This window comes from Nyctereutes procyonoides, unplaced genomic scaffold, assembly GCF_905146905.1.
Source record: "Nyctereutes procyonoides isolate TBG_1078 unplaced genomic scaffold, NYPRO_anot_genome, whole genome shotgun sequence".
Classification (NCBI taxonomy): Eukaryota; Metazoa; Chordata; class Mammalia; order Carnivora; family Canidae; genus Nyctereutes; species Nyctereutes procyonoides.
Window position 1 is genome coordinate 11,764,763 of NW_026575134.1, and position 68,104 is coordinate 11,832,866.

Consider the following 68,104-nt stretch of genomic DNA (forward strand, 5'->3'; position numbering starts at 1 on the left):
AGAGAAGTGGGGAAGATGCGAGCCTTCCGCGCAGAGAGCATCCCCGGGCTGGGCAGGGCCACCCGGGCTGTGTGCTGTGTCCTGGCCGCGCCCTCGGAACGAGAAACCCAGTGACTCAAACATGCTTCTTCCAAAGAGACGTGAGCGCTCACACTGGAGTATGTCTCTTGAAAAATCAAAAAAAGGCAAAAACACCTGCAGGGTAGTGTGAAAGAGCGCTACCCTTTGGGGGTCTGCGTTTGCATCCCTGCGGTGCACGACCCCCGTGGTCACGAGAACTGCTCTGCGTTTACCTTCTGGCAAAGGCGACTCTCCTCTTGGTCGCTGGCTGTCTGGGAAGCAGCTGCCTTAATTTAGCAAACTACCTTGACAGATCCCTCGGGATGACAGCTGAGACAGTCACTGAGAGCGTTGGTGAGGGAAGACAGGAAGCAAAGGAGAGAGCCCAAATGCTCTCAGTCAGAGAAGGACAGGGATCTGGAACCCAGAGAGAAAAAAGGGGAAGGAGAGACGGTTGCTGAAAGAGATGGCCAAGCAACGTGGGGCAGTTGCCAAGAGCCTCTTAAGTTGTCACGTTGGATCTTAGGCCGTGGGCCATGCTATCTGTAAACTCTCTCTATCTGCCTAAAATTGCAGCAAAGACCTTGCATCATTTGTTAGTGCAAATGATGGGGGGAGGTTGGATCCATGTGTCAATCAGCGCCAAAATCTAGATAATAACAGCAAGTGATGGGGCCGAGCATGATTTAGCAGTGTCTGGAAGTCGTGGCTGGAGGGGACTGTGATAATGGAACCCTTCCAGGAATTCGCTGTGTGCAGGTAATGGGGACAAAGTGCTGGGCATGGAGGGAGAAAAAAAAAATTAAGAACTAGAGACGCATATATTGGGATTACCCAACATGGGAACTCACTGCTGAGGAGTGATTGTTAATGGAGGTTTGCAAAAACCTTTTGGAGTTCCCAAGGACACGATGGCTGAGTAGAGTAAGAAGGAATTCATACTCAGCCATCAGAAAGGACAAATATCCGCCATTTGCCTCAACGTGGATGGAACTGGAGGGTATTATGCTGAGTGAAATAAGTCGATCAGAGAATGACAATCATCATATGGTCTCACTCATAAGTGGAATATAAGAAATAGTGAAGGGGTCTATAAGGTAAGGAGGGGAACTGAGTGGGGGGAAATTAGAGAGGGAGACAAACCATGAGAGACTCCTAAGTCTGGGAAACAAAGGGTTGCAGAAGGGGAGGTGGGTGGAAGGATGGAGTGACTGGGTGACAGGCACTAAGGGGGGCACTTGATGGGATGAGCACTGGGTGTTACACTAGATGTTGGCAAATTAAATTTAATTTTAAAAAAGGGAGGAAAAAGGGAATTCATACTGGCAAATGAGCATTTGCCCAAAACATTCCATTGATGATGACTAGAGCAGATGGTTCTTGCTAGACAAACTTCCTTCCAAATTCCCTAACATTCCTGCTACGGGGCAGGTCCGATTTATTTAAGGAGGCTGCTACTGGAAGAGCCTCAAGCCCTCTTCAAAGATCTCCCCTACATGGTTCTCTGTGAGCTCTCCCCTGCCCTTAAGGGGCTCAGCACCAGAGCATGTGAAGTATCAGCCAGGTAGATAAGTATGAAAATAATGCTTTCAGGCAGAGTCACGAAGCAGTTAAGGACCTAAAATAAGTCCGGTGTGACCAGAGTGGCCCAGGAGGCAAATCCTTAATTAGTACTAGGTCACAGCCGGTAAAAAACAAGTCCAAATATCAGAGTATGAACTGAGCCAAATCAGGAGGAAAAAACTGACTGGAAATCAGGAGGGAATGCACAAAATAGGAGAGATTTCAGAGATGGGACAGAGGTGACGGTGTCCGTTAAACCGCTGGGTCCCTGGCTTGCCGGTACTTGCTGTCAGCCATGTGGTTTGGGTTTCTGGCTGAGTTGGTTCAACTTAAATATATAGGTTCAGGACAGAGCGTCTTGAGGAAAGAGCCCAGAGAACCCAATGGTGTGGCTGGATCCTCATGGGAGTGACAGAAACCAATATGACTCAGGCCTTCTTGCTCATTCACCAAACCCAGGACCTAGGCTTTGTGGTCCAGTTGAAAGCACATCATCATCTACAAGAGAAAGAAAACCGATTGGTTCTCTACTCATCTGACAAGTTATTAGTTTTTTCTTTCAAGAGACCCCTTTTATGGTTCTGAGCGTGTAAACATTACGATAAAAAATACCTACCTTTCTAGACTATTTGTGAGGATCAAATAAAGTGTATCTGTGAAATGTAAGGGGATTGTGCGATGCTTAGTAAATGCTGGTTTGAATTTTCTCCTGCCTCCCTGCATCTCCCTCCTCTCTTTCTTCCCTGTTCTTCCCTTTTACCTTCCACAGTAGATCCCCTGGGAGCATCACTCCCTGAGCATCAGACCCACCAAGACTTCCTACTCGGTGTTAGTTTCCAGCATTCACAGAGACCTCGCCACAGTGACCTTCTAGTGAGTTAATCTACTGGCTTCCTCCCACACCAGCTCAGTGAGGGTGATGCTCGATGCCCACATGGACGTAAGCAGAGGGTGACTGCAACCCTGATGAGTAGAAACCTCAGCAAACTCAAAGCATGTGTTTTATATGTCAGGAGAGAGCACAAGGGAAAACCACCTATCGACAGTTTCCACGGCAGACTGGGGAGGCCTGGCTGAGCGCACCCTGCCAGTCACTGCTCCAGCCTCCCTAAAGGTAGCTCGTTCCCCCTTTGCCCGCAGCAAATCCATGTTGCTGGTCCAAATGGTGTGGATTTGGTAACATCCCCGAAAAAGAAGTTACCTAGAGTTATCAAACAGACCGTATTGATAGTCACATGACCCAAATTGTGCACTATTTCTGTTGTAAGCAGATGGAAAGGGCAACTCCCGTCCAGGGAAAAGTTTTGGAAGCATCTGCAAAAGTGCAGTAGCTGAAACCACGCAACGGGATAATATCACTCAGGGAGAGAGAGAGTGGACAGAGAAAAATGACACTGAAAGGCTAGCCAGAGTAATAGGAATTTGCCAGAATAAACTAGCATCTCTAAAGAACCAAGGCTAATAATAATAATAATAATAATTTTTAAAAAAGAACCAAGGCTAAAAATTTCAAGAAATTAAGAGTATGGCCTAACATACAGTTTGAGTAAGATGGAGAAGCCTCTCTATGGTTTCTCCTAGGTTCCCAGATTCCTGCTCCCAAATGCCTTTCAGCCATATCTCACTCCGTTCTCTCATTTTCCTACCTCTAGCTCGCTGTTCCAGCCTTTCCAGGCTTTCTTTTAGTTCGTCTAATGTACCGTGTTCCCTCGTACCACAGGGCCTTTGTACATGCTGTTCCTCTGCCTAGAGAAGTCCTCTTCCTCCAAAGTGCACTTTACTTTATCTTTACAATCTCAGATGAAGCATCATTTCCTCCATGAAGCCTTCCGTGACCGATCCAGGCCAAGCCAAACTCCTCAATTGTATGCTATAATAAAATCATATTTCTTCCTATCCTAGAACTAATCTCAATATAAGCATACATTCATTTGTGTTATCTGGTTAAAAAAATATTTTACCCACTGGATTGTAAATTTTTTGAGTGTAAGACTCAAGGTAATTCTTGAGTAGAGCCATCCAGATTTTAACCAAACACAGTTGTTCCGATCATAATCAAGTCTGGTGTGGAAAGAGACTTTACGTATTCTCTGCCCATTTATATATGCCCAAGTAACCCCATCAAAATCACCTTGACGCCTCTCCATGATTTGGTACTCAAGATACACCCCGGCACGTGTCAAGCCTATGAACTTGGTGGTTAGGATGATATAAGCTAAGCTATGAAGCAGATTTTCTAGCCACTAGTTCTTACTCTTTAGAAAGGCTACAAACTCCTTTAAGAACCCAATTAAAGGGATACTTGAGTGGCTCGGTGGTTGAGCATCTGCCTTCGGCTCAGGGCATGATCCCAGGGTCCTGGGATCAAGTCTCACATTGGGCTCCCTTCAGAGAGCCTGGTTCTCCCCCTGCCTGTGTCTCTGCCTCTGTGTGTGTCTCTTATGAAAAAATAAATTTTTAAAAAAGAACCCAATTAAAGCTGTGGATATTGCTAAGAGTTGAATTGTGTCTCCTCTAAAAAATTATATTGGAGACCAAACCACCAGTACCCGTTAATGTGATCTTATTTGGAAATAGGGCCTTTGCCGATGATCAAGTTTAAGATGAGGCCATTAGGTTGGGCCCTAATCTAACATAACCGATGTCCTTATATTAAGGGGAAATCTGGACCCAGAGACACATACAGAGGGAAACCATGTGGACACAGCAAGAGCACCATCTACATATAAATCAAGAAATACGTAAGGACACCAGAATCTGGGATAGAGACTCCGAACAGGTTCTCCCTCATTGGCCTTAGCAGGAATCACTGCTGACACCTTGATTTTGGATTTCTATCCCCCAGAACTTCAAGGCAATAAACTTCTATTATTTACGTCACCAAGTTGGTGGTACTCAGGAAACTGGTGCAGGTCCCCTGTATTACGCAACTCTGCATGTAGTTTCAAGGTGTTCTCAGACCCACTAATGATTAGCCCAGGCGAATCATTCCTGCACAGACGCCCTAACATTCCAGCACCCAACACCCCCCACCCCAAGGATAAGGACAAAGAAAGAAGACAGAGTGGAACATTGGCTTCGGTGACTGTTTGCTACATGTTTGGCCTTTGCCGGACACTTGTCCTTTGTTTCTCCATCGAATCCTCATAACCCCTTGGAGAAGTAGATGTTAGTATCCTCATTTCAGACAGAGGAAATCGAGACCCACAAAGACTGAACATCTGCACAAATTCACACATCTAGAGAGTGGCTGTGCTGGGAATACAGCCTGAGTTTGTTTTACCCTGAAATCGATGCTTTTTCCATTCTTACCCAGCCTCTGAGCATGAGTGATATGTGAGATCCGAAGCACATGATGTGTGGTTTCCGGGGTTATGAGGTTACAGAGAGACCAGGGTTATACATGTGTCAGTGGCTTCGAGGGAAACAGGAGAACAGCTTTTTAAAAAAGAAGTTAAAGAGAGGCCATTCCTTTTGACTGCTTTCCTTTCATTGTTTGCCATTATAACTCCTTTAGAACTAAGGATTTGGGTATTGAAGGATTGTTTGCTCTTGCTAGTCAAAGATAGAGATAATAAAGCTTTAATTAAGTCATACTGATGATAATTATCAATAGGGATTTTAGGATTTTTAGGGATTGGACAGTAACATGGATGAGACAGAAAATCAAGTCCATCTCATTCAAAGAGCTTACTGATCACCTACTTCATATCTGGCTTCATTGTTCCATGACCAAAGTCTGGCCACATGGAGCCTTAAATCTAGAAGGGGAAACCAAGGCACATCAGTCCATACAATAAAGTAAAATGTTGTGTTATAGGCAAAAAAGAGTGTACTACACAGCAAATGGGGGGCGGGGAGGTAAAATACCCACTTCTAGTCAACCAGAAAACTAGATCTAAGTTTACCCCAAATTCTGAGCAGCGATTACCCTGGTACCAGTGGCTGAGAGAAACAGGTGGCTCCAGGCAGCAGAAACATGTGCAAATGTCCTGAGGCAACAGAATATAATACATTTGAAGACCTCAACACAATTTATCACATCCTGAGTATGGAATGGGAAGGGCAAGGAGGTAGACACTGGAGGGGTGTGCAGGAGCTAGACCCTGAAGGTCCCCAACTAGCTGTGTGATGGAGCTACCAGGAGCTGTGGGAGGCCATGACAGATTGGCAACAGGGGAGCCGTACCGGAGAGAGGGCTACTGGCTGTGGAAATCCAGCAAGGCTGTTAATCGGAGTCTCATTTGCTTCATCATAAGAGATAATAAGGCACATTGTGGAGACAAAATGACCACTTCCATGCACTTCTCTGGGAATAGTGCCCCACGCAGCACCAGCTCCTAGGACAGGAATACAGGCACAACCGGCAGAGGCCTGTGTTACTGGCAGATGCCCTATTCCAAACCCGTGGTGCGGAGCCCACATTCCCCCTGGATCATACACAAGTTTCCAATGGATGTGTCCTATTGGTCAGAGAGCGAGGCCTTTCCTTGTACCATCCTCATAGATAAGGTCTGGGGCCATCGAAGGCAGGGCCTCCACAGGCAGTGCGTGGTGGAGGGGCAGCAGGAAGAGTGCGGGGGGTGTGGGGGAGGAGGCATTCGATGGTGAGCTGCAGGCCGGTGGCCCAGGGAGGCCCACACCCTGCGTGGGCTTGGAGCTCCCCTAGGCTAATCTCATTCTGGGTTGTGGGGTGGTGGAGACTCGACGTCTGAAGGCTTCTGGATCTTTATGCCTTAATTCTGCTTCGTTTTGCAGCTTTTTACAAAGCTGAAAAGGTCTTTGGTTTTGCTTCATTGAGGCCTGAGAGAGGTAAAACTTAAAATTATCACCCTGCCTCACCTGCCATAGAAAAATTCCAGAAAATTCAGTTCGGTTGAGGACTTGCCTCTTGTCTCCCTTCAGGTGCAATTTTAGAGTCATAATATGTGTGGGTGTGAGTGACAGCTCTTCCAAACGTGCAGGGCCGTGGGCCCTGGGAGTTAAGGCCACCTGTATACTGCTCTCATCTCCAGCACCAGGCTTCTGACAATGGGAAGAGAACCCAGAGATGTCCGGGAACCAGAGAAAGCAGATTCTCCTTATTCTCAGGAGTTCTTTTCCTTAAAGACAGAATCTCACATATGCTGCGCACCCGCTGTGCTCGTGGAACTATTACAGTTGTTTCCCCATACATCACCTTTTAGTCTGCCAAATCAGTCATGTGATTATTAGGATTCTCATTTTTACAGCTATGGAAAATGTGGCCCAGAGAGGTCTATAGATTGGACCAGAATTTCACATGGGTGGTTTGACTTAAAAGCCTACTGCTTCCCCATCCCTCATTGTAGTTCGTCTCATTGCTTAAGGCCCAAAGTTCTACACGGTGATGGAGGTGAGAGCCTGACTTCTATGAATCCCAACTGTATCGTTCCCTGGCTCCGTGGCCCTGAACTAGCCACTTACTCTTGCTGTGCTTCCAGTTCCCTAACTATAAAATAGATAATAAAAATATCCATCTAATAGGACTAAGCACTAAATCCTAAAGTGAGTTAAGTAAGTTAGTACTTGTAAAAGACTTAGGACCGGGATGCCCGGGTGGCTCACTGGTTGAGCCTCTGCCTTTGGCTCAGGTCATGACCCCAGGGTCCTGGGATCAAGTCCCACGTGGGGCTCCCTGCAGGGAGCATGCTTCTCCTTCTGCCTGTGTCTCTGCCTCTCTCTGTGTCTCTCATGAATAAATAAATAAAATCTCAAAAAAAAAAAAAAAAGAACTTAGGACAGTGTCTAGTGTGATCAGTAAGTGTTATAAACAAGTTAGCCATTACTATTATTATAACTAGAAAGAGTAGCAAAGTCTCAGCTTCATCAGGGCAAAATAGGATATTGTCTAAGGTCTCTGGGATAAAAGTAAATACATCAGTATAAATAAATAAATATATATTTTTTAAAAGACAAAGAACATTCAATACCCAACCAACCACAAAATCTCATTCCAAGAAATCATCTTCCCTTTAAAAAAAGGGTGAAAAAAGAACCCTCCAAGGCAGATACATGAGAACTGTTGGTTTTTAAAAATTGTTTTCCAGTAAAGGCTAATTCTATTATTTACATCTCTCACACCCCCCTCCCATTTCACCACAGCTTCATTAAGAACCGGGATGAACTGAATTATACCATCTCAGTCCCATGATTATCTACCATTATTATTGGCATCCTGAGGTAGAGTACATCCAGAGAATTTTAAAGGAGCTTTACAGTCATTAAAATCTTCAACCTCAAAGTTTATTCAGCTTATCCTCAGTTACAACTGGAATAATGGAAAGATGGAGATTCAGCGACATTCCTTGATGGGGCTAAGCATTAAGTCCTAAATTGTAGCTGTGGTTGTGGCCTAGAACTTTCTACAGTCTCTTTCTTCTCAGAATCTGTTGTTTTATGAATTTAGTTCAATTAGCAAATCTATATTGATCTTTTACTCGTGTGAATAGCTACAGAGAATTTAAGAAAAATTTAAAACAGGGATTACACTTGAGGAAAATGAAGTCTGGCACCCCTTCCCATTGTTTTCTTTTTTTTTTTTTTAAGATTTTATTTATTTATCATATGAGAGACACAGAGAGAGAGGGAGAGACACAGGCAGAGGGAGAAGCAGGCTTTATGAAGGGAGACCGATGTGGGCCTCAATCCTGGGACCCCAGGATCACATCCTGAGCCGAAGGCAGACGCTAAACCACTGAACCACCCAGGGATCCCTTCCATTCTGTTTTTTGTAGTGACTATACCAATTTACATTCCCCCTAACAGTGCAAAAGTGTTCCCCTTTCTCCACATCTTCATCAACGTTTTTTATTTTTTGCATGTTTAATAATAGTTATTCTGACAGGTATGAAGTGATATCAATGTGGTTTCCATTTGCATTTCTCTGGTGATTAATGATGAGTACTTTTTCATGTGCCGGTTGGCCATCTGTATCTATTTCTTGTCTACTCTGATCCTCTACCTATTTCTTAGACTATTTGTTTCTATTATTGAATTGGAGGAGCTCTTTATATGTTCAGATATTAACCTCTTATCAGATAAGTGGTTTGCAAATATTTTCCCCCATTCAGTAGGTTTCCTTTTTATTTTGCTTGTGGTTTCTTTTGGTGTGCAGAAGCTTTGTAGCTTGATATAGTTCCACCTCATTGTTTTGTTTTTGTTTTTGTTCTTTTGCTTTTTTGCCTTTGCTTTTGGTGTCATATCCAAAAGAAAAAAAATCACCGCTAAGGCAATAACGAGGGGCTTACCACCTATATTTTCCTCTAGGAGTTTTATGGTTTCAGGTCTTATGTTCAGGTCCTTAGTCCATTTTGAGTTAACTTTTATGCATAGTATAAGAAAGTGGTCCAGTTTCATTCTCTTGGATGTGGCTGTCCACTTTGCCCAACACTTTTTGAAGAGACTGTCCTTTCTGCATTGTATATACTCAGCTCTTTTGTCATGTTAATTAACCAAATATGCATGGGTGTATTTCTGGGCTATCCTGTTCCATCAATCAATGTGTCTGTTTTTTGCAAATACCATACTGTTTTGATCACTATAGCTTTGTAATATAGCTTGAAATTAGGAAGCGTGATGCCTCCAGCTTTGGTCTTCTTTCTTGGAATTGTTTTGGCTATTGGGATCTTCTATGATTTTTTCCTATTTCTATAAAAGTGCCATTGAAATTTTGATAGAAATTGCATTGTATCTATAGATTGCTTTGTGTAGTATGGACACTTAAACGATATTAATTCCTCCAGTCCATGAGCATGGAATATCTTTCCATTTATTTGTGTCTTCAATTTCTATCATCAGTGTCTTATAGTTTTCAGTGTATGAAACTTTCACCATGATCTTACTTCTTTTAACTGATCACTCTTTTTTTTGCTCACCTTAGAAATAATTCCTTGAGACCAGTAATTTTCCAGCAGCATCAGTATCACCTGGGAGCTTCGAAATGCAAATTGTCAGGCCTGACTCCAGATCTATTCAAATCAGAAATATGGGAACAGGAACCAGCAATCTGTTCTATTAACTCTTTCCAGCGATTTCAGTTCATGCTGCAATTTGAGAACCATTGCTCTAGGAATTCTACTTTATTCTCCCACCTCAATTTGGCCAAAGGAAGGTCTGTGGAGGACATGGGGTGTTTTTGCCTGAACATATACACTTTGAAGAAAAGAGGGTCTAAAGATCTCATGGCCAGGAAAAAGAAGACTCTAAGATTTTAATAGCCCATCAGGCTGAAATAATACCCTTTAATAACAGATAGAAAAGTGATGGATAGAAGATTGCCCCAACTGTCAAAAGTAAATCAAAGGAGTGCCAAGATTTTCTTTAAAAAAAAATAATAATGTGGAGTCTTCTCCAAGAAATGGCCACATGATTCATTAAAACCTGAAACTGGGAGTTGGGAGATGGCAGCATAAGACATCTTTTAGGACTGTTGATTTCATATCACCAGGATTCTTTCCAGAAACGCACAAAACTACAGGTCAGCAGCTGCATACCAGAGTACTTATCTCATCATTAATCCTCTATATCGCTGAGGAGTATAGACTTTTTAATATTTGTAAATCAAAGAAGGTGAAAATGTCATGATATTATTGTTTAACTTGCCTGTCTTTGATTACTACTGAAGCTGGCCACTACAAAATGCTTATTAGTCATTTGTCTTTCTTTGCTAATTGTGTATCTGTGTTCTTCACTTATTTTCCTAATAAACCATAAATATTTTAATTGATCTGTAAAATCTATTATATAGGAAGTACATCATAAAATATTTTTCTCCATCAGTTATCTTTCATCTTCTCTATATTATATACATTATGTATGTGATATTATATATTTATTACATATATTATGTATATATCACATATGTGATTTTTGTATTTTTTAATACACACAACTTTCAGTTCTGTTTCTCCTGTGTGCTTTCCTTCAATACATTTTTCAATCCAAGATATGTTTTCCTACATTTTATCTTAGTAGCCTTAAAAACAATTCTGAAGTGGTTTCACACAGTTTTCACATCCATTTTTTTAATGCACTACAATTTATTTCAGTGTATGGTATGGGCAAAGCTACAAGTAGATTTTGTCTCTAAAAGAAATGCATGATTTTCCAAATAGTTTTTTGGTAAGAAAACCCACCCCCTCTATGGTCTTACGATGTTTCATTATGAAATCTTAAATTTGTGTGTCTATTTCAAGACTATTGTACTCAATTATTTATCTGTGAATTCTAGAGTCTGTCCAACTTTTTATTTAACATCATTTTATAACATCTCATTTCCCTATGAGATGTTTTCTTCCCTTCTCTAGTCCCAATTGTTTATTTTACCAGATAAACTTTAAGATTTGTCAAAATGCAAAGGAAACCCTATTGGGATTGGGATTGAATTAGAATCTCTATATTAAGTGGAACAACTTGCCTCTGTAGAGTAGTAGGTAAATTCCTCCTTGCCTTCCACATCTAATCCATCAACCCGTCGCACTGACTCTATCTACTTCCAAATGCATCCTGATTGTTCTCCCTTCTCCCCGGCCCCCTGCGGCCACCCTCATGCAAGCTGCCACCATCTCTCCACCGAGGCCACTGCAATAGCTTCCACTGTGCTTTCCTTCCCACTCTCCTACAATCCATTTCCACACAGCAGACAGAGGGATCTTTTTAAAATACAGGTCAAGTTTTGTGAGTTCTCTGCTGAAAACCTCCTGTCAGCTCCCCATTGTCCTTGAAATGAAGTCTGCACGCCTTACTCTGGCCCCCCAGCATCTGGGATCTGGCCCTTGTCTGTCTCTTCAGCCTCATCTAGAATCATTCTGCTGGAAGGTCTTGCTCCCAAAGCCCCATCCACTTGGGCCTGTACATTTCCTCAAACAAGATGAACTCATTGCATACAGATGCTGGATATTTGCATGACCAGCTGCTTCTTGATGTTGAGATGTCTAGTTGAAGGGCACCTTGTCGGAGAGGACTGCCCTGACCATCTCCACCTGAAGTAACTATTAATTTGCACTCTGCTCCATCACTCTCTTTTCATTCTCTGTGTAGTTCTTGTAACTCTCTGGCTTTCTGAATGATCCATCTGTTGCCTGCCCACCCACCACCACCAGAATGAAGCTCTCTGAGATAGGACAGTGGCTATCTTGTCCTTTACTGTATCCCAGTGCCTAGAAGGGAGAGTCTTATACACAGGACGGTCTCAGTAATGCTTAACGAATGAAGGTCTCAGAAATGCTTAATTAATGCCTAATTAATGAAGGGTCTCAGAAATGTTTAATTAATAAATGCTTAATTAATTTGGACAAGTGATAGACCTCAAGAAATAGCTCCTTCCCAGTAAGGGAGACACCTGCTGCTTTCTGACTGGTCAGGCTAGACTTTTAGCAGAAGTGGTAATCATGGATGGGAACATTCTTCTACCTTATTCATGCTTGCACTATTGCTCTTCAAAGCCTAAGAAATGAAATACCCATAATCCTCACTCAGCCAACCCCTGTGATGCCTAGTTAGTGATAACACTTGCACACCTTGGCAAACTCCTGTTGGATTACTTCTTGTTTCCAGTACTATTATAACTTTATATCTTTTTGTTTGTTTAAATGGACACTTGACCATAAAATTGGGGGAAAGATAAGAAGATGTCCCCACAACCCAGAAGTCTACAGGCCCTGCTGGCAAAACAAAGGTGATATTGACATAGTTTTATATTCAACCTATGTTCAGACTTGGCTGTAGAGAATTGTGTTATAATGTATTCATACTTGCCTTCTCTTCATTTAGTAAGTGTGACTCTTAAGTACCATGCTAATAGCACACACCTCGTAGATAAAATAATAGTTGAAAATAGTCATCAATTATCCTTGCAAGTCAAAGGCATTGAAAGTGAACCTCAATCTTTTCATTTATAAGATGGGAATAATAATATTAATAGTATCTAGCTTAAAGGTTGTTGCAGAGATTAAATGGGATAATCAAAGATAATCAGCATAAAACTCTGAGTAGAGACCTTGACAAAAAGTAAGTACTGGTTAGTGTTCTCTAAGATTGAGATTGATATTATTTTTATTTTCTATATCCTTAACACATTGTATGCAAAATGGCAAGAACCTTGGGAACCATATTTATTAAGAGAAAGTCACTGTTATTTTACAAACTAAGGTTATCTTATCCCTAATGGTACCTGAGTGTGACTAGGGGTAGGCACACAATGCTGCCTGTAGGCATGAAAAAATGGAGAGCAGACACGATCTCAGAGAGCAGGCTAGTTAATGGGCCAATGTGAGCCCATAGAGGTCACCATCTTTACGGGTCACCATAACCCAGGTCTAATCCTTAGCAGATTTTCAGGGTCACAAAAGTTTAATTCTGTTGGCCCACAGAGGATTGGTCAGACCCAGGGGAAAGACACCAAAGGTAGGAAATATCTAGTATTTTGGGTGCCTATTACTTGCAAAGCTATCTGCCACTCGCTTTATAAGTGGGATTTCTTTTAATCCTAACAAAACCCTTTAAAGAAGTTAAGTAGAGAAAACTTAGGCTCATGGACAGGTTCTAATAATTTGTCCAAGGTAATTAATGGCCTAACCGGCATTTGAACTCAATTCTGTACAATTTCAAACTCTTGTCCTTCCCATTCCACCACACAGCCTTTCCCTGAAGCTGACCTATACTAAGCAACTTAGTAAGAGACCAGTGTATAAACCAGAACAACAATGCATTCTTTTCTACAATGGTGTTTTTAGCCTTTCCAGTGAGTGGAATACTGAAATCTGACCCTTATAAGGCCAACTGTGATGACAAATTCCTTAAGAAGTAAATTTCCAATCAGGAAGGAGTCCACCAAATCCGTAAGAATATGCCAGGCCACCAAGTTTATCAAATTCTTCCTGAACCATAGCCCTGGTCAATGGCCAAATCATTCCCCTGGTTGTGGGTGTTTCCTTCAGACAGGTTGACAATGGCTCTGCCCTGCCAAGGTCTAGGGAAGGTAGCATTAGGCACTGAGGCCAACACTTTCTGCCTGGGTCCTTGCTCCTTTCCTCTGCTGCCAGTGGGTCTGCTCTGGGTGGCCTTTTGCTCAGCTGGAAATAATAAGATTTACCTGGGCTGGGATTTATAGTAGAGTAGTCAGACCTCATAATTTTGTTTGCTCTGGGCTGCAGCTTCTTTGGCTTCTAAGTCCTCCAGTTAGTCCAGCCTAGTTCATTGGAGTTCTACAGAAGTACCTGGAGGCCAAAGTCCCCCGCTCAGTAATGGTGATGGTTTGGTTGGCTCTGTCTTCTGAGCTCGCTGCCCCATGGACCCTTGACGGGAAGAGGGAAGTAAAAGGGGGGTATTTCTGGATCTTGGCCAAAGTAGCAACACACATGTCTTTAATCTCATATTTGTCCCCAGCATTCTCCACATATCTGTTAGATCCTGTTATTTTCTTTCCTGGACGCAGTTAGATAAACACCGCCAGATTTCTTGACTAAACTCCATGTAAACCAACTTCTTTCTGCTCACTTAGTCTTTAGACAAAAATGATGACTTTACAGTGTATCAACCCCTTTCTAACAGTACCTCTCTGGGGCTGCATTCCAGAGGCAATCTTGCTTTAATCGAACTTTATGATTTCTCCAGTTTTTCAGCCCTGAACATGGAGATCTTCTCTTTCCATGGCGTGAATCTTTGAAGAGCTCATTTATCCATTCATTATGAGCTGGTTCTATTCTTTGAGTCACAGAGCTTAACCTCACTTCCAAGTTAGGAGTCAACTAAGTTTAACCCATTTATGTCTTAGCCTCTTCCAGAGATATATGGGATTCGACTAAATGGAAAATTCATTAACAAACTTATTCTTTAACATACAGGTTATACTGAATATTATATATAGCAAGAATCTGAGAAAAACTTTATCTCCATTCCAGAAGCATCCACTGTAAATACCATAATAAACTCTATCATTCTTGTATTATCCAAGCTATGAATTATCTGAATTGTTTCCCCCTCTGCCTAACCCTTGACACAGGAAGTACAAAGTTCTCATGTCTGAACCGGGAAGATAAGGGGTTTAAGGAAGAGAAAGATAGACAAGCAAGTTGTCAAAATCACATGGAAACCCACTGTTTTCCAAAAACTATCTGCATAATAACATAGTTCCATAAAAGTTAAACTGAAAAGTGTCCCACAAGGTTCAGTAATACACATTTGAACACACCAGAATACTAAACTTTAGTTGTTCTTAGTAGACAAAATAAAAATCACTTTCTATTTATTGAATTGAAAAGCAGTATTCCCCAAGCGAGTAGGTTTCCTCCTTCAGGCTATTTTTCCTTCTTCATTAAATGGTAACATCTACTATGAGGTGCATAGATCCATAGGCATAGGAACCATTCTGAATCTCTGATAGAAAGGTCCAATGGTTCATGGTTTAAGGAAGAACAGTCACAAAAAAAAAAAAAAGGAAGAACAGTCACTTTGGAAATGCTCCATATTAGGGTAACTTAGAGGGGAAATGTCTGATCTGAAAATCACTCAGGTGTTACTCCAGTAATGGCTCGAGCTGTTCCCATGTTTATTCAATACACATCAATAACTTTGGATTGAGAATTTATCATGATGAACCAAATGACTTCTCCTCCTCTTCCTTCTCTTCTCCTCTTTCTCATCTTCCTTCCCCCTTTCTCCTCCTCAATCTATGCTTATTCTTCAGTTCTCACGGCTGTTTGGGACATACATAGTGTGAGCTAGAATGTATAGGATTTCTGTAATCATAATATCTGATGATATTATGTAGGACATACAGAGATCTTAGCAATGTCTTTCATGCCAAACTTTCAGGAATATTGGGGTCCATCTGAAGTCTTTGCAGTGCTATCGGTTGCTTTCTATGTAGTGTGAGTTGTGGCGATTTGAAACTGTGTGTGGTTGCTGATTTGAGAGGAAATGATGAAAGACTATAAGTGAAAGTCTGGAAACTTAACCAGAAAGAAAGTTCTTAAAATCATGCAGCTTTATTGGGCTTGAGACATCACTTTTAGTTATTTCATGATGCTAATGTACACCATAGGTCATTAAAGTTTCCCAAGATTGTGTAAGACAGATCAATCCATCGTGTTCACTTTATTATTATCCCCAAGCCCTCAGGGGCTGGAGCTAGTAAGGAAAGATCACTTAACACTTTGGTATCAAAAGGTTCTGCCAAAACAAAGAGCCTTGCAAAAAAAAAAAAAAAAAAAAGGACAAAATTGCAACTGTTGATTACACATACCCATTAACCAGTGTGATCACAGAATGTTTCAGAAATAACTTTTTTTTTTAATTTTTTATTTATTTATTATAGGCACACAGTGAGAGAGAGAGAGAGGCAGAGACACAGGCAGAGGGAGAAGCAGGCTCCATGCACCGGGAGCCCGACGTGGGATTCGATCCTGGGTCTCCAGGATCGGGCCCTGGGCCAAAGGCAGGCGCCAAACCGCTGCGCCACCCAGGGATCCCAGAAATAACTTTTATCTTAGTCTTTTTCTCATCAAAAGTTTTCAATTTCGTTTTTACACAACTTGGTTTTTCCTGAAATTCTGAATATTAAAACAGAAATTGATGAGATACTTGGCTTTGCTGAGATGTACTTTATACCATAAGGTAGGACAAATATACCATGATTCCACAGCAAAGCAATCATTTCTACCACAAGGAGTGAAACAAAACCAAGAGACCCTGCGTTTCTATGATATATACAACTAACCACATGTCTAGCCCACAACTGTACTGTTAATCAAATAAGTTTGTATATTTAGTTAAGTGGAAAATTTTCAAGAGTTTTCTTTTTTTTTTTTTTTTAAGAGTTTTCAATAGGTTGGTGCATCCTTTTGGTTAGGAAACTAACACCAGTCTTTTCCCAGCCTTTCTCTAGATTGAGAAAATTAATAAATCAGACTGAGAGGTTACTAAATAAAGTGCTTCAGATACGAAAAACCATCTCACATGATCCCCCTTTGATTATTTGTTTTTGATCATTTTCTTTATTGAAACTACAGAGCTCACCTGAAAATTATAATGATGGAAGTCATATTTTAGTAAAAAGAATGCTTATTTTGCTATCAAAAATTATCCTAAGAGGGACATCTGGGTGGCTCAGTGAGCATCTGCCTTTGGCTCAGGTCATGATCCCAAGGTCCTGGGATAGAGTCCTGCATTGGGGTCCCTGCAGGGAGCCTGCTTCTCCCTCTGCCTGTGTCTCTGCCTATCTGTGTGTGTCTCTCATGAATAAATAAATAAAATCTTTTTAAAAAATTATCCTGAGGAAGGATAAAAATACTTGGCTATGTGATTTGAACAAATGTATGTCAAAGTAAATACAGTGTGCCATCAGGAATAAGAGAGCCACAGTGCAGCTTGGCCCACATATATATGCTCAGATAACTAAAATACTGTGTATGCTATATTCACTGAAAATTATTCCTAAGTTATAGAATAATTATAACCTGCTTTTTGATTGCTGAGGCTATATCACATTTTCCACCTCTAAGTATGAAGTAGATAATGTAAATATGCATGAATTTTTGCTCTAATAGAAACAATGTGAATTTTTAAATTGGGATATCATAAAAGTAAGCGTCACTTCCCCTGAATAAAATATACAACAAATTATAGGCCCAATATTTTATTCTTCACATGCAGCTGAGCTAATAATTCTGCTTTAAAACAAATAAAAATTTCAATTGTTATTATCCTAGCCTAGTTCTTAGTAGAAAAGATTATTGATGCTAGAATATCCACATATAAAGCTAAGTTTGTCTTTTAAAGAGATGTTGGTCTACAGGGCTGAGGAAGCTCCTCAGCCTTTATCAGCCTTTATTCATAAGACTTTGGCAGAGGAAGCTCCTTGCCTCGTCCAGCTGAAGTCCTCTTAATTCAAGGAGAACAAGAAGGACACCATTCCTACCTTTAAGGTACTTTCAACAGATGGAGGAAAACAAGATCTACATACTTCGAAAAATTGAAAACCACCCTCTGTGCTACAGGTGAATATACAGGCAAAGTGGCTTAAATCACAGAGGGAACATTGGGGGAATTCGTAAAGGATATCCAGCAAGAGGTGAGTAACGAGCTTTCAAACGGCGTGGAATTTAGCCTCGGTGGGAAATTAAGAGCACTTTGTGAGACATGTCCTCAGAGATCTAAACCCTTTGGTCTTTTAAAAACATTTGAATAGCTTTAAAATGTGTTCCAATGTTAGGAAGTGTGGCATTATCTCAAATAGCAAAACTTCCTGCAAGAAAGTCACCCTGATAAGGGGGCAACTAGGGGCGGAAAGACCAGGCCCCTTTGACCCTACATGGGCCCAGGAGTGCGAGACATGGCTCTGACTAGGCCTGGGCCTTCAGAGATGAGGACAGAGGGGAGAGAAGACCCCAGCACTTGTGTGGGTCCTGGTACTTTGTCTTGGGAGAGGTAGAAGTGGCTCCAGTGTGGCCTACAGGTCCGAGACGCCTGAGGAGGGGTATGCACAAAGCGGTGCTCCACCCCAGCTCGCGTCTCGGTCAGGAATGCCATGTCTGCCGATGAGTGAGACACGGGGAGCTCCGCTTTGTTCACAGAGGCAAGTCCCTGCCTAACATGAGCTGTCTTCTTTTTGACCATGATGTCCACCAGAGAATTTTTATCTAAGATTGGTGACTAAGGAAGGCCTCCTGCCAATCCAGCGGTAACCCAGGCCTTACTTCTCAGGCTCCTGCGGCAGTTGGCAAAGAGAGAGCAGTGTGAGCGTGGGCACTGGAAAGGATGTGGGGGGTGGGGGGGTTCTGACCTGAAGGGCCATGGGCACGGTGCTGGGGAGCCCCCCCTTCACTTTGACACAGTGAGGACCCACAGGAGCAGGACACCAGCGGAGGTGATTGAAATCCCACAAGATGTAACATCTTTCTGCAAGAGGGTCATATTTATTGTTCACATCTGCTAAATGGCTCAACTACTAAAATAGGCCAACAGAGAAGTGAAAGGACACCCACCTCCTATGTCCCTGAATGAAGTAAAAGGGGCTCCTTTCCTTTCTCCTGTGAGAAGGGATGGGCACTGGGGTGGGGGGCAAAGACCACAATCCAGGGCTGAGGTGATCTGTGCAGTTTGGAAAGGATGGGGGTGAAGGAGCCATCCTGTGGGGGAGAGAGAGGAAGCTGGCAAACAGCGTCACGAAGGCTTGCTCCGGCTGGACTGCCTCGAAGGCACCTATGAAAGTCCCCACCCATCGGTGCATTCCAGATGCCAGCCTTGCCTGGGCTCCCCTCTGCTCTGAGACTCCAAGAACGGGCACGGGCCCTAGAGGTAACGGCCTCAGTACTGGCCTGGGACTGGCCACGCAGAGGTTGGCTTCGAGGAGAAAAGACCAGGGCAAGAGAGAAGCTATGAAGTTCTTGCAAAGGCCAGCCATGGGAAGAGCCCAGACCTGGATGGTGGCTGAGGGGACGGACAGGGGCCACTCTGACCGGACTCGGGACATTGATCGCTTATGAGGACTGATGGAGAAAAATGGACCAAGAACACCTCAGAGGCTTCCGGACCCAGGCAACTGGACTTTGAACAGAAGAGCAAGCCCTTGAGAGAGGGATAATGAATACGGCTTAGATCACCCGAAGCACTTTATTCATCAGAGAGGAGTTGTAACGCCTGAATTACCAAGATAACTCACCTATGGGACAAAAGTGAACGTATCAAAGAACACTTAGAAATGCAATTAAACTTGTTTATTGAAATAAACTGGGAGTAATACGGATTGTTTTCAGCGTCATAGCCAGAAGAAACACAGTAGGAGAAGAACCCAAAATAATACATTTTATTCCCAAGAGGTCAGGGAACCCAACCCTTGAACAGATGAGGAATCCAGTGACCAGACAGGCTGGCATTCTCCACTCTACACATGCTTAGGGCACTGACCGTGTGCCAGGCACTTACTTGGTGCTGGGCAGAGAAAAAGTAGACAGAACGTGGTGACCCGTATCAAGGAGCTCACAGCCAGGCTGGTGGGCGATGCTGCCCAGGAAGCAGGCGAGAAGCTACAGGGCGCACCCAACCCGGCCGGCAGCAGCTCTCTGAAGGTCAAGCGTGAGCTGACCCGGGAAGGATGAGCAGAAGTGGCGCAAAGAGGCTGCGGAAACAGGGCCCCCGCGAGGAACCCCACGAGGGCAAGCAGAGTGCATGTAGTTACTGGGAGGAGTTCAAGTACAAAGGCATTGCAGGCCCGGATTCTGAAGACATCAGTCCCCTGACCCCCAGTTCAACGCTGTTTTTAGAACACTTGCTGTCTTTCGAGGTCTCCTGACAAATATAGGATGATTCGGCACATCCATCAATACTCTTGCGTAGACAAAAGGAAGCACACGTGGCCCACGCTTACTCAGATACGCACGTGAGGATTTTCAAACTCTCTTGTGTAATCGCTTTGTGTTAGAGCCTTTCATCTCCTCCCCAGATTTTTATCAATCGGGTCATGCCACAAAGCTCTTAAGTCTGGAAGGGGTTTTTAAGGAATCGCTTGGTCAGGGGTCAAGGGAACAGGAAGCAGGGCAGGGGGAGCGGCCGCCACCCTGGTGCAGGCAAGATAGAGGCCACTGTCTGCAGAGAACTCAAAAATTTATCATAAAACGGGACCAAAATCGTCCTGCATTTTATTATCACTACGTGGCAGCAATGCAGCAATTCTCGGCAATGCGGGTAATGAAACCCTCCCCCCTGCCCCCCCAGCTCACGTGTGCCCCCGCTCCCAGATCCACCTGCCAGCGCAGACAGCGCATCCCCGGGTCAGCCGTCTCCTCCAGTCGCATTCCCACCGCTGTCCATCCCCTTCGTCAACATCGCTTGAGTAGTCAGGATCATATATACAAAGAACCCCGGATCGCGGTTTATCTTCCTCCCACCAGGATCCTTCTCTCGAGCCAAGGTGGTCACTTCTCGAAAGCCCCGCACCCCGCGGGGGCGCCCACGGGCCTACTGCCAGGAGCAGTTCTCGCTCATCGGCTCCGGCTGGGCCGTCTGGCAGGTGCTGGGCGGGGTGAACACGGAGGGGTCTTTAATGCCCAGCTGGATGTCGAAGAACCGCGTGGACAGCAGCACACTGTAATTTCTGGTGAAGGTTTCCTGGACGGGGTAACAATCCTTGACTGTGTAAATGCCAATCCAGGTTTCGTCTGCAAGAGGAAGGGAAGTTGACTTTTTAACATAGAAGGTGGGCAAAATACCTGTATTTTTATCCTGGGGGCAAAATATACATAAAATTCACCCTTTTCACTATCTTAAAGTATATTTCAGGGGCACCTGGGTGGCTCAGTGGTTGAACGTCTGCTTTCGGCCCAGGGCGCGATCCCGGAGTGCCGGGATCGAGTCCCACATCGGGCTCCCTGCACGGAGCCTGCTTCTCCCTCTGCCTGTGTCTCCGCCTCTCTCTGTGTGTCTCTCGTGAATAAATAAATAAAATCTTTAAAAATAAAAAATAAAGTAAGGTTCAGTAGCATTAAGTACGTTCACGTTGTTCTGAAACCATCGCCACGATCCGTCTCCAGAACTTGGTCATCTTCCTCAGTGGAAATTCTGTGCCCTCTGACACGAACTCCCCATTCCCCTGCCTGCCCCCCCCCAGCCCCCATCCACTTCCTGTCTCTATGAACGGGACTACGCTAGGGACCTCAGATAAGTGGAATTACAGAGTATTTGTCCTTTAGTGACTGGCTTATTTCACTCAGCATAACATCCTCAAGGTTCATCCAATATTATCCGTGGCTGAATAATATTCCATTGTTTGTTTACACCACATTTTGGGTATTCATTTACCAGCCGACGAACGCTTGGGTTGTTTCTACCATCTCGCTGTTATGATTAGTGCTGTTATGAACATGGGTGCACAAATATCTTTTTGAATCCTTGCTCTAAATTCTCTTGGATATACACCTGTACGCAGAACTGCTAGGTCATAATGATAATTCTATGCTAACTTTGGGGGAACAGTTTTTACACGGGTTTGCACTATTTCCCACATTCAAATATGATGCTTAGACCCTGGAGCTAAACAACTAGCCGAGTACACGTGGGGACTTCCAAGTAGGTGCGGGGGATGCCAAACAATCTAATTAAGCTTATGCATTGCCCTAACTACCTTCCTTGATGGACTTAAACTCTTTTCCCATCATGCTTCCTGAGATGTAGCACTTGGCTATTTTATGAAGCCTTACATGATCTAGCTGACTTTCTGTCGGACCATTCTTGGACTGTGATCTGCTCCTGGGGCCCCCCTATGGAGTACTGGTCCTCAAACGTGGAATTCTGAGGAATGTCTAGAGGGTCCCAGGGGTCCGTCAGGGTGATCTTGGAGCACTGCTTGGTGGCTTGTTCAATCTGAAACATCACTCCATCCTTATAGAGCAAAATATATTCAAATAATCTGAAACACAGATATAAAGAAAGTGGATCAGGACTTCAAGTTACAATCATCATGTCTTTTATCAGCATACAGCCCAAAGGCCTTCGATATAAATTACTCTTAGAATGGAACAAGCTGGAAAAAATAGTTTTGCTTGCTAGGCAATCATTTACTTATTTATGAGCACTAGACACACTGACGACCTAAACACAAAATAATTAAAAATTCAGAGTTCAAAATTGAATATTGAATAATTGAGTACCTACTGTATGCCAGATCCTGTGCTTTGGCTACAAACATGAGGAAGACACGGCCCTGGGTCAATGGCTGGTGTGTGACCTTTTAGCCGCAGGGACCTAGGAGGATTTGCCCCTTGGCTTGGTTGAGCTCTCCTTGCAGCACTAAATCACGAATCATTGGGGTACACTGAATGGAGCACATCAAGAAACTGCTGAGGTCAGACCACACACCTGAGCCCCGCAGCTATATGAGAATGAGGGCCCCCCTCCCATTAACTGGAGGAGGTTGAGATGAGCAAACAAAAGTGAGGGGACCCCAGAGCGAATGGTTTCCCATGTAGTTTGTCCACATGCTCTTGGCCTCATGTCTCCTGAGTACACCCCATGTGTAGAGCAAGCCAAAGGTATTCCCAGGCTGGGCAGGGAGTCTGCAGACACCCCCCCCCCCGCCCATGATGCTGAACACTGAGTTGTCCCCAGTCCTGTGTGGATCTCAGAGCTAAGCAATCTTGGGTGAACAAGTTGGACTTCTGTGTGTTTGACTGTCAGTCCAAACCTCAGGTCACTGCAGCTGGCCCAGCAGAGTGAGGCTGCGACCCTGACCTCACACAGTGAAATTCGCAACACCTGGGGTGGGAGGGTGCTTTTCCTGAGCAAACTAAGATAGCCAGCAGGTGAGACTCACTGCACCCCACATCCTCCACTTGCCTCCAGGGCAAATGTCTGCCATTCCAGGTTGAAGCTTAAAAGGCCTTTTCTTCAGACAAACCTTCAGGGACACCTGGGTGGCTCAGTGGCTGAGCATCTGCTTTGGGCTCAGGGTGTGATCCTGGGGTCCGGGGACGGAGTCCTGCATCAGGCTCCCCACGGGAAGCCGGCTTCTCCCTCTGCCTGTGTCTCTGCCTCTCTCTCTCTCTCAGAGTCTCTCATGAATAAATAAATAACATCTTTTTTAAAAAAAGAAAAGAAAAACTTATAAATGATCACTGCCTACATGGTCATAATAGCACCACCACTAGGGTTACAAGCCAGTGTGGAAGCATAAACATGACCTTATTTTATATCTTTAGATAGATCTATCCTGCTTCATTCTAGGAAATAAAAATGGCTTATGAGGGTAAAACTCTCTCCTTTTAGAAGTGGGAGCAATTGCAGGAAGAAAAGGAAGAGTTCGTTTGCTGCGATAGTGCTCACAGGAGAGTGGAGCCACCTCTTCTACTCTGAGCCCTCTGCAGGAGCCGGGGTTGGCCTGTCCCCGCGGCCTTTGCCCAGTGCAGTCCCTGGCACATCACGTAGGAGTACAGACACGATCGACTTCAGAGGGCTGTCCATTCATCCATCAATATGGGACTCTGTACATTAATCCTGTTCCCCGATCCCTTCGGTGACAGCAGGTCCCACAAAACATCTGCACTGTGTGCCCTCGGGGGTGGCTCTCTTCTCGACTCTCCTCACCATCAGCACCGGCCGCCTGCAGCCTCCCAAGTCCCAAGTGTCTGGCCGAGACAGGCATTCGTCATTCTTGCAGAACCTCCAGTGGTGTGCTTCTCCAACCGCAGGAGATATGCACCATGGGGGGGGGGGGGTGTCTTCCTTCCCGAGAACAGCCCTCAGCCCCCCGAATCCACGGGTCACAGCAGTGGGAGCCGGGCAGCCAACCTGGCCATCCAGGAGCGGGCTACCCTCGCAGGCCTTACTGGACCCGAGGTGGACATGCGACCCAGGGCGACACAATCAGATTGATTCTGTCCCACAAGCATGTGGAGTTGCCATGCGGGGACCTCGAGGCAGTCTCCTCGCGTGTCTGGACATGTCCTGTGCAAACCCACAGGATGTGGGAGGCTGTTTGCAACATGCGACCTGGGCACGAGGAAGAACGTACTGGGAGGCCAAGAGCGGGCATTTGCGGGATGCGCTTCCTTTCCGAGGCCCGGTGTCCGCAGACCCCCCTGCAGAGCCACGAGGTTGCCTTCCTTGTAATGAAGTTTCCTCTCCCGCCTGGAACTTTTTGCGTGACTCATCATCACCAGGACTGGTCTCTAACACAGCCGAGGCCGCCGCCGCCCCGCCCGGAGCCCGGAGGCCAGCTGCCAGCACAGCTGTCCTGGCAGAGACACGAGGGCCTGGGGTGGGGGGCGGCCACCAGCGGGGCACGGGGAGGGCCACCTGGCTGCTGCCCTGACGCCGCCTCTGCCCGCACCCAGAGGGACGGTCTCCTCAAGACGAGAATGCTGGCCTTGCAAGCGGCCTCACCAACGTCACCCTTTACTCCTGCTGGGTGGCCGGAGCGCAGGTGTTCGCTGCAGCCTTCTCTGTACTTGCCTGTTTTCACGATATTTCACTCTTGAACACGAGGCCATAACCAGAAACTGGGCTTGTGGTGACAGGGCCTCGGGCGCAAGAGAAAACAGTAACCTGATGGGAAACCAAGACGACCGGACGATTGTTTGCTTTCCTCAAACTCCCGAATGGATCTAAAGGCGAGGACGGAGGGCTCGACTCGAAGTTTCGGAAAAGCAGCTTTCGGGCCGCTGCTGTGGCTGCATTACCCCGGGCCTGGCTGCGAGCGTCAGTCACAGCGAGGACGAAGGTCCTCCATGGCCAAGGGGACACAGGCTGGAGCCCGACGGAGCCCCGAGGTGGAAGCGCAGAGCTCAGCCAGGGTCCAAATGAATCATCTGCCTGCGATGGGGCGGGAAGGGCCGCGACGCCTCCGACAGAAACCCGATCCGGCGGCAAGATCAAGGCCTGGCGCTGCAGCCGAGGAAGCTGGGAGGACAGGGGCCGCTAATCACACCCCGGGGTGCGAGGTGAGGTGCTGGGCCGGGCCTGGAGGGCAACGCAGCGGGGCAGGCCGCGGTCAGCAGGAGCCTGCGAACCCCCGGCCCCAAGCGGGTCAGCAGGCTGAGCTTCCCGCCGTGCTGCCTGCAGAAGCCCTGCCCCATCCGGCCCTCGTGCCCCCTCCCTGTGGGACCAAGGGTCCCGGTTGCTTTTGACAAAATTCTCAGGCTGCCCTGACCATGTCCGTGGTTTCCCGAAAATCCAATTTCCTTAAAATTCAGGCTCTACCAAAACACTGAAAACCTGCAGAAGTTTTATATCTTCTGGGCTATGTAAAATCAATTCATGTTCAAAGTAAAAAAAAAAAATCCAAACAGTACAGAAATGGAAAATGAAGTAAAAATTGCCCAGAAACTCAAACATATAGAAATAACAGCTCTGTGCATCTGTGTCTAAACACAGATTGATCTTTTTGTTTAAATTTCTTTCAATTGTGGTAAAGTACACATAACGCAAGCTTTATCATCTTAACCATGTTTAAATATATAGTTCAAAAGTGCTAAGTGCATTTGTATTATTGTGCAACCAATCTCCAGAATTCTTTTCATTTTGCAAAACTGAAACTCTAGGCCCATTAACTGACTCCTCATTTCTCCCTCCCCTGCCAGCTCCTGGCACGCAGCATTCTACTTTCCATCCCTATGAACTTGACGGCTCCAGGTACCTCATCTAAGTGGAATCATAGAGTAGTTGTCCTCTTGGGGTTTTTTGTTTTTTTGTTTTTTTAAGATTGTATTTATTTATTCATGAGAGACAGAGAGAGGCAGAGACACAGACAGAGGGAGAAGCAGGCTCCATGCAGGGAGCCCAAAGCAGGACTCGATCCCGGGACCCTGAGATCATGCCCTGAGCCAAAGGCAGGCGCCCAACCACTGAGCCGCCCAGGTGTCCCAGTAGTTGTACTTTCATGACCAGCTTATCTCACTCAGCATGACGTCCTCCAGGTTCTTCCGTGCTGCAGCACACGTCAGAATTCCCTGCCTTTGTAAGGCTAATATTCCACTGAATGTATAGACCACATTCTGCTTATCCGTTCATCTGTGTAGAGACCCTGGGTTGTTTTACCTTCTGGCTATTATGGATAACACGGCTGAGAACATGTTGTGCAAATACCCTACTGATTTGTCATTATGCGTACTGGACACATTCATAAAAATGAGTAAATATGATGTTTTTTACCCTATGTTTTACTTTTTTAAGATTTTGTTTGTTTATTTGAGGGAGAGACAAAACATAGGCATGGGGAAAGGCCAGAGGCAGAGGGAGAAGCAGACTCCCTGCTGAGCAGGGCTTCCCAACTCAGGGCTCAATTCCAGGAGCCTGGGATCATGACCTGAGACGAAGGCAGACACTTAACCAACTAAGCCACCCAGATGCCCTAACCTATGTTTTAAATTCAACAATTTGTCTGTGATTTCCTTCCAGGTCAAAAAATACAGATTTATAACATCAGTTTTTCCTAATTTACAATGAAATGTTTTTAAAATGCAGAAGAGTTGAATGATCACCTCTGTATCTACCACTTAGATTCAATAATTGTGACATTTTGCTATGTTTGCTTTATCTATATTCTATATTTACTAAAAATAAGGACTTTCTGCCTCCCCCTGCCACTACCGTTATCACACCTAGGAAATTAAAATTCACTCCCTAATGCCAGCTAATATCTGGTCCATATTCAATTGTTCTCCAAATATATATTTTAAAGTTTTTTTATAACCAGAATCCAATCATATTTCAAACATTACAGTGGGGTGTTACGTCTCCTCTGTTTTAAAAATCTGGAACACTACTCCTACCGTTTTTAATTTTTATCATGGCCTTGACTCCCCGAAGACTCCAGGGCTGCACAAATTCCCCATTCTAGAGTTTTGTCAGTTTCCTCATTTAAATTTGTTCTTCTAGCTCCTGTCATTCCTCCAAACTAGATCTGAATTCTAAAGGCTTGACATGATTTGATTAAAGACTTTTGGAAAGAAATTCATAAAGGCATGGTGCATCACAGCAGAAGACAGACGATGTCCCATTCCACTATTAATGCTACCAACTTTGATCACCCGGTTATATGGTTCCTCCACATGTCTCCATCATGAAGGCGTTTCCTTTACAGTTAGCAGGCAATTGGTCAGGAATATTTAGTGATGCTGGGAAGAGCCTGTTAGTAACTGTCACCTAATGGTTCTGGGTAAAACCATTTCCTGAATCAATTATTTCACTGGAGATTGGGATAATAGTACCAGTGGTATAACAAATGACATCCATCTACTTATCTATCAGTCATCACCCTCAGCTCAAAAATTTTTATATATTCAGTATATGACAATTAAAGTCATTACTCCATTTAATGCACAGATTGTCCCATGTTCCATCAGTGGGAGCTCCATACTGCTGGTATTTGTGGCTTTGACATGGCCCTGTTAGTGTTTGAGATATGAGATATATATACACATCATATATCACATATATTCATACATCATATATACACCCTGCGTGTGTAAAGATACACACATACATGCATACACACACACCATGTTTTGCTTCGGTGGCTACTTAGATTATTTTAACAATTTGTTAATATTAACAAAGCTGAATATAAATTGAAGATAAACCCTTTTGCCTTTCTGTGTTTACAACGCTATGAAAAGTTTATAAACTGGAATTGTTGGATCAAAGGAAATTCCTCTTTTATATTTTACAAGATACTACTGTTTCCCAAAGGGAACACTAGGATATTATTTTTTAGAGAGAGGAGGAAGGGAGGGGTGAAGGGAGAGGGAGAGAGAGAGAATCTCAAGCCGACTCCACACTGAGTGCAGAGCCCAACACGGGGCTCAATCCCATGACCCTGAGATCATGACCTGAATCAAAATCAAGAGTCAGATGCCTAACTGACTGAGCCACCCAGGTGCCCCAGAAACAAAAGAATTTTTAACTGGATGTAGAGCTTCATTCATTTCCTTCCTTTAGAAAGGTACTAAACGTTTACCCAACTATAGTAAGGCAGGAGAAAATCTTTCTGTCTAGTTTTCCTACTTTAGGATAAAGCTTACAGACAGCATCAACAGCACTGTAAAAAAGCTCAGGTCAAGAAATCAAGGTTCCCAGTCTACGACTGGTGAACTGTGACCATAACTTTAACCTCCTATTTCTCATGTGTAAAGAGAGACCAAAATTTTGAAGCTCAAAGCATTATTATGAAGATGATTTGACACAGCAGACACATAATTGTTATACAAATGCAGGGATTGTGGCTTTGTAGGAAGCCTGCCAGTGCTTACGTTTACCATCACCAGTTAACATTTGACAGGGAAGCTGCTGGTTTCACCTGTGCACATAAGACTTGCTCGGCTGTGTGATGAAGAAGGGCTAGTGCATCCAGGCAGGATGGGAGGATGAAGGAGAGAACAGTCTGAGTGCTACGGTGGATCCTTCTCTAGCAGACCCGGAGCATCTCACCCTTTGTCTCTGGACTGCCTCTCAATACAGTGGCTATTCTCATCTACTCACTTCCTCAGTGCCCCTTGGAGCTAGGGGTATAGTTGGTTCTGGCCTTGGAGATCTAAAAGGAAGTCTGTTGGATGAAGAGACACCCCCCCCCCCCACTTCCCGCCAGAGATTTCTCTTCTCTCCAAAAGGCAAAGACCCTGTCCTGCTCTACGTTCCTTCATTTCCTGTTTTTGGACGTAAGGGTGGGAAGTGAGGATAGCCACCTTGGAGCCATGGAGCAACACGTCAGCATGCCGTCTTGCAACTGTGAGCCAACTTTCTCTGAGAACGGCAGAGTAGATGGATGGAGAACCAGGAGCCTTGGAGATATTGTTGAGACAGACCTAGGAACATGCATCACCAGAATTTGGAAGCAAACTACACACAGCCTTATAGTTTTAAGCCTCTGTTAGTCAGATTTCCTGACACGTACAGTTGAAAGCACCCTAGATAAAATAAGTAAAATCCACTGCTCTATACTTATGATCTATCAAATGCTTTTAAACGCCTCTCTGAGAGCCTTTTGTTCCAGACTGAGCAGGGCCCACGGATTTGGCTAATGCCTGAACCCACAAGAGAGCCTGGCTAGGCGCAGAGAAACTTGAACAGCTACTGCCTGGATAGCCAAGAGGCAACTGTTTTTCCGTCTTGAATCAGAGTAGTCAAGGGGAGGAAAAAAGAAAAAAGAAAAAAAAATACAGTCTAAGGCAGAGGTAACAGACTGGCAAATTCAGTTGGCTGACACTTTATTAGCTTTTTTTTTTTTTAACAGATGTGAAAATATGAGGCTCGGAGCATAACTAAGTAGCAAATAATGGACTCAAGGTCTGATCTCCTACCAGACTCATTCTAAGTCACTAACACTGTTGTCCTTCCCCTCCTTCCACAGGGGTAAGATAACTGCTAGGCCATCCAAGATATCTTAAATTGCAGAAAAGGGAGTGGGCAAATATTATATTGTGATTACAAAAGGCCTTTGGCTTTTATGGGAGAAACTGAACAACCTTTGGATTTGTCTAATATGCAATATAATAGATTAGTAATGCATGCCAGCCCTCTGACTCTTAGCAGGAAGAATTGAGCGGCAGCCACTTGCCATTCTGGCATATACCAAGATTGAGTTACACCCTACAGTAATTATGAGACATAAAAGGAGAACACTATTTCAAAATTGTTGGGTCAGACACAAACTCATTGTGTAGGCTGATACCAACCACATATAACAAAAGGGAAATTAAGCTGCTTGAGAATGCAGCCCTAGGAAAAGTGAAATCGAAGAATAATTATGTGTGCAATTTAAGGAGCTGTAAGGTGATGAGCCTCCAACCACTTGGATTCCAGTTCAAAAGAAGAAAAGGCTGCTCAAGAAACTGAAGAGATTTCTTTTTTTCCAAAAATGTTTCAGGATGACTACTGGCAACGTGTAGCCATATACTCTTTCATCTGATGGAAGATAATAAAACAAATGTCTCATGAGCAATAGTTCAGGCTGTCTCTTTCTCACCATTAGAAGGAAGAGCCTCATTAGTGCCAGGATACCCGCGTTGCCATGGTACACAGTGGTTTCGAGAACTACACATCAGGGGATATTAAGGAGGTTGGAAGGTTGGGACGCCTGGGTGGCTCAATAGTTGAGCATCTGCCTTTGGCTCAGGGTGTGATCCTGGAGTCCTGGGATCGAGTCCCGCATCGGGCTCCCTGCCTGCATGGAGCCTGCTTCTCCCTCTGCCTGTGTCTCTGCCTCTCTCTGTGTCTCTAATGAATAAATAAATAAAATCTTAAAAAAAAAAAAAAAGGAAGTTGGAAGGTACAAGGGGAGTCAGGTTCACAGGGCCAATACTGCACTTCTCAGGAGAACATCAGTTGCCACCGTGTGTAAATATAAACACAGACACCCTTGCAGCTAACCATTAACGACTCTACAAGGTAAATCTTATTTTTTACTTTCACTGGGATTCGGCATCATACTGAATTTAAGAAACAAAGAATAATGCGTGACCACAGAGAAAGCTCTCTCGTGAAAAACATGGTCATCAAAGTAGAAAATGCAGTGGAGGTGGTACAGGATGCTGTGGCTCTTGGAAACAAACCAACCAACCCAAAACAGAAGAAGTGAATTAAAAGGTATGATTCCAGAACCTGAGGAGGGAAAAAAGTAGAAAGTGACAAAAGGGCTAACGGGAAGATAAGAAATCTGGGGGAGCAGAGGTAAGAGAACCCAGACATGTAAGCAGAGAGATATTCAACAAGGAACAAAGAGAGAAGACAGGGCATCAAGCCTCCAGAAACAGCCGATGACATCTCCGTAAAGCCAGAGGTAACCTGGAGATGTTAATAATGTTCCAGGATGCAGAAACAACCTGCAAAAACTAGGGCAGAAAGACATTTATTAAAACTAACCCGAAATTAGTTTGGTCTCAGACTTCTCTTCTAGAGCTCTAAGTGCCATGAGCACCAAACACTAGTATTACCCAGTGACTTGTGTACACCTCAAAATTAGCTTTATGCAAAACAACAACGGGTGGATGTTCTCCGGCATTCACAATCTCTGGAAGTTTCCTGCTGCACAGTACCCTCTCTGAAGAAAATCGATTGTTCCAGCTGGCTGAAACATAAATAAAAATATTCAGATAGATAAGCAAATCAGCATTAAAGCTCCTGCAGTGAATAATGAAAGGAGTAAAATAATTTATGTTTCTTTTTGCGGCAACACTACCTAGAAGTTGGTTGCAAACCCTCACACAATAAAAAATTCCTCTGTGTTTAACAAGTGAAGAAGTTGACCTCATGGAGGCTCAGCGTGGTGAAAGAAGGAGCACTAGAACCATCCGAACACTTGAAATTCTTTTCAATCTACCAAGTGGGACCTAAATGAATACTTGTCCTTTGCAGAAGTCGTGTTGCGGTGACAGAAAAGTGGATTCCCAAGCTTCATCCCCTTACTCCTTAGGACAATTGACACATCACGAGGGAGGCTCTCTGGAGGAGAGGGGTCCCAAGGGCAAGCCACCCAATACCTGGAGCTGGTGGGGGGCAGGAGGCACTGTCCAAAATAGAGTGTGCGACAAAGGGGACAGTGAGAGCATTCGATTCAGAGCGAGAGAGGACTCCCACAACCAGAGGAAACACATAAACCACATCAGAACACAGCACTTGACATGACATTTAGGTATTAGGTACATATTAAATCTGAAACAAATTCTCTTCCCAGCCCCTCTGCTCCCCAGAAGGCAAGCTGGTAAAATTCCCCACTGCCCTGTTCCTTCTGGAATAAGAGCTCCATCCTCTTGTGCTTTCCCTACATTTGCTGCCACTGCCTCCTCGCTTCTCCCAGGGCCCTCTGCCAAGAGTGGTCCCTGGGATTCCTAAGGAGGTGCAGCTCCTTCTTGACTTCAGTCAACTCAGATAGCTCCATGGTGGCCCCTGGGCATCTTCCTCAGAGGCATGTCTGCCTTTCCCAACTTGACATCATGGATCATCAGCTTCTTGATGACACATTCTGGGAAGGAAGACTTATAGTTCTAGAGAATAAAAGATGTACCTCAGGAAGGGACTTGGTGAGTATGTGGGGTGGGGGGCACAGGGCAGGGGGTGGTGCTTCAGAAGCTCTGGAATCAGTGCAGATGATCCGGCTCACCACAGTCCTCCCTACAAATATTTTCAAGCAACCTCAGAAGGCCTTGCATTCATCATGGCTGAAGCTGGATGCCACATCAACCAGTCTGGTGGTTCGTGGTGCCTCATACATTCCTCCTAAGCTATAGCTCAGGATATGATAATATGATAATGCTATGTCAGCCCAAGAACTGATGTGCCCCTTGGCCCTGGGCCACCATCTTCCCATCTGACAGCATCTTCCTTGGTGATTCCTGAGATGTTTCTCCAGGTGCTACGATCTGAGGGTCAGTGTCCCTCCCCCAACCCTATCAAATTCATATGTTGAAAACTTAACGCCCAAGGTGATGGCGTTACAGGTGAGGTCTTTGGGAGGTGATTAGGTCATGAGGGTGGAGCCTTCACGAATCGGATTCGTGCCCTGATACAAGAGGCCCCAGACAGCTAGCTGGCCCCTTCCCCCATGTGAAGACACAATGAGAAGTCTATGACCAGAAGAGGGCCCTTACACAACCACGCTGGCACCCTGATGTCAGACTTCCAGCTTCCAGAACTGAACAGTGAACTTCTGTTGCTTATCAGCTACCCAGTCTCTGGTATTTGTTACAACAGACTCAAAAGACTAAGACACTGGGGGACCTCCGAGGGGTTACTTTGGTGCGTCTTTTAGGGCAGGCTGACAGCTCCCACTCGTTGGCACAACTCACACTCTGGAACTTTCCCAGTCAATCTAACTTTAGCCACAAGAAAAGCAGCCTTCCGTGAAGGAGAATCACAGCCTTTTCATCCAGGGGCAGCTGCCTTCTGTTTAGGCGCCATCTGTCCATGAGTTCTCCATTCTTGGGAGGATCTGAGGGCCATGGAGGCACCCTGCTGGGGGTCTGATTCTTCACACAGGCACTGCTTCTCAAGGAAACCATTGGTACTTGGGAAACTTCCAATGCCCATATTGGGAGATATTCTCTAAAATTGGGACTGAGGATCCAGAGAAACATTGAAGATACTGTTTGATGAGGGAAGAGCAGGGGGAGTAGCGTGGGGATGAAAGGAACCTGGGGATCCATTTCTGGAGGTCGTGGTATGCCTTCTTAGGGGGGCTCCACTACAAGCCTGCCTAAAAACTTTTCAAAATTTAGGTAGGCAGTGCCATGTGATGTCAGCAATTGTTCTTGACAAAGCAGATACACGGTGTAGAATATAAATACTTAATAAGCCATAAAACCATACCTTAAATCCACGAGTTGATTGTTAAAAACATAATCATGCAGAAAAAGAAAATTGAGAAGAAAAAAAGGATGTATGTAGATAAAATGAAGGAGTTTCAGAGTTCAGAGAAGATCACATACAAACTGATGATGATGATAACATAATCTTGATGAAATGGGAGCTTTTCTAGGAAAATATAAATAATCAAAACTAACACAGAATGAAGCAGAAAGTTAAGTTGATCGATAACCAGAGGGAAAAAAAAATCTTACAATGTTACTTCTTCAAAAGGAGTTAGGTCCAAATAGCTTCAGGAATTAATTTTCTTCCAACCTCAAGGCTGGAGAAAGCTTGCCAATTCTTTTATAATTTCACAAAACTTTTTCTACTTTAAAATATAGAAAGCAGAAAAATAAAAACTAAAGGATAAGCTCCATTGCAGCTATTGACTAAAAGCAAATCTTAAAAATAAAATGTCAGTGAGCCAAACCAGACTATCAAAAGATATCATAATAAATTAGAATTTATTTTAAGAGTGCAAAGTGGTTTAACATAAAGCAATCCATTAGTATAAATCACTAGGTTGCTGAAGTTTAATATCCATCCTCATTAGAAGAAATTCTTTCCAAAAATATTCACTGAACATGATGGAGTATCTTTGCTAAACCAACAGCCCATAGGGGCCTTCCCTGTGGAGTATTTTTCCCCCCTGTAGAGTTTTAAAGACAGTGACAACAGAGTAAGAATCACAAGGGGGTGTGACATCACTGGGGACGTGTCATTTTGCCCTTCCGTTTTCTTTATCATATTAGAAATCACCAAAAATAAATTAAAAAAAAAAAGAAAAAAAAAGAAATCACCAAAAATAATCAGACTCCATATCGGCATGATGCGGGCAGCAGGAACAATCACATTCTGCAAGCTGAAATGTCTGTCAGTTGGAGAAACCTTCCCAAAGGGCAAAGCTGTCACACCTTAAGAATGTGCAAATCCCTTTTCTATCACTTTCTTATCTAGGCATGTATATATTTAAAATACACATCTAATTGCGCACAAATCCAAGGTGATGTGTGTAGGAGTCTAGACTCGTGGGAAATAGAGGAGAAAGAAACAGGACTATCCCAGAACAAGGCACCGCTCACAGAAGCTAGGTTCTACCCATTGGCTAGATTACCACACAGTCCCTAGAAATGGTTTTGCTAATGGCTACTGAGTAGCCTGAGAAAGGTGCACAATATTTTGTTCAGAAAAAAAAAAATGCAGAGCAGTTTTCCATTTTAATTTTAAAATTCCCTACACAGGGGGCACCTGGGTAGTTCAGTGATTGAGTGTCTGCCTTTGGCTCAGGTCGTGATCCTGGGGTCCCGGGATCGAGTCCCGCATCCCCCATCGAGTCCCTGTAGGGAGCCTGCTTCTCCTTCTGCCTATGTCTCTGCCTCCCCCTTTGTGTCTCTCATGAATAAGTAAATAAATAAAATCTTTTAAAAAATTTTAAATTAAATTACATACATTAGTACGGGAAAAAGAAATCCAGAAGCACATACTTCAGGATTCTTAGTCCCATACAGCAGGATGATGAGAGATCCTGACCCTAAATTGCTTTTCTATGTCATTCAGATCTTCCACCATGAACAGGGACAATGCTAGTAGTTCAAAAGCCATGAAAATGGAATTTATTCACTCAACATGCATTTACTGAGTCATACTATGTACCAAGCTCTTCTAGATGCTGGGGTTTTGGTGATAAATCAAACTGATAACGTTCCTTCCCTCAAGGAGGAGAGACAGACAATCAACACCAGAAAAATTAACCGACCAGACAATGTCACCCAGGGATCATGTCCTGAGGAAAACAGACCGAGGTGTGATGTGGAGTGGCTGGTGGGGAGTCGCAGAAGGTCCCTCTAAGGAGACAATGAGCTGAGACATGAATGAGGAGAAGCCATTTGAAGATGGCTTTGACTTTGAAGATGATAGAAGTGGGCTAGTCAGTGTGGATGAGCTTGCAGAGTGTAGTGTTAAGGGGGAAAAAAAGCCCAACGTGAACCAGTATGAGCTTCAGTATGCGTGCTGGGAATCTCAGGACCACCTAGGATGGGGCGCCTGGGTGGTGCAGAGGTTGAATGCCTGACTCTTGGTTTCAGCTCAGGTCCTAATCTCAGGGTTGTGGGATCAAGCCCTGCATCAGGCTCTGCACTCAGCAGGGAGTCTGCTTGTCCCTCTCCCTGCCCCTCAGCCCCTCCCCACCTCTCTCTCTCTCTCTCTCTCTCTCTCAAATAAATAAGTCTTTCAAAAAAATAATCTCGGCTATTCAGAAGACATTAAGAGTAACCAATATGGTTGAGCAATTATGGATGATTTTTACTTTCTTTCTCTTTGCGCACCTGTATTTTGGGATCCTTTTACAATGGATAAGATGTCACCATTATTACTCATTCCCTCGTTCAATTATTCAAAAAATAAATTTAATTCGTGTTGCTGGAGGTAACAGCAACAACCAGATAAAAATTCCTAATGGTGGAGTCTTGCTTTGGGCAAGGGAAAGCAGAGGAGATGAGGGACCGGGTTTAAAAGCACTAAATAGTACGTCAGATAGTGGTAAGTATGTTGAACACGTAAGGCGGTGAGGTGGGATGTATGAGAATGTTGGGAGGAGAGACAGCCTAATTTGGGAGGAGGCCATGCAGCTTTTTAGGGAAAAAGTGTTCTGTGCACAGGAAACAAAAACCCAAGTGCCAGCAACGGGGCAAGCTTGCTGAGCCGGAGGCTGGAGGGAGCTGGAAGTGAGGGGCCTCTGTGTGATCAGAGACAAGATATGGAGGGGGTGGGCAGCAGATCCTAAGGGATCCTAGGGTGGCCAGGCCCTTGTAAGGACCCTCCCTCTGACAGACAGAAAGGCACTGGAGGCTTTTAAGCGGATGAGTGACGTGACACAGTATTTCTAGCAAATCATTCAAGCTGCTATGTTGACAACAGACGAAAGTGGGCAGGGATATAAAGAGGACGACCCGTTAAGAGGCTCATGCAAAAAGCCCTGGCAAGAATGATGAGGGATTGGGCCTCCAAGATGACAGTGAACGTGTGGTCGGACTCTGAGTCTCTACCAAAATTGGAGTTGACAGGATTCGCTTAGGGACTACCTGTGGCAATTGGGACAACTCAAGGATGACTCTAAGAGCTGATCCTGAGCAACTGGAGCTGCTATTAGCTGAACCTCAGAAACCTGCATGATGAATGATATTTGTTGGTTTGCAGGGGAGGCATTAGTTTGGGGTAAGTGGAGTCTGAGAGGACAACCAGAGATCCAAAGGAAGAGCTCAACTCAGCATTTGGACATAGGAGTGCAGAGTCCTCCATGCACAGATGCCATCTGGAGACATGACTGAGCTGAGGGCACCAGGACAGGGGTGTAGACAGAACAGTAAAGGGGTGGCAAGCCAAGCCCTGGCACATTCTACCATTAGCAGCATGAGGAGGAGGAGGAAGGGCAAAGGGAGCTGAGAAGGAAGGGAAATGAGGTGGAAGGACGGACATCAGAAGAATGTGGTGTCCCAAAGACACCATGAAGACACCAAGATGGGGGAAACGAGCCCCACAGAACAAGGAGATAGAGGGTCATTGGGTCAGGAACGTGGAGCGCACTGCTCTTGAGCAGAGTCCGCTCAGCAGAGCTGTGACGCTCAACGTTTGATCGGAGGGGGTTCGAGGGAGCATGAGGGTCAGAAACCGGACTGAGCTTGAGATCTGCTTTAAATAGAAGGGAAGAATGGCATTCCGGCTGGTGGGATCAAGAGAGGAATTTTTTTCTTTGAAGATGGGTAAAATAAAAGAAATTATGAAGGGGAAAATAGAAGATTTTTACTGGAATTGGGGAAATATAACACTATCGCACTTATTCCAGGAAAAACAAACCACTAATTGGTGGAATATTTTCAGATCTTTGGGCACCCTGCCCCTGACCGCCATCTTCGAGGACAGAACCAGGAAGAAAGAGCTCGAGGTTGACAGAGAGGAGTAAAGATGTTTTCAGAGCAGTCTGGCGACCACCTCTGGCTTTTAGTTATGAGTTAGTCTTACACCCCAGCAGTCCTGATACTCCGTGGCCTTGTCTTCCTTGGCACTGACGCTCCTCACTGCCTGCTTCTCCTCGGCATCCCAGCATCAACGCTCTGAAGTCCAGGGTCAACAGACCCACCGAATTAAGACTCAAAGCAAACTTTACAGGCTTCCAAGAAAATCTCTTTCTTGAAGAAAAACTCAATTTTGCAAATCAGCATGTTCATTTTTGAGGATCGAAAGGCCCCAAGCAGCCAGACTTCCTGAGCTAATAATAAAAGAAAATGCTGGCTCTAGCCATCAGAGAGATCAAGAGGGAGTCAAGGCAAAAAGAGTCATTCGCCTGAAATTCTGAAAGTCGTGATTTCTTAAAATGGAAGCCCAATCCACGCAAAACAGGGTTGTGATTTACTTAATTTCTGGAGGGGCACTTGGGTGGCTCAGTCCCTTAAGCATCTACCTTTTGCTCAGGTCATGAAATTGGGATCCTGGGATCAAGCCCCACTCCCCCCCCACCCCACCCCCAGTGGGCTCCCTGCTCAACAGGGAATCTGCTTCTCCCTCTCCCTCTGCCCTCCCCTGCCCCCGCTCATGCTCTGTCTCTTTCTCTCTCAAATAAGTAAATAAAATCTTTAAAAAATCAATCGATGGGTCGATTTGTTGAGCAATTCATGCTAATTTACCTCCCCCAGCCACATAGATGCAGTCTGAGGATTTACAATGATTTAACCCTGAGAAATCCAAAAGAAGACAAATACACACACAAAAAACCAGAAGCTCATCTTCCCTTTCCTCTCGTTCAACAGTGGAATCTAAAATCCCTAGGTAGGGCCAAGCAAGGTAGGCATCTGCATGGCCTGGCCTAGGGTGTGGAGCCGAAGTCGGGTGAGGGGGCCCACTCATGTAGGGAGGGGGCGTCACAGCAGTGCACAATTGGTTACCTGCTGCAACTGAATAACGAGAGCTAATTTTCTCTGAGAAGGGAACTACAAAAATGAACCATGAGGTAGAGGAATGGAATTGGAGGTTCTGGTTTAAATATATATATTGATTAGAATTGGAAGCTTAGCAATGTACGTACACATAAATTTGTATGTATATGTTATGAGTAAGTGACCGTGTGTCTTCAAACCTATTTCATACCCTTGCTTTGTCCATTGAAAGGGTCTGGGAGCAACGCCACCTACTAGCTATGAGCACAACTAGAGCAGAGATCTTAGCTTCTAAATATTCTCCAGTAAAAAGAACCAGAGCTTCTAGTTGAGAATGGCTCATTCCAACACTCTAGCAGAGAAAGTACAGATGATTTTGGAACATTTTATTGAGGCAAAAAGCAAAGAAGTGCTCAAAGAATAAGAGATACATGTTTAAAGAACATAAAGCCCACATAGAGAGGTTCCCACTGGCCAGATCTGGGATAATGTGAACATCAAAACAATGAGAACAAATGCAATCCAGTGAGAATCCTTGAGTCCTTGCTGATATAAATAAATGAATAAATTCAGTTTCGTGAAAAATGGGATGTGTACGTGGTTTTAAAATATCTCCCTACAGAGGTGCCTGGGTGGCTCCATCAGTTGAGCATCCGACTCTGTATATTGGCTCAGGTCATGATCTCAGGGTCATGAGATTAAGCCCTGTGTCCAGCTCCGCCCTGGGCGTGGAACCTGCTTAAGATTCTCTCTCCCCGTCTCCCTCTGCTGCTCCTCTCTCTCTCTCCCTCTTTTTTTCTCTAAGGAAAAAAACAAAAACAAAAAACAAAACCTCCCTACAAAATACTTATTGATTACAAAGTTAGAAGTGTCACCTCACACTGGAGAAACTTGCAGCCTGCCATCCCTTGATCAGGGGACCCGCATGAACATCACAATGCAGTAAGAACAACAGACTATGTCCGTGGTATTCCTACCACAGGTGAAAAACTAGAAGCTCATCGCAATGAGACATGAAACAAACCCAAATCAAGGAACATTCCACTAAATAAGTGCTTTGTAATCTTCAAAAGTATCAAAATGCAAGAAAGACTGAGGGAATGTTCCAGCCAGGAAAAAAAAAAAAAACTTAAAACAAAAAACCCCCTGGAAAAGACCGGACACCAAAATGCAATGCTTGAATATAAACTGGGTCCTTTTGCTCTAAAGAGCAAAAATGAACAAGTGGCAGAACTTGAATGAGACCCACATTTCAGATGGTAGAAATGAATCCTGTTAATTTCCCAATTTTTATGGCCACACTGCAGTCACGCCGGAGCATAGCCCTGTTTGCAGGAAATGCACGCAGACGTCTCCGGGGTTGTGGGGCTATCAAGTTGGCAACTCTCTCAAATGATCTGGTGGGGGGGGGGGTGGCCGTGTACTTAACTGTCTGCAAGGATGAGATAGTCTCAAAGTAAAATAAAATGCTGTGTTTGGAGGGGAAAACGGCCTTATCCTGTTGTTCAAACACGATTGTTGAAGTTACCTAGTGTGATAACAGCCCTTGGAATTAATCTTCCACGGCAGACACATTGGGAGAGCATGGGTAAGCAGTGCTGTTCATGCCCTGGAACACTCAGAGCCGTCACACGGGGGGGAGCCTTCTGAGCCTGCAGCCAAAGCACGTAAAGGGGGACCCCTCTTTTCTCTCCCCATGAGCACAAGTGTAGGTGAAAAGAAGGAAGAGAAAGCATTTTGATTTCTATCAACACGAAGACACACACTGAGAAAAAAAAATGCAGAAATCCATATTACGTTCATTACATCATAGAAGAAACAGGAATCTGTCTGATATAATAAAAGCACAGTTAGTGCTTCCTTGGCATCATTTCATCTTTACGGAAGAAGACCTATCCTAAATGCTAGTTAGTGTAAACACTGTAGGTCATTAAAATTAAATTCAAAGATGAAAAACTGATATCCTGAGAAGTGAGGATCTTGCCATGGCGAAGCCAGGACTAGAAGCCATGTCTGACGTCCCATGACTCTCTCAGTGGATGTCCGTGCTCTCTCCACTACACCCGGTGGCCTTCTCTAAAAATACAGAAGAGAAATGATATTCTGTTCTCCAAGAAATAGAAGGCCCAAGGAAAACAGAGACTGACATGAACTGATCAGAATTTGAATGAGAATCCACTTGCCACGCCATTGAAGACCTATTTTCTCTTTTTACCTTCTACCTCCCAAAGATCCCCAAGCATGTGGGATTGGTAGTTGAGCAGTCTTCTAAGATATCATCCCTAACGTCCCCATGCATATTCTCCTGATGCCTCTCTGCTCACTCTGGGTCATTAGAGCCATTAATTCCAACCCCCGAGCCACCATCTTGTAAGTGGGAGCAGTAAGCTTACCGGTGGCCTAACCAAGTTCATTCGGCATCGCCTCTCCCACAAAGTTCAACATGTTCGCGGAAACATGAAAATAATCTTCTCGCTTTTCCTCGGTCTTCCAAATGTAATACTTGTGAGTTTGGTCAAAGAGTCAGGAAAGATAGTTGGAACCAGAAAACAAAATAGTATCAATTACTAATATTCCCCATTCTCTGCTAAGGCTGCCTTATCTGAAGCTTGTAAAGTTGTTTAATCTTTTCCATCATCTCAGGGAAAAGAGAGCCTGGAAAGTCCTAGTCATTCCACAGTAACTATCAGTGGGATTTTCCATAACAATCTGGATGCAAAATAAAAATCTTAAGAAGTTGATCCAATTCTAAAACTTACTTCTCAACTTACTAATAAATATGAAGAGACAACCCATCCATATTTTCTTCAAATAACATCTGGTTCCTTGGCCAGACCGTTAATACCTGAAAAAGCTTCTGAGTCTGTGCCAGCAAATCTACATTTAAAGAGCTTAAAAATGCACTTATGCGCTAAACATTCTTTTCTACCTCTGACTTAGGGCCAGAGAGATGGGACTGGAGGCAGAACCTTGCCAAGAAACCGGGAAGGAGGGGAATAAAACTGCCTTCGCAAATCTGAGCTGTGAAATCAACACTTGATGGGTCAGGACAAAGAAATGAGAAATCACCACATGGGGACAAAAAGCCGTCTAGGCCAGCAAAATTTGGCCGTCACCCTGCTAAAGACCTAATGCTCACATATAAAGACCATAGTAATTGATCGCGGACTCCTAGATGAAGAAGGGTTGCTAAGAGCCGGAACAGGACTCACGGCGCCTCCAGGCAGAGTGGAGGGAGTCTGGACCAGCAGGGCTGGGGGAGCACAGATGGGGAGCACAGGACCAGTGACAAGGCATCTGTCTGGGGAAAATGAGCGCATCACTGCCTCTCAGCCCCGTTCCCCTGGGCTGGCCTGTCTTACTCACGATGGAAAGCTCAGCACTGAGCATGCAGCCTGGCCTCGAGCAAGCAAGCATTAGAGTCAGTGATTTTGCTCCAACTCTTTGCTCACAACCTCCTGATTATAATTCGGCTCCCCACGTGGTTCTGCTGACAGGGAGAGAATGATCTAGTCTTGTGGACCTGGGAATCCGGGCCTCCGTGCCAGCCACGGCGCCCACTGAAACAGGCTTGCTCGCTGCTGAGCCTGCTGCCCCGCAGGCAGCTCCGGGGGGAAGGGCCCTCGAGTGCCCTGCTGGACCACGTTTCTGGGCCCACAGGCTGGCAGCGAGGCTCGGGGCCGTGGGAAATGCACCAGGATGGTGACCATGGTGGTGGCCACGGTGGCCACGGCAGCTGGGTACTGAGCACGTTCTCGGTGTCAGACACGCACCCCATGCTGTCCGCACTCAGACTCTGCCAGTCCCCACCACAATCCAGTACATTAGATGCTATTATATACTCGTTTTGTACACAGGGAAACTGAGGCTCAGAAAGCTGTAGCCCTTTTCCCAAAGGCCCACACTAGGATTCTGTGCTCAGACCCAGATTTGTCCAACTCTAACCCGTGATCTCTTACGTTGCGAAGACCTGACCTCTGGGGGGATCGACCCTTACCTTCCTCCTGGCTACGCTCCTCGGCTTCGGCAGGGCGCTCTGGGGCATTCCAGCCCGTGTGCCGCACGATTGTTCAATACACCACGACTGCGCCAGCCTTCGCGTCGCAGCACGAAAACGTTAGCAATGTGTCATTGATCGGGAGTGCACGAAGCCAGGACACACGGGTGGCTCAGTGGGTGATTGTCTGCCTCCGGCTCAGGGGGTGATCCCGGGGTCCCCACAGGGACCCTGCTTATCCTTCGGCCTGTGTTTCTGCCTCTCTGTGTGTGTCTCTCATGAATAAATAAATAAAATATCTAAAAAAAAATAAGTTAGGGGGACACCTTGGTGGCTCAGCGATTGAGCATCTGCCTTTGGCTCAGGAGGTGATCCCAGGGTCCTGGGATCGAGTCCCGCATCCGGCTCCCCGCAGGGAGCCTGCTTCTCCCTCTGCCTGCGTCTCTGCCTCTCTCTGTGTTTCTCATGAATAAATAAATAAAATCTTTAAAAATAAATATATAAAAATAAATACATACATACATACATAAAAAAGAAGTGCACAAAGCCAACCCTACCTCAGTGAACAGTGTCACCATCTCTATCATGCCATCAGAAGCCAAAAATGAGGGCCTCCCCTTGACTCTTCCCTCCTCTCACCTCCACTGTCAATAAACCTCTTCAACACTTCCCTTCCAGGTCCGCTTCTCACCATCACCATGGCCACTCCCCACCCTTCCTCTAGACCTTGCTCAAGTGTCCCAGATCACGTGTTCCCTTCCCCTCTTGCTCTCCTTTATTCGCAACCGTGCACCCACTGCCCGTTCCACAGCCCAATCATGACCTTCCAACTGCAGGGAAATCCTTCAGCAGATGCCAACCTTTGCACGTACGTCCTCTGTGCTGTAGCCCTAACAGTGGCTGGTCTGCAGTGCTTGGAATACACCCTACCCTGTCTGCTCCAGGATGTCCTGGAACAGACCTGCGCACACCCCCGCAGTCGTCCCCCCCCCCCCCCCCCCCCGCAGCCGGCTTCCTCCCCTGGTCACTGGTGCAAGGCTTTGGGTCTCACCCACGTTTCAGCTCCTCCAAGAAGCCTGGGTTACCTGCCCATCTGAAGTGCTCCTCACACTCAGCACACCCTTCATCTCACTGGGTGAGAATTCTCCTTCGTGTGACTCCACCCACAGACCCCTACCTCCCTGAGGCCCAGGACCCACTCTATTTGTACAAAGCGCCTGCCATGAAAAAAATGCGTGATGAATGAATGCATGAGAGCATGGTAATAGCACAGGTGTCAGATGCCACCTGGCTTCCTCACGTCCGGGCTGTGTGGCCTGGAAAAAAGTGCTGAATCTCCCCGGACCTCAGACTCCCTGTCTCTAACAGAGATCCTAAAATGTCCCCTGTCACACTGTTGTGAGGCTTCCCTGTAATATGCAGAAAGTCCTCAGCACTAGGCCCAGGGTATCCTAAGTGCTCAAGCACGGGTTGTTGTTTGCTATTGTTACTATGTCCTTTGAGGCCCCGGAGATCCTCCCAGGCCCCCACGATGACTTGGCTGCTCCAGCTCCCGCTCCTCAGCGCTCGAGGTTTACCTTTCCAAACGCATGAGCGTCCATCCTCTAATACACTGCACTGAAAGGTTCTGTCCCTCCAGCACTTTCTGCAAGACGCCTAACACTTCAACAAAAGCTTTAGGTGACATGACATGGAGATCTGCCCCTGATCTTACAGCTCACCCGAGCCTTAAACCCTGGACATCACCCAAATGCCACACAGAGAGGCCAGCGTAACCCCCAGAGGAGCACACGCAGGGATTTCCACAGGAAAGCCAGTGGAATTGACAGGTGGTGACCCCAAAATAGAAATCAGGCCTCAGAAAGAGGACTCCCCCGGTCACAGCAGCTGTGGAAAGGTCAATCATGGGACAAGTGGTTGTGAAAACCGGCGGAGCTCCCCAACGCCTAAGAGAGGGCGTATAGAAGAGGGTAATTTTTTGGATCACAGTACGGCCAGCTCGCTTGGAAAGCTTTAAGGGAGCAAACCGCAATTCCAACGGTGGTAACGGGGTGAGGGGTTTGTGAGCGGTATTCTCCGTGGCTCCCCACACCTTCCGCGGTGCGGTCCTATTCTTTTAACCCGCACCAGTAATTCTTAAAATATACCCGTGCTGCGTGCCTCGGTCGCGACGGCTCCTGACCGGAGGGGCCCTGGGGGCGCGCCCAGGCTGCGGGGCTCCAGGAGCGGGGCCCACGCCGCAGCCCGGGGCGGGCGGACCCGGCGGAGCGGGCGGACCCCGTGTGCGATCCCGCCGCCGCCCCGCCCTGCCGCCCCCAGCGCCCCGGCCCCGCCCCGGCCCCGCCCGACCCCGGCCCCGACCCGCGGGCCCCGCCACCCTCCCCGCCACGCCCCGCCTCCCACACCGGGGAGGCGCCGCCAGCGGCCCCGCCACCTCGGCCCCCTGGACCTCGGCCCCCCGAGACCTTGGGCTCCCCCCCGTGACCTCGCCCCCCGCGACCTAGGGCTCCCCCCCCCCGCGACCTCGGCCCCCCGCGACCTCGGCCCCCGGACCTCGGGCCCCCCCCGCGACCTAGGGCTCCACCCCCGTGACCTCGCCCCCCCGCCACGACCTCGGGCCCCCCCGCGACCTAGAGCTCCCCCCCGTGACCTCGCCCGCCCCCGCGACCTAGAGCTCCCCCCCCCGTGACCTCGCCCGCCCCCGCGACCTAGAGCTCCCCCCCCGTGACCTCGCCCCCCCCCCGCGACCTCGGCCCCCCGCGGCCCGCGCACCTCTTGCAGGGGATCAGCGCCTTCCGCTCGTCCAGCACCCGCACGCGCCGGTTGAGGCCGTCGTAGGACAGCAGGGCGCGGCTGTTGCGGCCGCTGCTCTGCCGGAACACGACCTGGCGGCCCTCCCACTGCTGCGGCGCCCGGCACGGCCGCGGGGTCCCCGGGGCGCCGAGGCCGCCCAGCGCGCAGACCCAGACGCCGGCCAGCAGCCAGGCGCGCAGGGCCCCCCGGGCCGCGCCGAGCCGAGCGCGCCCCGCCATCGCCCGCAGCGCCCGCCGCCCCCCGGGCCCCGCGACCCGGGCCGAGTGCGGTGACCCGCGGTGACCCCCCCTCCCCCGGCCGCGGTCGCCACGGCGGTTGGGCCCCGCGCGCGCGAGGTGCGGGAGCCTCGGCCCGGGCCTGGGAGGGCGCGGCCACCGGCGGGAGCTGCCGCTGCAGGGCCGCTGCCCGCTGCGCCTGGTTTTCGCTTGCTCTCTGCTGCCAACAGGAAATGCAGTGGCAGTGGTGCCACTAGCATCCTGAAGGGCACCGCGTCTTCAAGGGGGGCGGGGTGCGGAGCAGGATGGGGAGAAGGAGCAGGGACTGACCGAAGCGTGCGGCAGGTCACCACCTACCAGGAGGCAGTCGGGTTCAGGTCGGGAAGGCAGTGCTCCCGCTTGCCGGGCCCCGCAGAGCTGGCGCCCCCCTGCCAACACTGACACCTTCTTCCCCCAGAGTAGAAGGAAAGGGTCTTGGTCATCCACCATGGCCATGTCCAAGCCCCTGCTCTTCCAACCAGAGGATTAGCCCTTTTGTCCTTGGGTGGAGGACCCAGGGACAGAGCCCTGAGGCCACACTTGCAGTGACACTTCCACCCTCATCCATCACCTGACAACACCACAACTCCAGGCGCGTGTGAGTCTAGGAGTTTAGCATCAAGAACAAAGTTTATTGGGTTTATGGTTTATGTTTCATAATATTAGGATGTACCATATGGAATATTTCATAATATTAGGATGTACCATACGGAATAAAAAAAAAAGCAACTTTAAAAAAAAGACTTGGGCAGCCCCGGTGGCGCAGCGATTTAGCGCCGCCTGCAGCTCGGGGTGTGATCCTGGAGACCCGGGATCGAGTCCCACGTCCGGCTCCCTGCATGGAGCCTGCTTCTCCCTCTGCCTGCTTCTCCTTCTGCCTGTGTCTCTGCCTGCGTCTCTATGAAACAATAAATAAAATCTAAAAAAATAAATAAATAAAAAATAAAAAAAAGACTTGCTTTCCAAATTTATGGTATCTTTACAGTTGATCTGTGTTTCAAGAATGAGGACGTGAACCAGATGAAAGCAGGAGGGAACATTCCCACATAAAGGACATGGGGACAAGGGAAAATGGGTGTAGTGCTGGGGTTTAAGGAGAGTAATTTTGAGCCCCATCAAGCAGGGCTTGAAAACCAGGGAGGGGCACCACGAGGCAGAAGCCTTAGGAAGCTCCCTGAGGTGTGAGTGCAGAGACTGGGCAGGGAGCAGGAGGAGGAAGATGCCGTTATAATCCAGGTAACAGACACTGGAATCTGAACTGAGGTGGCGGCGGCTGGCGACGGTGGATCAGAAACGGCGCTGTGGAGCAGAACTTTCTGGTTTGGGCCACTGGGAGTTCAATCCTGAATGAGCAAAGAAGACAAGTCGGTTTAGGATTGGTTGACTTTGGGACAGCCCAGGTGGCTCAGCGGTTTAGTGCTTCCTTCAGCCCAGGGCGTGATCCTGGAGACCCGGGATCGAGTCCCACCTTGGGCTCCCTGCATGGAGCCTGCTTCTCTCTCTGCCTCTCTCTCTCTCTCTCTCTCTCTCTCTCTCTCTCTCTCTCGTGCTCTCATGAATAAATAAATAAAATCTTTTTAAAAAAAAAAAAAGACTGGTTGACTTTGGGGCTCCTGGGTGGCTCAGTCGTTGAGCGTCTGCCTTTGGCTCAGGGAGTGATCCTGGGGTCCTGGGATGGAGTCCTGCATCGGGGTCCCCACAGGCAGTCTGCTTCTCCCTATATCTCTGCCCCTGTGTCTCTCATGTAAATAAATAAAATCTTAAAAAAAAAAAAAAGGATTGGTTGATTTTGACATACCTGTGGGTTATGCAGGTAGAAATACCCCAGGGACAGTTGGATGAGCATTTCCACAAACCAACAGGGCTAGAGGGCTGGTTTCAGAAGCCATCGACATCTGGGTGGTAATTGAAGCCAAAGAGGGGAACGTCAGGGGAGACAGTTACTTGGAGACATTTTTGATTGTCATAACAGGGTAGGGGCAGCCTCTACTGGCATCTAGTAGGAGGAGGCCAGAGAGGCTACTAAACTTTCCAGAATGCACAGAACCCAATAAAGAATATTCTGGCCCCAGGGTCAGAAGCACTAAGGTTGAGAAACTTGGAGAGGCAGGGTGCGTGGAGAGTGAGAAGAGGACTGGCCTTGGAACCCAAGCAGAGAAGCAGGCCTCTACACAGGAACCTCCAGAGAGAAGCCACTGACCAGAGTAACTTCCTCAGCTACGTAGGCTATTGGCAAATCAACGTCAAGTACAGGGTAATGGATTAGTGCTAAGACAGGGCCTGAAGGAGGAGGCCGTGGACAGAGTCTCCCACCCCAAGTAGAACCACTACAGACAGGCAGCCAGTGGACCCCCCCGGGGAAGCCAGAGAACTTTATAGAGAAGGCCTCTTACCTTCTCCGCACCTTTTCTTCAAGGAAACGCCCCGGGGAACATCGGGGTGATGCCCGCCGTGCTGTGACTTGGCACTAGCTGTGAACAGATGCTGCGCCAGAGAGAGCCCTTTCCAAGGCTGCCTCTTTGACCAACTCACAGGAGCCAGAGTTCAGCTGTCTCTCAAAACTGCATTTCCTGCCCCTGTAGGAGCTGCGGCTACAAATATTTCCCCCTAAGCCAGGGGGTTTCGACTCACTGGATCTGACTGCTGGAAATGGCTGAAGATGTCCTCTGGGTTATCCCCATTGCTTGAGAGTTCACTGGCCCGACTTGCCATCCTGGGAGCTTGAGACCTACCTGAAACTGGAACTATCGCTCCAGGTTGGCGCGGCTGTGTTTGGACTCTCTGGGCTTCCCCTGAATAGAACCCGACTCCTTGGATGAATCCTGAAATGTATTTGTGTCATTTGTCCTCTCAACTTACCATGTTTAATTTGTGTTCCCTTAAAAAAATAAAAAATAACAAATAATTTTTTTTAAAAAAAGTCTTACATTTAAAGAGCTTAACACCACGCCCAGCCTATTGTAAATGCTCAATAAAATGCCAGCTGTATTTTTTTGTTGCTGGGCTATTATAATTCTTAGTCCTGGACAGAGTCAAAACTAAACTAATATTGTGGGTCTAAGCTTTGGAGACAAAAAAAAACCAAAAACCAAAACAAAAACAAAAAACAAAAAACAGCTATCTGCCATATGTTCAGATTTTTAATTGAACTATGGTTGTTTAGCTTTTTTAAGATTTTATTTGTTTATTTGAGAGAGAGAGAGCACAAGCAGGGGGAGCAGCAGAGGGAGAAGCAGACTACCTCCTGAGGGGGGAGCCGCACGTGGGGCAGGATCCCAGGACCCTGAGACCCTGACTTGAGCCAAAGGCCACCACTTCACTGATTCAGCCGCCCAGATGCCCCTGAACTATGTTTTTATTTTTATTTTTTTCTAAGTTTTTTTTTTATTTAAATTCAACTCGCCCACATATAGTATAACACCCAGTGCTGAACCGATGTTTTTAAAGATTAACATTCAGAGACCACATTTTCATATCCTAATGCCCTAAGAGAATATCATATACCAGAAACCTTACTGCCAGAAGATTGATGTACATTTGCAACAACAAAGTCTCCCTTTTCTGTGAGACCTGAGCCAGCAGTTGGTTTTACTACCTCTTCCTAATAAAAATAAACGAAAAAGAAAAGAAAACAAAACAAAACAAAAAAAAAAAAACAAAACATAAAAATAAGCTGGAAGAAGAAACAAAACGTACCATGCTTTCCAGGGTACGCGGCTTCTTACTCAATGTAAGTAGTTTCAAGCACATCAAAACCTCAAGATTTTTAGCCTCGCTGGGCTGGAAATCGCTTGGCAATGAAGTGGGGGGCGGGGAGGGGGGGATCTTTCAGGCTTTGGTGTCCGGTCCTGTTTTCTCCTGGGTTTCCGTTCACGGTGGATTGAGGAACAGAGGGTGAGAAGAAGGAAGGGGAATGTCGACGGACGGAAAACATTCCTAAACCAGAAGATGCTATTATTGCACCTTGGGGCTGCTGGGCTCCCGGAGCACGGTACAGACCAAATGCCTTTCTGGAAAAACCTGAGCCCAAGCTCACGGCTTGGAACAAAACCCAAGTGCGCACAACCGAGGGGGGTTGACGACGTGTGGAGACGACGTGTCCCTCCGGGTCCCCCCCGCCCCCCCCCCCCGCGACGGGCGCGCTGCAGGCGAGCGAGCCCCGGGAGGAGGGGCCGCGGAAGGTCGCCCCCGCTGCAACCCGGAGCCCCGGGCACCTCTAGGGCAGGGGCCGCGGAGTTCAGCTTTGACCCAAACAGCGCCTGCCCCGTCCTGAGATCCTCTCCTTGCCCCCTCTTGGATCCGGGGTCCCAAACGACTGCCAGGGACTCTTTCTCCTGGTGCGAAGGACAAGGACTGGCCCGACTAACAAGGAGGGACTTTGGGGAAACGCAGGCTCGCAGCCCTGGGCCGCGGCCCGGAGGGGATGATGTCAGCGCTCGGGGCGCGGCGCGGGCGGGGGAGGGGCGCGGGGGGAGGGGGAGGGGAGGGGGAGGGGCGCGCCCCCGCCGCCGCCGCCGCCGCCGCCGCCGCCGCGGGAGCCTCCGGGGCCCACGTCAGGGGACGCGTCGGGATAAATAGGGTCCCGCAATGGCCGAGGCCGGCTGCGCTCGGAGCTGCCGCGTCGGGGACCGGAGCTGCCCGGGCGGCTGGGCGCCCCGCAGGCTGAGCGCCCGCGCCCTCGCGCTCCGAGACCCCCGGCCGGGCCCCGCGGGCGCACGGCGTGTCCGCGGCGCCGGGCGACGGCCGCCCCCGGGGCAGGGAGGACGGACCGACGGCTAGCGGGGCGGGCGGCCGGGCCGGGGCCATGCAGCTCGCGGTGCTGGCGGCGCTGTGCTGCCTGGGGCTGCGCCTGGCGCTCGGCGTGCGCGGCGCGCCCTGCGAGGCGGTGCGCATCCCCATGTGCCGGCACATGCCCTGGAACATCACGCGGATGCCCAACCACCTGCACCACAGCACGCAGGAGAACGCCGTCCTGGCCATCGAGCAGTACGAGGAGCTGGTGGACGTGAACTGCAGCTCGGTGCTGCGCTTCTTCCTCTGCGCCATGTACGCGCCCATCTGCACGCTCGAGTTCCTGCACGACCCCATCAAGCCGTGCAAGTCGGTGTGCCAGCGCGCGCGCGACGACTGCGAGCCGCTCATGAAGATGTACAACCACAGCTGGCCCGAGAGCCTGGCCTGCGACGAGCTGCCGGTGTACGACCGCGGCGTGTGCATCTCGCCCGAGGCCATCGTCACCGACCTCCCCGACGGTGAGGCCGCGCGGGAGCCCGGACGGGCGGGCAGCCCCGCACCCTGCTCCCGAGGGCGGGACGAGGGGGGAGCGGCAGGGGACCTGCCTGGGGGCGGGGGGGGGGGCCTGCAGGAACGTCCGGAGCTGGGGAGCCCCGCGTCCCGTGGAGCAGGCGTGCGGGGCGGGAGGCGCCGCTGGAGCCGTCGGGGGCGCGCACCTGGACGGGGGTCGCGAGCAGCAGCAGCAGCAACAGCAGCAGCGGCAGCAGCGGCAGGCGCGACCTGGGTGGGGCCAGCGCTGCGCACTTTGATCCCCAAAACAATCCCACCGGGAATCTCCCGTTTAGTGTGAGCCCCTGAAAACTCTTGCCCCCCCCCCAAAAAAAAGCAGTACCTACCCGTAAGTCACCACTCCCCACAGGAGTGCAGTTTGTAAATTTAGTCGTTCTGGGGAAGGGCATCTGTGGCATCTTAGTTAACTGGATGTCCACTTTCACTTCCTTTTTTTTTTTTTTTTTGGTCATCTGGCTGCTTTTCTAGGATGAAGGAGCAAGCTTAAAACCATTTCTTGAAACAAAAACCTAAGAACATTTTGCATGCTTTTATCCTGCACATTTAGAGAGATTATGGTGTTGCCTTAGTGTAGTTTCTGAGGTTATAGGTCAGAGCGTTGCCCAACACAGGAAGGAGGAGAAGTAAAGTGAAGGGAAAGTCTGAATTCCTCTCTAATTCAAAGCTTTAGGGATAAAAAAAACAAAAAAAAAAAAAAAAACGTATTTATTGCTCAGATTATATAAAAGAGGGTTATGCTCTTGGGGGGTTATATATAGCTGTGGGTTGTTTCTGCCTTGCAAAAAGAGAGGCGGCGATTTGGAAATATTCTGTATGTTTTGATAAGTGTCAACTGTCAAGCTGCGAAAAAGCAACATTTTAAAATGGATTTGGAAGGGAAGTTAGTGTGCGTCAGCCAAGTGAAATGGATGTGCATTCGTATCAATTTGTGCTCGATGGGCAACATTTCACTCAAAAATCTTCTTTCCTAAGCCCAGGAATGTCTGTATGAAAAAAGTAGACGACAATCACATGCCACTTTTACAATGTAGTGTCATTCTTTTGTGATACTGTGTTAGCGTCTGTCTCCAGATGGTTCCTTATTCCAGCCGGGTGAGCAGGCTAAGTCACTGACCACACCTACGTGGCTCTCTGTGTGTTTCAGACGTTAAGTGGGTAGACATCACGCCAGACATGATGGTACAGGAAAGGCCCCTTGATGTTGACTGTAAACGCCTAAGCCCCGGTGAGTTCTTTCTCCCTTGAGGTTCCCCCTTTGTCTCCTCCCCAGTGTGGTTTCTGAACACTTTTCCAACTTATTGTCTCTCTTTCGTCTTCTCCAGACCGTTGCAAGTGCAAAAAGGTGAAGCCGACTCTGGCGACGTATCTGAGCAAAAACTACAGCTACGGTAAGTCATCTGATGAAACCATTTACTGGAGGACTTGGCACATGGCAAAGCCAGCCGCAAAGCTGATCGCAAAGTGGCAACTTACGTGGGTTCCAGATGGCACGGCGACAGCTGGAAAATGTCTTGCTTTTCTGGGGAAATTAAGCAAATACAAAATAGGTTACCCGGGGGGGGGGAAGAGTGGTGCGGATCAGAGCAGAGTTGCCATCGAGGTCCTACTTGTCTTAGGCAGACGGGCCACTCAGCCAGGACGGCGGCCCACCTGACTTGTTCTCTTCCTGAGATCTCAGTGCTATCGGAAGAGTGGGTGAGTGATCCGTGGGTTGGATTATCTGAGGCCCAGGAATTAAGACCTCCCCCTGTTTTCCTTTTACTTATAAACTCCTACAGATATTTAACATCTTAAAGGAATTGTGGGGAAAGAGGTACAGGCATTGGCATAGTTTAAATGCCCTCCTGTCTTATTGGAAAGAGCAGTCGGCACATTCTGTAGGGGGTCAGCTATTTTTAATCTTTTAAGTAAACCGAATTCTATTATCATTTGAAAATAGATTTAATTTAAAAATGTGTCCTTTTAAAATATCCGTTCGGGTTATTTTATGTTCCTTTGCATTTCCTACGTTACTTCTGCTGAAATGACAGGAACTCTTTAGGCAAAATGGTCATTTTATTTGTTAACTTGTTTTCCATCATTCAAACTGAAATTTTAAATCATCAACTTTATGTGGTATGTCACATGGGGAAGTAGGAAGACCGTGGCAATATAAAAGTCTGAAAACATAACCTTTTATTTGAGTTGTAAGATTTGAGATTTTATCTAGCCAACGTGGGTAACTCAACCAAAAAAAAAAAAAAAAAAAGCACATGGTCTTTTCCAGTAGCTTCCATTGTTGTCGTTTTAAAAATGTTTCTTGTAGATAGTGTCTTAGTCTAATCTCCTTTGTCCCTCATCTGACACTCCCCAGCCCTCCTTACTAACTGGGGCTTCACTGTCTTGCTGTTCTCCATAACTACTTTAATGGTGAAACCATTTTCTATTTAAGTCCTTTGGCTTCTTCATAAACCAGCTTTCTAGGACAGAATCCAAGACAGATCTGTGCTAGGCTGATTACAATTCCATGGAAGGCAGTAATAGTAAGGGACCAAAGGGGCCAGAATTTAGAGCGTAATCAGACGCAGCGATGTTAACAGCCATCTGTAATAACACTTACACTTCTGCTCACCGCAGACCTTGGCCTGACAGCGTGTGAGTAAAGGATTGAGAACAGTGATCTTCAGAGCCTCCTTCCAGTTCAGAAATGTCATGGCTTTCATAACTTCCTTTGGAAGAGAAAAAAAAGTTCAAGCGTCAGATGGGTGGTTGGACCATCCAAACTTTAAAGTGGCTTCTGAGGGGCGCCTGGGTGGCTCAGCGGGTTGAGCGTCAGACTCTTGATTTCGGCTCAGGTCATGATCTCATGATCGAGCCCTCCCCTCCGCCCCTTTGGGCTCCTGGCTCACCGGCTCATTCTGGAATCTGCCTGAGATTCTCTCTCTCCTCTCCTCTGTCCCTTCCCCCATGGACGCACTCTCAATCTTTCTCTCTAAAATAATGTCTTTTTAGAAAAGTGGCTTCTGAACCCAAAAACATATGATTCTCACTTCAAATAATCACAAGGCAGGGGATAAACAAATACTCATTTCTGTGAAATATTTACTGACATTCCTGACTTGAATCTTCTGGTTTGTTTTTTTGGCAAACAGACCTACAAACAAACGAACCAAATTTTAGCATTTTCAGCCTGAGAACAATCTCTGAGATTCTCTGTTCACATCCTGGCTGCAGCCCCATGAGGAGCCCTCACCGATCCAGAAGCAGAGCCCAGACGAAGCCTGCCTGTCATTTTGCTCATACATCTTGTGGCATGAGCCAGGACTTTAAAGACAATGCTGACAATACGATTGTGTGGGCTTCTTGCTGGCATCTGGGCAGCTCGGACATGACCATAATTACAGGAGGCATTCTTTAAGAGAGGGCTCAGGAGTTGGCGTGATTACACCAAGTCTTTGTCTCCAAAGGCTTCATCCACACTTCTATCACTTTTTACATTGCAGTCATTCATGCCAAAATCAAAGCTGTGCAGAGGAGTGGCTGTAACGAAGTAACCACTGTGGTGGACGTGAAAGAGATCTTCAAGTCCTTGTCACCCATCCCTCGAACGCAGGTCCCGCTCATTACAAATTCTTCCTGCCAGTGTCCTCACATCCTGCCGCATCAAGACGTTCTCATCATGTGTTACGAGTGGCGCTCCAGGTAGGCACCAAGGGACAGAAGAAACTGCACACTGCTTCTAAAAACATGAATCTCATTTAGCAGTCATGGTTTATTAAAAAAATATATATATGGCACCAGGAGTTCTTTTTAAACAAGACAGTTCAATAAAGAAAGAAATAAACAAACAAGACAATTTTAATAGATGCCTCTGTTGTGATCTCACGTATCCTCAGTATCGTTTAATTCCACGTGGCACTAAGGAAAAATAGAAATATGAGGATTTGAATGGAATCTTTAAAAATCAACTTCAAAATGTCAAAATGGAATCTTTAAAAAGCAATTTTCAAAATTTATTTCAAAATTTTGACTTCCAAAATTGTAGGCCAATCAGTTACTATGAGTTAAGACATTCAGACCATTCAAATCAATCTTAGGGGGACGCCTGGGTGGCTCAGTGGTTGAACATCTGCCTTCGGCTCAGGGCGTGATCCCAGGGTCCTGGGATCGAGTCCCACATCAGTCTCCCTGCATGGAACCTGCTTCTCCTTCTGCCTATGTTCTCTCTCTCTCTCTCTCTCTCTCTTTCTGTGTGTGTGTGTGTGTGTGTGTCTCATGAATTAAATAAATAAAATCTTTAAAAAAAAATCAATCTTAGGGTGGCAAGTACTGAATTTTTTCAAAGAGCTCTTCAATAACCTAAAGATCAAGTTAGGGATCCCTGGGTGGCGCAGCGGTTTGGCGCCTGCCTTTGGCCCAGGGCGCGATCCTGGAGACCCGGGATCGAATCCCACGTCGGGCTCCCGGTGCATGGAGCCTGCTTCTCCCTCTGCCTATGTCTCTGCCTCTCTCTCTCTCTCTGTGACTATCATAAATAAATTAAAAAAAAAAATTAAAAAAAAAAGATCAAGTTAACGACAATTCCACACTTTCCTTATGTACAATCTAAATGTATACAATATTTCTTTGATAGACCATTACATATAGACACAGTCATATTCACACTCACATGCATGTGTATACATGTGTCTATATATCACTAGCTGGGAGTGTGGCTTCCCCACATCTCTTTCCTTGGCCTCTTTTTATATATTGGTACCTTATAATGTAATAATCGAACTCTTCAGACCAGGTTACTGGATGGGCCCCATAACCCACTACAGGATACATCGCCAACAAAATAGGTCCTTTTTTTATATAACAAGTCTTCCCTTTGATTCTCTGCCATTACTGCTCATGTATTTCTTTTGGATACAACTATGGGCTATTTCTCCAAAACACCTTTTGAAACTAGCCTCACTTGAATACTTTCTCGATCTGTATTCTATCAGAACTTGGGTACCCTCCTCATACCACGTATACTATCTGGTGCTCTTGGCTTTAAAGCTGTTCTACTTGCAGCTTGTCTCTCTACAGAAGCAGACTGCATGAATGTTGACTGTTTCTAGGCTCATCTCTTGCATAGTGTTTGTATCTGCTGCAGGACTAGATGTGGTTCTGGGAACATACTGGAACATAGTCATTGAATCCTATTGGGGCAGATGAATGGATTATAAATGAATTAAATAACAACTTCCCCGTCATCCTTTCTGTTTGCTTATAGACTTAATGTAATTCTGATGAAAATGCCAGTAAAAATATTGTTGAATGACTGGGAGTTATGTCTTCACAAATGATGCTAATGATCAGTTGGAGGAACAAATGGAGAAGAGTGTATAAAGGAGATTTTGAAAATACCATTTGAAAGGAAATCTGCCTTAGGAGAGACAGAAAACTGGTACAAAGCTGTACTTGCTAAAACCATGTGGTGCAAGAGTACACATGTAGATAAATAAAACAGAGAAAGCAGTCTTGAAACAGATTCTAATGCATAAAATAACTTATTATGAAGGATATATAGCAAATCAATTGGACATCAATATATTGTTTAGTAAATGTTTCAAATATTTTTATTTGGAAAATTAGCACATGTGTTCACTTTTTACTATACTATAAAATAAATTTCAAATGGAGTAAAGAAATATTTTTAAAACTTCATCATAGAGGGTAAAATTAGGTGAATAGGTAGGTATGTGAAATCTGAATGACAAAATACTTTGCAAACATGAAATTAATGTAAGAAATTACAATGGAAAAATGTCAATATGCATTTTTGATGATATAATATCATGGACATAAAACTCACCCCAAAAGGACAATAAATATTGAGAAAAATACTTGAAATAGTTATGACAAAGGAATAGTAACCTTACTCTATAAAGAGTTCATGTAAGTTCATATTTGACATGTAAAGACTACAATATATAAATAATATGTACATAAATCTATACAAGTTCCAGAAGAAATACAAAGAGTAAATAAATTTACCTCTTTAATTCTCCAATCCAAATTAAAAAATAATTTGAAACAAAGTTCAACCATTCTGAAAAGAGTTTGGCACTGTGCATTGAAAACTTTGAAAAAAATATATACTCTTTGACCCAATAATTCTACTTCCAGAAATCTATCTGGAGGCATAATAAGTCAGTACACACTAGTCTGTATGTATAAGGACATTCAACACACTGCTGGTGACAGGAGCTAAGCAAAAGAAGGGGGTTCAACAGTAGAGAAAGGCCTAAGTGTGTAATGGATATTATTGTTGAAATATTATATTGTTATTATAGCTGTATTTTTGAATTCTAATTAAATGAGAAAATGCGTATAATAGAATGACAAAAGGAAATATATGATATGACCTAAATACTCAGTGTAATTTAAATATGTATATAGGTATGAGGAAGAATAAAAGGAAATGCTAGGAAAAAAAAAAGGAAATGCTAGTAAAATATGAATAGTGGATATGTGGATTGTAGGGTTAAGGGTTTTAAAGAATTTGGGTTTTTTTCCAATTTTTTTGTATTTTTAAGCTTTTTCCTTTCATAATCAGAATTGCTCAAGATAAATTACTTTTTCTTTTTTTCAGGATGATGCTTCTTGAAAACTGTTTAGTTGAAAAATGGAGAGATCAACTTAGTAAAAGATCCATAGTAAGTATAGTTAGCAATACTCCAAATACGGAGTTAAGTGTGAGTGAAGAAATTCTATAGCGCTAGGGGTTCAGCACATACTCCCATCTCCAGGCTCTCACTATTTATCTTTTGAATAAGCGGTTAGGAGCAGCGCTACTCTGACTTGGAAATTGTAGTTCAGTATCTCTTCAATCTCACGGTGATTTGGTTGCATTCAATCCTGATCGATTGGTTATTTTAATATAAAATATAACCTTGATTAAATTAAGGTCTAAAATTTTTTTTCTGTGGTATTTCATTTAACTATTTTAGCAAAATCAGTCACGTACTTCAGCAGACTTTACCTCCAGAGGGTTTAAAACAAACATAGACACAGGATGTAGGAATGTGCAATCCTAAAATTCATGCTGTCTCTGTACAAAGCATAATCTTTCCCTGTGTTTAAAACAATTTTGAGACTTGTCAAAATCAATTACCTACAAACTATAATCATTTTGGGGCCAAATCTATGATTTTAATGGTAACATCAGAGAAAGATTGGTAATTCAATGAAAGGAGTTAGAATAATTTTTGCCCAGAGATATGAGTTCACACCAGAACCAAAGAAATCAGATCATTGGTTTGAAATGTTTAAAGCATCCCCGCTCTCCTCTAAATACATTTAGGTATCTGTAGGAGGACTTGTGTTTTCAGGTTCACAAAAGGTCTTACTACTACTGCCCGTGCCCTCTTAGTGTGTGAGGGAAAAGTCTATATTAATACTGACTTATGGAGAAGGTAGTTTGAACAAAGCCTCTCCTACTGGGTGCATTTGGGAATAACACGACCTTTACATCTGAGCTAAAAACTGAGTTGCTGCTCAGGAACCGGCTTCGCCTTCCTGAACAGAAAATTCTAGTAAGGTTGGTTATGCAGTTTCCAAGACCGCAGCAGATTAGAAGCATCAAAATAGAAAACAAGTCCACCCTAAGAACCTGAGTGAAAGCAAGCTTTCAGGAATCATGGCCATTTAGGCAGTTCACTTCTGCAGCAAATATTCCAGTAATGCTTCCATAAGAATTTGAAGCTAGCACCATATAATAGCAGGCCTAATGAGTCTATTATTTCACGACAGACTACACTTGTGCCCTGGGAGGGTGGGGACAGTGTTTCTCATTTCATTGTATTTCTGGTGCCTCAGACAATGCCCAGCCTGTGCTCATGCTGACTCTCCACTGAATGAAATAAACTCCAACAAAACAGTGTATATTCTGTGATAAAAAGCAACATCTATTCAAGTGGACTCAGTTTTTTCTTACATGCTGCTATTTAAATGAGTAGTATCTTTTATAGAAGTAGTAAATCCTTTTCTATCAAGGAAACAACTATCCAGAAAGTCTCATTTCTCATCAGTTCTGGGTAGCTAATACTTGCGTGGATTACTAGAGGTGGGAGGGGCTATCTTCCTTTGGAAGTAAGAGAATTAGGTGAGCCCACCCACAAATGCCATAAGAAGGCCCCTGGACTTCCTAGTGAGGCTTCGCCTCTTAGCCGTGTCAGAACCCCTGCTTTGTAGGAAACTTGCTGTGTAGGAAACTGGCATCGCAGGGCCTACACGGGCAAAAGTGCACGGGTTGGGGCCTTGGGCCCTGGAGTCAGACTGGTGAATTTGCATCCCAGCTCTGACATTTGTCAGCCACATGACTGTGCAAATAAGCTCTGTGTGCTCGTTTCCTGGCCCCTACCGAGGTGCCCACCTAGCAGGGCTGTTGGGAGTTTCAGTGAAATGAATAAATAGCCAGATTGCATCCCACCTTGAGCACTTTTCAAATCATCCGGTGTATGAGAAATGCCACAGTGCAGCGTAGCTATTTTATTCGTTGTTATCATGACTTACATGTGACAGTGGGGGGAAAAAAAGGGCATCAATCCTGACATTAGTTTAATGGCATTACTCGGTGAAATGTACTTGATGGTCACGGTTACAAATTGCCTCCCAGCAGTGGGAAGAGAGGCTGCGGGAACAGCGGAGGACCGTTCAGGACAAGAAGCGAACAGCCGGGCGCACCAGTCGTAGCAACACCCCGAAACCAAAGGGAAAGCCTCCTGCTCCCAAACCAGCCAGCCCCAAGAAGACCGTTAAAGCTAGGAGTGCCCAAAAGAGAACAAACCCAAAAAAAGTGTGAGCCAGCTGCTTTCCAGAACGGAGACTGCCTCCAAGGATGAGGCCAGCCGCTGCCCAGCCAGCCTGGGGAAGGCCCTGCTCCCCTCGCCTTCACAACTGCAGTACTCCTCAGACACATCTTGCAGATTTTTCTTAATGATATGCTTCAATTTTTCTTTTTAAGCCGCCACAAACTGTAGTGGTAGATATGTCCTTTGGTATGGAAGGTATATGAAAGCTCAAATCTTGTGGACAAATCTCCTTGCGGCAGTCAGGGTAGCCTTCAAAGGCGCCCACTCTGTGCGATCTCCAAGGGGGGGAAGATGCTTTGGTTCTTACCATTTGACCTAATATGTGCATTGTAAAATAAATGCCATATTACAAAGAAAACTCCTTTTTTTTTTTAACAATCTGTTATATTTCAGTTTGACTTGTCATGTTAGAATGTTCGTAATATTTTAAATGCGATCGGAAATACGAGGATTTGAAGGAAGAAAGCAAGAGGAACGAACGTCTAAAAGATCTTTATGTGTTTACTGTTTGCGGAAGAATTTCTGTGATGAAAGGGAATTTTTGAACTATCTAGAAAAGTAGGATATGGAAAACTGTAATGTTTTTTTTTTTTTCACAAAGAACCCTTTCAGCTCGTTTTTAGCTAGAAACTTTAGAAACTAAAACAATAATGATGATAACTAAATAAAAGGGAAAGGCAAACACACCATATCTGGATCCTTATTTCCTGGCTGCCATGCTGTGGGTGGAAAGGCTCTGAATTCATGTTCATGATGCTTCTCATTAGTAATCACTACGTAGCACCAGAAACAAGGTTGGTTTCTCCTATGATCATTTATACACCAGTGACGCAGCCCCCAAGGCTTTTACACCCGTGGATGTGCTATCTCATTTCCCAGGACATCTTAGATATCTTGATGCCAATCCTGAGAGAATGTTCTCTCTGCAGATAGCTGGCACTGACAAAGGTGCCATGGGCCCAATGCGAGAGGGCCAGGACTGGTTCAAAGTCCCCGGTTCTCAGCCTGCAATGACACCCCTGCCACACACCAGCTCTGGGCTCGGAAAACCAACTACCGTCACTTCTCCATTCAAGGATGGAATGGAGGAACAATCTGAAAGCTTAAGTATAAAATCTCCTTTAGATTTACCAGTGTCCCTGCTTCTCAGAGAAAGGGTTACGTGACCTGTCGCACTCACACAGGGCCGTTAGACACATCATCTCATTTCATCTCAGTGGCCATCGGGACATGGAAGTGAGGTGCGTGGGTCAGCCAAGGTCAAGCGGAGAATTGGCGTTAATAAGAATGCAGGCATGGGCTCCTCCGTCCTGTGTCACCACTGCAGCGCAGTAGTGGTAAAGGCGTCCAGTAGAGACTCAGACAGAGGTACCAACAACCCAGTCGCGTGTGTTTCTGCTCTATTACAGACCCAACTTCTCTGGCCCTGAAGGAAAGCCAAAGAGGTGTTTAGCATAGCACCCACACTAAAGAAACCTGCGCAAGGCCATTAAAAGGCATTGGCAGCCTAGCCTACCTCCTTAGCATTGTGGGGACTCTTTGGGGAGGGGAATCAGAAATGGAACTCTCCATGGAAATGGAGAAAAAACAACACATATGTAAAAAACGTAAACACTTTTTTTAAGTACAAAACTGAATGTAATAAGAGTCTGGAGAAGACTAGGTATTTAAACACCATTGAAATATTTAACTGAAATCACATACTCAATATGACATGAAATGTAATACTTCCTGAGGAACGTTAACACAAGGATCCCCGGGTGGCTCAGTGGTTGAGCGCCTGCCACCGGCCCAGGTCGTGATCCTGGAGTCCCAGGATCGAGTCCCGCCTCGGGCTCCCTGCATGGAGTCTCCTTCTCCCTCTGCCTGTGTCTCTGCCTCTCTCTGTGTCTCTCATAAATAAATAAAATAAATAAAATAAAATAAAATAAAATAAAATAAAATAAAATAAAATAAAATAATAAAATAAATAAGGAACGTTAACATATTACACACCAAGTAGGGATCCCTGGGTGGCGCAGCGGTTTGGCGCCTGCCTTTGGCCCAGGGCGCGATCCTGGAGACCCGGGATCGAATCCCACGTCAGGCTCCCGGTGCATGGAGCCTGCTTCTCCCTCTGCCTGTGTCTCTGCCTCTCTCTCTCTCTCTCTGTATGACTATTGTAAATAAATAAATAAAAATTTAAAAAAAAAAAAAAAAGTGTCTACACACCAAGTAGCAGGTTTAGACTTCATACAATATGTAATCGGGCATATGTACAGTTTGATTAACTGATACAAGTTTAACCAGGCCATTGGTTTATTCTGAAAAAGCCAAAAACAAACATCAGCCCACATGGTGAGTAATGTAATAAGTAACAAATAACAACACTACCAACAAGGTAGTGGCCTTTGTGAGAGCCAAGAATTTATTTCTCTCCCTTCAATAGTTTCTCCTTCAAAATACCCAGAAGAGGTAAATAAAAATATACGGAAGGGAAAGGTGAGGTATTGAAATGAGAATTGAGAGTTGGATTACCTTAGTGAGAAAAAAAATCACTTATTTTGCAATATTTGGATCAGCAAATCTCATAATTAGGGATTTTTCTTTCAATTTTTTTTGGTCTTTCAATAATATAAACATGTATTTTCTATAAAGTAATAAATGCATAAAATAAAAATGGTAGAATTAAAATCCTACCTAATCCTACTCATCACTATGCAGAGGTAATCACTGTTCATATTTTGGCATACAGTTTTCCAGGTGTTTACTATGCATTTATATAATGATTTGAGGGAAAAAAACATAGAAGCTTATTTTACATACTATTCAGTAACCTTCCTTCTTCACTCAGTCTCTTATTCAGACTAGTTCTCATGTCACTTCATTTATAATGGCTCTGTTGTGTTGCATGGTATGTGTTACCTACAAACCCTTATATAAGTAGAGTTTTAGGTTGTTTCTTAACGTACTGAATAACTGAATCAACATCTTGATAACTAATATCTGTGCACCTCCTTAACTAGTTCCTTGGGATAAGTCTGTTTAAGTGGCTTTGGTGGGCCAAGGAGTATGACCACCAAGGAAAGTTCTTTTTTTTTAATTTTTTTTAAGATTTAATTTATTTATCCATGAGAGACCAGAGGAGAGGAGAGAGAGAGAGAGAGAGAGGCAGAGGCACAGGCAGAGGGAGAAGCAGGCTCCCTGCAGGGAACCCAATGTGGAATTCAATCCCAGGGCCCTGGGATCACGCACTGAACTGAAGGCAGATGCTCAACCGCTGAGCCACCCAGGCATCCCATAAATTTCTTGATTATAGTGTCAGTTATCCATCAGGATGCTGGGCCATAAATAGGTAAAAATGCTGACTTTCCAAATCCTCACTAAGATTGTTTCAACCTGTCAATATTTCTTCGTAAATTTTAGCTGGGAACTGGATGTCACCTGGGGCAAAGCTCCGCTCTTCCTCTGTGAGCCATCACTGACAACACTCTGAACACTTCAAATACTTGGAAGCTGGGGGATGATTAATGAAGCACCTCAAAGGGGGTATAGTTGATAGAGAGATGGTAGACTAATAAGATAGATGATAGCTATATAGATAGATAGATGATAGGTAGATAGATAGATGATAGATGATAGATTGATAGATGATAGATAAATAGATAGATAGATAGATAGATAGATAGATAGATAGATAGATAGATGATAGATAATTAAGTTCTTGACTTCTGGGGAAAGCCTATGCAATCTCCTCAATTTTTTTTAATGAATCAAATTTCATAATATAACTGGTCACCTAGAGAAACCAAAGAATTAGGGTGTAGCAGACATGCCAATAGATTTCCTCTCAGCCCAGCCTTCTTATTTAGAAACAGAATTTAGATAAATAACCTTAGTTTCTTAACATTCCAGTGTGAAACTAATGCAGTGTAGGGCAACTGGGTGACTCAACTTGTTAAGCATCTGCCCTTTGGCTAGATCATAATCCCAGGGTTCTGGGATCGAGCCCTGCATTGGGAAATCTGCTTCTCCCTCTCTCCCACTCCTCCCCGCTCCTGCTCACTCTCTCACACTCTCTCAAATAAATAAATAAATCTTTAAAAAGAAAGAATGAATGGAAGAAACCAGTGCACTATGAACACTTTTGGTTTCTGTCCTTGGATGCTCATAGGATTGTCTAGTGCAAACTTAACAATAAAACTTATTTTCCTGAGCTAGTTCTAGGTGCTTGTTGGGTGGAAAAAGTCCCTGAATAAAAAGAGAAGGGCACTTTTTTTACTTTTTTTTTTTTTTTTTTTTTACCAAAAGTCTCTACCTGCTGTTATCATTGATTCAAAAAGCAAAAGTGGTTACTTGAAATTGTGGAATGCAAAAGTTAAATGGGACCTTAGAAATCATACTCCAGCCTACAGGGAAAAGGCTACACCAGGCTTGTCTGATGCCTCACATGCAGTCAGAAAGATTGGGGCTCCCAAAGTTACTCAATTTTAACTTAACAGACCAAAAGGCTCTGGTTTGTCAGTCACATAAAGCCAGGATGTTAGAGGGAAGCCTCATGTTATCACCACAGAAAGAGCAACAGGAGAACAAATCATTGCTTCTGGTGATAGAATGATATATGCCAATACTAATCATGGTGCCTAATGGGAAAATATTTTTTTGAAGAGCATTTTACCCTGAAAGAGATAATATGTCACGGTGGCAACCAAAAATTTTAGTTAATTGTCAACTTTGTGGCTTAAGTGATAAGCAAGCAATGATGTGCTCTCCAGATCTTTGGAGTATGTGGGATAGGGTATTTACCTTAACATTAAAACCCCAAAGGAGACGCTGGACCCTAGGATGGTAACAAGATATCCCCCCTTTTGATTATTCAAGCAACAGAGATAAGCAAAGAGAAAAAACGAAAACAAAAGTACTCCAAATGCCAAAATTAGCATTTTGCTGCCAATCCTTCCAGACTTTCTCTCTGTTTGGGCGTACGAATGTAATAATAATGCAGCACGAACATCTTTTCATATAAAGAAATAAAATCGTATTTTATTTTCTATTTTATTTTATTTCATCTTCCACAACTGCATCGTGTGGATGTATCCGAGTTTATTTTGCCACTTACTTGTGAGAATGGACTTTTAAATGTGGTTCCTGAGGCCTACCAGATTTTTGTGACACAAATAATTTTCTACTCTGCTTGAATTTCCAGGACCAGGAAAAAAAAATGAGCACGAGGGTACAAAGCACAAATGCTTTTGTGTATTTTGTCTAGTGAACACGTGTTACCTTCAGGAAATACTACAGAAATATCACGAGACAGAAAAAGGGGGAGAGAACGAAACGGAATGTGGTATGGTTTTAAGCCATGTAGACACGCAAACAGGAAAACTGTTGCATTGATTACATGCACATTTGTCTGAGTCCTCAGGGAAGCCAACACAAAAGGGAGTTAAAGGTGGAAGGATTCCATTGGAGGAAATGCCTGTGAGAGAGAATGGAGGGGAGATGAGCAGGAATGGCAGGGGGGACAATGTGAGGGAAGGAAGGCAGGGTGGATGCACTTGGGACTCCCTCCATGTCTTTTTTTTTTTTTTTTTTGATTGGTGTTTATCCCTCCATGTCTTAAGGAGAATTTGGCAAGGCTGTGGGGGAAGTGTGGAGACAACCCAGGCATCACCAAGTCCCTCATCTCCCAGGAAACAGCTCTGCCTTCGTGTCCTGCTATTACTCAGTCACGGATGGGGAGCAGCCCATGGCAGCCTGGCCTTGGGGCAACGCTAGCAATGCCTGTCAGACCATGGTGTCTGGACACCTGTTAGTTATGGTCTCTGTGGTTGGTGTCAAGCAACAAACATCTCTGTCGACTCCTGTAGTTATCATCTCTAAATCATTTGAATCAGTAAAACCCCAAAACTTATGTCTTCATGGCTTTTTTTCTGTCTTTTTTGTTTAATTTCAAACTTATTGAAGAGAAAATGAGTCAATCACAGCTAGAGTCTTATGGTATTTGCCCTCCTACCCGAGAGAGGTCTCTGTACTAGAATGTAAGGAATGGCAATGATGAGGTAATTAATGAGGCCGTTCAGGGCAGGAAGAAAGTCCATGGTGTGTAATTTGGCCTTTACAGGTCCACACAGTGAAAGCACGAGCATAGAAGCATAGGCATATCTTGCTCAGTATTTGTAGGAGATCAGTTTTAAGACTGGATAATCCTAAAATATGTAGCTGCAATATCTAGATGAGAACCACTTTAGAATGGTGAATTTGGATCACATTAGTGATGCACTTTGAAAGGGAGAAAAAAGTACCCTTTATTAGCAATTCAACTTGGCTAACGGGGAAGACTCAGAACCGGAGGGCTGATTCCAAGTGTCACACAGTTGGAATAACACGAATAACACGATGAGGCCTGGGATTAAGGAAAAAGTGGTATTATGAATAAAATTCCATCATGGTATCAAGGGATATCTAAAATGCTGTTGTTGAATCAAACAGATGCATTTTTAACGTTCATTAACATTTGTCCTCTTCTAATCACGTCAACTATTCATTATGTCATTGGAATATTTCAGCAGGTGGAAATCACAGGGACCATTGCTTTTAGTCAACTTTCTCCCTTTATTACAAGCATTTTAAAAACTGACTTTGGAGGTCATCCAAAGTAGTTCCAAGGGATGAGCAAGTTCAAACACAGTTCAGGCAAGAATCAGCACCAGGGCGTCCAGTCCAGTGAGCAGGAAGGGCACCGAGAGAGCGCAGGAAGAGGGTCATAGAAGAGGGCACAGCATATTTTAGGAAATCTGTCTGCTTCCTGCAGGGCATCTATTTACCAAGAACAGGATCCAGGGAGGGGATGCTGGAAGGCATTAGGCTCCAACCAAGAATGCTTCAGGTCTCCTGTCTTGGAAGCTGGCTACAGGAATTGGTGGGGCCATCAAAAAAACCTGTGGCTTCTGGGTCCAGGTGCACAAGGGTGCCACCCTAAAGGAAAGAAGTTGTTTCCTGTAGTGGAATTCATAATCCAATTTTGTAGTTCTCAATTGCTTCAGCCACAGTGGCTCAAGACGGGTATTTTCTGCCTCAAGTCCAGCTGAGATTCAAAATCAGCCCACTTCACTGGGGCCCTGACCACTTTCTAGCCAATTCCTTGACCTTTCTTCCCCAGGAGCAAGAGGATATTCACAGGCCTTGCCAATCAGGGCTCCCACGTGCCTGCCTTGTACTTCTGCATTCCACTCACTAACTTCAATCTCAAGAGCAACGCCAACAGAAATAAAGGTTTAATTGAATATATCTCTTTGGACATTATTAGATTTCTAACTATTTAGTTCAAAATTAATTCTATAATCCTAAAGAAGTAGCCTTTCCCTAAGTCTTGTTTATAAAATCTTTATACAGATAGGTACAAATATATAGACAACTGGGCGAAACATGCCATCTGCTGGTGAAATATATTATTAATTTTAAGGGAGTTTGTTGTTTTAATGCTTTTGAAGTTCTGCGCCATTCCTGAGTGGTCCTGTGTGCCACCTGACATAACAGTATGCCATTTAACACAATCATATTTCAAACACCCAAATGCTATCAGGCATACAGAGTGGCAGATAATAGTATTTGATCTAAAAGAGTGGGGAATGTGAAGAAAGTAAGGTGAAGATTTTTATTATATTTATTCTTCCACACAATCCAAAAGAAAAAAAGAAAAAGAAAAAGCCAGTAATCACAGTGATTGATTTACCCTAGTTTTTTTTTTCTTTTAATGCATTCTGAAGAAAAATTGAGAAATATCCCTGCTGATAATTCACATGTGCTTCTCAAATGTTGGAACACTATAGAGTTTTGAAGTGAGCAGTGTATTACTAATAATAAATAGTCAAGAGGTAATGTCAGCAAGGTGGTGAGTAGGAAGCCCTGGACCATCTCTCCCTCTGCAAACTCATCAACTCATCAAGAGTTCATGGACAAATCTCCTCTGCACAAAATCCAGAAGCTAAGTGAAAAGCTCCTACACTCGGGGATCCCTGGGTGGCGCAGCGGTTTGGCGCCTGCCTTTGGCCCAGGGCGCGATCCTGGAGATCCGGGATTGAATCCCACGTCGGGCTCCCGGTGCATGGAGCCTGCTTCTCCCTTTGCCTGTGTCTCTGCCTCTCTCTCTCTGTGTGTGTAACTATAATAAATAAATAAATAAATAAATAAATAAATAAATAAATAAATAAATAAATAAATAAATGAATAAATAAATAAATAAATAAAAGCTCCTACACTCTAGGTGACCACGAAGCCAGACTCAGCAAAGCCAGTAGGGAGATTTGGGACACCCTGTGACCCAAGTCCCTGCCTCCAGCGCAGCAGCACACAATCAGAAACTCCCTAATGCTTGGCTTCTCCCAGGAGTTAGTTTGCATGTCCAATGCCCCAACTTTCCTGAAAAGGATCCCAGAGGACAAACCTAGGTCTCAGAGCTTGGATGCATCAACCAGAGCCTAGCAACCAGGCGAGTACAGAGATGGCAGCTGGAGATGGAAGACACCATAG

The 68,104-nt window shown here is 45.4% G+C and overlaps 2 protein-coding genes across 2 annotated transcripts; one reads left to right on the plus strand and one right to left on the minus strand.

The window, feature by feature from the left end:
- Positions 1 to 20,373: 20,373 nt before the first annotated feature.
- On the minus strand, positions 20,374 to 45,428 carry EPDR1 (ependymin related 1). Its single transcript, XM_055301017.1, has 3 exons — positions 45,169 to 45,428; positions 21,837 to 22,045; positions 20,374 to 20,798 (listed from the first exon to the last, which is right to left on the minus strand). Exons 1-3 carry the CDS (start codon positions 45,426 to 45,428, stop codon positions 20,599 to 20,601), a joined length of 669 nt encoding a protein of 222 aa, XP_055156992.1. The 3' UTR covers positions 20,374 to 20,598.
- A 4,664-nt stretch (positions 45,429 to 50,092) lies between these two features.
- SFRP4 (secreted frizzled related protein 4) lies at positions 50,093 to 60,279 on the plus strand. The gene is made up of 6 exons (XM_055301040.1): positions 50,093 to 50,716; positions 51,913 to 51,993; positions 52,091 to 52,156; positions 54,251 to 54,449; positions 57,373 to 57,436; positions 59,398 to 60,279. The coding sequence occupies exons 1-6, from the start codon at positions 50,269 to 50,271 to the stop codon at positions 59,581 to 59,583; spliced, it is 1,044 nt and encodes a 347-aa protein (XP_055157015.1). The 5' UTR covers positions 50,093 to 50,268; the 3' UTR covers positions 59,584 to 60,279.
- Positions 60,280 to 68,104: the final 7,825 nt, after the last annotated feature.

What these genes read in the sequence shown, in the direction of transcription:
- SFRP4 (XM_055301040.1), top strand. Translation starts at nt 50,269, where the DNA reads ATGCAGCTCGCGGTGCTGGCGGCGCTGTGCTGCCTGGGGCTGCGCCTG. An exon ending in TGTTACGAGTGGCGCTCCAG is followed by an intron (nt 54,450 to 57,372) that starts GTAGGCACCAAG and finishes TCTTTTTTTCAG; the next exon opens with GATGATGCTTCTTGAAAACT. An exon ending in AACTTAGTAAAAGATCCATA is followed by an intron (nt 57,437 to 59,397) that starts GTAAGTATAGTT and finishes ATTGCCTCCCAG; the next exon opens with CAGTGGGAAGAGAGGCTGCG.
- EPDR1 (XM_055301017.1), bottom strand. Translation starts at nt 45,428, where the DNA reads ATGGCGGGGCGCGCTCGGCTCGGCGCGGCCCGGGGGGCCCTGCGCGCC. An exon ending in GCGCTGATCCCCTGCAAGAG is followed by an intron (nt 22,046 to 45,168) that starts GTGCGCGGGCCG and finishes TCTGTGTTTCAG; the next exon opens with ATTATTTGAATATATTTTGC. An exon ending in CAGAAAGTCAGCTAGATCAT is followed by an intron (nt 20,799 to 21,836) that starts GTAAGGCTTCAT and finishes TTCCTCTTGCAG; the next exon opens with ACGAAACCTGGATTGGCATT.